This window comes from Hydra vulgaris, chromosome 14 (assembly GCF_038396675.1).
Source record: "Hydra vulgaris chromosome 14, alternate assembly HydraT2T_AEP".
Lineage (NCBI taxonomy): Eukaryota > Metazoa > Cnidaria > Hydrozoa > Anthoathecata > Hydridae > Hydra > Hydra vulgaris.
Window position 1 is genome coordinate 30,507,524 of NC_088933.1, and position 72,089 is coordinate 30,579,612.

Sequence of the window (72,089 nt, forward strand, 5' to 3'; positions counted from 1 at the left end):
TATATATATATATATATATATATATATATATACAGTGATCTTGAAAGATTAAGAAAGTTAGGACGAAGGTGGGGGAGGGAGGGGGGGAGAGGGAAGGAGTTGCTGAAACAGAATATAACGGGGGCCTAACGCAACTCCAATCTAAATAAAAAAAACTGAAATTTGAGTTAGTTTGACGGAAAGGACAATATATATATATATATATATATATATATATATATATATATATATATATATATATATATATATATATATATATATATATATATATATATATATATATATATATATATATATATATATATATATATATATATATATATACAGTGACCTAGAAAGGTTAAGAAAGTTACGCAGCTAAAATTTAAATAGAAAAAACTGAAACTTTAAGTTAGTTTTGAGGGAAAGGACAACGCTTCCTCCGCAACATGTCCCTATACCAGTGTTTACATGCATTAATATTTATCAAGTACTGACTTTGGTTCACTTCCGACATTCGGTTGTTTATTGTCTTTGGCTTTTCAGAAATGGAGGTTTACTATTTATATTCTTATACATAAAAACTTAGTAAAATATTTGGTTCCATTACATTTTATGTCAATTTATCACTAATTTTTAGACTATCTACAGCTCTAAAACTTTCAGCGCTTGTATAATCCTGGTGAGCTTCTATGTTTAAATTTATTCCCGGGGCAAAGACTCGGGAAAGGGTTGAATTTTACGTACCCGCTTTTTTGCTGCAAAATCTTGCAACTAAATTTTTACTGCTCTCCAAAATAGCCAGAGCTTTATAACTTTCAGCGGTTGTATAGTTCCAATAACGTTGGGATGTTGAAAATTGCGGGGGAGGGGAGGATCAAATTTAAAGCGTACGTACTTTATGGAGTAGTTATTTTTTAGGATTGACTACATGACCTATATCTTTTTTTGATTTCAACGACAACATTGTTTCTCAATCACGCAATTTTATTCGTATAAAACCGTTTCTTTTTTTCCATTAACTTACTGACTCAGGGGCTAATTAACTGCTCTCTCACAACTTCGGGTAAGTAATGAATATTAAGAAAGGAACAGGAGAAAAACTGCCTTTGAGTTAAGCTAACGACAAGTTTACATTAAAAATTAGTTCGATAACGACCCTTTTTTTTTAACCGATTTACTATTTGAGGCAAATCTACATGATCCCAAACAAATGACTTACATGCTCTAAATTTTCTTTTTTCACTCAAAATGGGAAAGTTTATGTTGTTCAAGTTATGTTCACTATTTAACTCTTGTTCATTGAAAGACATTTTTAGTATATCTTATGAAAGTCTAGGTTTATTTATAAAAGTTTACTAACTGAAACATATTAATAATTATTATAATAATTAGTATTTTAGTTACCTAGCTAATCATACGTATTTGATTCATAAAACGTATTTAAATATTTTTAATATTTAAAAATATTTAAATACGTTGTTGAAGTTGTTTCGCAAGTTTCAGTGCGAAAGAGTTTCGTTTCGAAAGAAATTTGGTTTTTTATCATTATTTCAAAAAATAAAACCTTAAAATGTTCGTATGTTGCAATACTGAAAGTAAAATTTTATTATAAACATTTTGGTATATAAAAAATTTAATTTTTACAATTATATCAGTTTGGCCAACAAAATTTTGTTATAGACTCCGAAACGTCGTTTAGCGAAATAGCTCATTTCGCAAGTGCGACTTCCGTAAGCCCTATTTTCGTATGTTGCAAAATAGTTTTGTTTCGTAATTCAACTTGCGGAAGACAACATTTCGTAAGAAGCATTTGCGAAATGAACATCGGCGGTTTTTTTTGTTTCGTAAAATTCGGTACGAAAAAAGAAAATTCCTTATTCTCAATATCCTTCCGAAAGAATTTTATTTTTCCGGAATTGTACGAAACATTCCGGTTAACAACTCAATATAGAGCAACTTCAATGATCAAATAATAATTAATGAATTTAAAAATTAAAATTGGAATATTTAAATTCGATAAATCTGATCTTTAAAACTTATAATAACCAAAAAACCGTTAAACCTTTAAAAAAAAAAATTGTGAAACTAACGACATTAGTATGGAACCTTTTATTAATTCTCTATTTTCTGCAAATCGGGAATAGGTTTTCTAAATTCAAAGTGCTTTCAAACCTCTACAAATATTTCAAAAACGCAATAATAAAACCTTTCCGTTCATTATTAAAATAATTAGAACTAAATCATCTTTAAATTCCTGGACACCAGGAAAAATACAATCGTCTAAAAAATAAAACGTGTACACCTAAAATTAAACAAACTGAGTTGATGATGTCAGGAATAATTTTTGTAACTAAATTTTTGTTCTATATATAAAAAAAGGCTTTTGCATATGTTTAATTTTTCGTTAAAAGAAGTAATCTTTCCTGAAAAAACTTATTTACGCAACTTAATTGCCCCCAGACGTCTTAAGGATGTCCTACAGACTTGTGATGTCCATAAGACGTCGTATAGACGTCCCTCGGACATCTGTGCCTGCTGGGAAAGAAAATACATTTTTTTAAATGTGAAGATGATACAAATATATAATATATAATTAATATTTTATATATTTAATTCATATATTAATATTTAGTTTATATTATTATCATTATTACTATAATTTGTATTAATTTTTTTTTAATTTTATATTATTATAATATATTACTATTATTACTATTATTATTGTTATTATTGTTATTATCAAAACTATTGTAAAAATGATTTACCGAAAATAGATAGCTTGTTGTTGGTGTTGTTGTTGTTGTTGTTGTTGTTGTATATATTAATTTAATTTATATATTAATATAATTAATATTTTACATTTATTAATTAACAATATGACAATTACTAATGGCGTTCCTCAACGGTCTATATTTGGGCAACTTTTGCTTTAACATACGTTAATGATTTAAGAAATACTTCTCGTATTCTAAATTTCCTTTTTTTTTTCTTTTTAATTATTTAGGTGCTCCAGGAAGTCATTACAGTCTTATCACAGAGCACCGCAGAGTAGCATTGAACAAAGTAGTTAACGCTTCTTTCCTTGATGATGCATATAAGTCAAGCCAGAATTTTAACTACTACACAACGACTGCGTTAAATTAGTGGTATAAACACGTTGTTTAAAACGGTCGAAATTGAACTTCTAAAACTAACTTAATGGTTAAACGTTATGATTAAACTGTCTATTAATTTAACTAAAACTAAATATGTTTTTTTCATTATCTTGAAAAAAAGGTAAAAAAAATCCTTCTAACAAATCCAACACTATTAGTACTCTTATACTACTACTTTTGTAATGAGTGGCGCTAAAAGCTCTTTTTAGTGCCACTTATTATTAAAAAAAAGCGACTTATTAGAAAATGTTCAGATTTTGGGGTTAAATAACAGTTTTAGTTTTGCTGCTAAGGTTTTTTTAAGAAAAAAATTATAAATACTTTATATTAATTTTAAAATGGTTTGTATTAATAAACAACACAAGAGGTAATATCAAGCGAAAAAGAATAATACTTGGAAACGAGTTAAAAAACAATTTTTGGACATTTTACTAAAAAAATTTAGATTTTATTAGTAGTTGGTTATTAGTAATGTGGCAGCTAAAAAGCTAGCGCTATATATTGACATATAAATTTTAACACCTCCCGTGTAATAAAGTTTCCTAACTACTTTATTAGACTGTTTTAGAAACTGTGACGCGGACGTATTATAGAACGCTGTTGTAAAACCACGGTCTCGTTGTCCGTTTTATCTTTTAATCTTTAAAGTTTACAAACCGGAACGTTTTGATTATTCAAAAAATAAAACTAATTTGGATGACGTTGAAAAAAATAAAAACGAACTTAAATTTTTCCAAGTTTTTGTTTTATTTTAAATAGTGTTAAATTTTGTTTTCAAAGTTGATTATATATATATATATATATATATATATATATATATATATATATATATATATATATATATATATATATATATATATATATATATATATATATATATATATATATATATATATATATATATATATATAAATATATATATATATATATATGTATATATATATATATATATATATATATATAATATATATATATATATATATATATATATATATATATATATATATATATATATATATATATATATATATATATATATATATATATATATATATATATATATATATATATATATACAGAATTTAAGATTAACTTTAAGATTAACAGTAAATAAAAAATTGCCGAAAAAATACGACGTTCTGATAAAATTTGATCATTAATAAGGGCGGTATTTTTTATTTGCACACATTAAGAAATGCTCACAAGCCGGTGTCATGAAAAAAGTGCGGCCGTGGTGCAGTGGTTAGAACGCTTGCTATAGAAGCAGAAGATTCAGATCCAGGATCCAATTTAACCCCCATAATAAATTAACTTGTTTCTCCGCGCAGCGGCCTTGTTTGTCAAGGTTCGTGTTTCAGAGTTATAGAGTTGAGAGAGGGTTATAACCACTATTAAGTAGCCTCCTTTTCTGTAGTGGCCTTCTTGCCCTTGAGGAGGTGAATAACAAAACAAAAAACAAAAAAAAAAAAAAAACTCCCGTTGCGTAAAAAATTACCCGGGGAGTTAATCTATTTCGAAATAGATTAACTCCCCTTGAAATAAATTAACCCCTGTCGGCGAAACAAATTAACTCCCCATAATTTATTAACTCTCTTGGAACAACTTATACGAATTACAAAAAAGTTTTAACTTGATGTTTTCCAAATGTGTTGTTTTTAAATCTGTTAATTAGTTATTGATATGGATATAAATTATATTTCTACTATTATAATATCATATATTAATAGTGGCAATATACAGTGGCGAGCAAAATAATAGGTGTGAATAATAAAATTCACTTAAATTAACATTTTACAGTATATTTTATAAAGTGACATCTAGGAACTGATTGCTACACAAACTATTTATTATATTATAATTATTTATTATAATATAATAAATAGTTTTTTCTCTGTTATAATAAAATAAGCTATTTATTATAATATAATAAATAGCTTATTTTATTATAACAGAGAGCAGTATATTTCCAATTTCTTACAAATTTATGAGGGGAATACCCTATTTATATATTTAACCTGAATTAGAATTAGATATAAAATGGGACGAGGAAAACATTGCACAGCAATAGAAAGAAAACTTATTAGAAATTTAAGAAAACAAGGAAAAACTTACAAGGAAATTTCAGTTACGATGGGATGTTCTTAAAATAAAGTTACAAATGCCTTAAAATCAGAAAAATCACGTGAGAATAGAGGAAGACCACGCAAAACGTGTCAGCGTACGGATGATCACATTACAATTATTTCAAAAAAGACCCATTCAAGCCAGCAACAAAAATTTTTAATGAAATTAATGAAAAGATTAGTGTTTAGACAGTTAGAAGAAGGCTTTTAGAAAGTAAATTGCCAGCTCGAACTCCGAGGAAAGTACCATTACTTGGTAGAAAGAACATTATGAAAAGAAAAATTTTTGCAAAAAATCATATTGCTTGGCGGGGACCAGATATGACCAAAAAATGGCGTAATATTTTGTGATGAAACTAAGATTAATTTATTTTATTCTGATGGAAAACAGTATGTAAGAAGACCATCAAAGCAAGAACTTTCACCTCGTTTCACTGCGAAAACAGTGAAACACGGCGGAGGAAACATAATGGTGTGGAGTTGCTTTTCCTGGTACGGTGTGGGGCCACTTTTTTGGATCAAAGATATTATGACCCAATATACATACGTAGACATACTAAATAATGTCATGTTGCCATTTGCCGAAGAAAATATGCCGATAATTTGGCATTTCCAACAGGACTGCGACCCAAAACATACATCCAAAGCTGCGAAAGAGTGGTTTACGACCAATAATGTAAAAGTTTTAGAATGGCCACCTCAGTCACCGGATCTAAATCCTATTGAAAACTTATGAAGGCAGTTAAAACTTAAAATTTCTGGACAAAATCCAAAAAATAGAAATGAACTGTGGATGATGCTCCAGGAAGCTTGGTACAGCATTCCTGTAGAAGTTTGCAGAAAACTAGTGGATTCAATGCCGTCAAGATGCACGGAAGTATTAAAAAATAAAGAGTATGCAACAAAATATTAATAATTTGCAATCTTATTGACTTCCATCTTCATTTTTTATTTTACACCTATTATTTTGCTCAGTGTGGAATTTATTTTTTTTAAATTAAAGTATATTATATATATTTAATAACTAAATTTTTATTAATTTCTGTTTATTTATGTAATAAAATAAAAGTTCTAATAAAAATTTAAATTTTTATTTTATTTGTTTCAAAGATATTCTCGTATTTGTTAATTTTTTGGTTCGCACCTATTATTTTGCTCGCCACTGTATATATATATATATATATATATATATATATATATATATATATATATATATATATATATATATATATATATATATATATATATATATATATATATATATATATATATATATATATATATATCAAATAATAGTTATAGTATTTGATCTCCTTTTTATATATAATATAAAGGCTTGTCAAAAATAAACAGTTATAAAGTAATTTTATTCAACGCTCACTTAATATTTATATATTATATATTTTAATATATATAATACTAAATATATTTTTAAAAAATTTTAAAATAGAATACTTACACAATTTTGTAGGTATAATTATAAGTTAAATTATTTAAAACGCGTATTATAGGCGGTTAATTTATTTCAGTGGGGGTTAGAAATACTTAAGGACGTATTAGATAATTGTGAACTCGCACTGCTCTATAAACTGTTCAAGGGATATATAATCTCACTGGGACTATAATAAGTTTAACTTTTCGTTGTTGGATGATGCAAAGTGTTAAACCGATCTACGTTTTTGTAAAATTGACAAACCACATTTGCTAAATATTTTCAGATTACCTGATGTAATAAAATGCTTTCAAGGAACGATCTGTAGAGGAATAGAAGCATTATGCTTAAAAGATTAGCATTTTCATGTCGCTATACTGATATGGCAAATACGTTTAAAAGGAACCCTACAAAAATTTGTCTGATATTTAACACAGTAATTGATCATGTTTACAATTTGCAGAGTCATAAACTATTATTTTGGGATCAACCAATGTTACAATCAAACAAACTTCGAGAGTTTGCTGATTATATCCATCGAAAAGGGGCACCTCTAGATAGCTGTTTTGGTTTTATCGATGAAACTGTTAGTAGAACTGCTTGGCCTAAAACAAATCAAAGAATTGTTTATAATGGTCATAAGAGAGTCCATACACTGAAATTGCAAAGTGTTATAGTTCGAAATGGCATGATAGCAAACTTAGCTGGTCCTTTTGAGGGTAAAAAACATGATAGCACTATGCTATACGAATCTAGTTTATTGCCACAGTTGCAGGAGTTTGCATAGCATGATGGGAGTCCTTTATGCTTATATGGCAATCCAGTCTATTCACTTCGAGTACACCTGCTAGCACCATACAGAAGTATAAATGTAACGCCAGACCAACTTGCACCTAACAAAGCAATGAGTGCACAGTGTTAGTGTTGAGTGGGTATTTGGTGTAATGACAAATTATTTTAAATTCATAGATTTTAAACAGTCTCAAAAACTTGGCTCAAGCCCCATTGGAAAGGTATATATAGTTTGTTCATTGTTACAAAATACACACGCTTGCCTCTATGGGAACATTGTTTTAGATTATTTTGGTTTGGAAGCTCCCTCCCTACAAGAGTATTTTCAATAATCTAATTTCAAATCATATTGATACTTCTTAACTTATTAATAGTATTGCCTGTTATAAATCTTACAGATAGTTATTGATAGGTTTGTTTAACTTTCATGATTCTTTAAAATATACAAACATAGTAACAAAAAAGATTATTTATTCCAAAAAAAAAATGCAAACACAATAGTTTTGTTTAACAAAAATATAGAGTTTATTTAAAATAAAAACTAATTTCTTTTTTCTAATAACATTTTTAATATTTCTGTTTGATATGATTAAACATATTTTGAATATTATTTCGTTGTTGCTGGGCAAGAACTCTTGCTTCAGCTCTTTTTTCTCGCTCAATGCGCCTATTTTCCTTATCTGCTTCCATTTTTTTACGCAAAAATATCAATGTATCACTTGATGAACTGCGAGGAGATTTTGGAGACTTGTCTCCATTATTAAGGGCTTTTCGTTTCCTTATTTCCCCAAAACGTTCCATAGCAGTATTTTTTATATCTAAAGCTTTCATACGATCTTCATCTACTGCATTTTTTCTTTCTTTAGATTTTTTATCTTTCTGAGCATCTGTGTCATCACTGATTTCAATTAATTCTTCAACCAAAATATCATATTCAGTTATTTCTTCTCCGCCTTCATCAGAAAGTTTTTTTTTCCTTGTTCGCCTGAACTTCGATGCTTTTTCATATTAATCGATAATCGATCTCGTACTCCTCTGCTTGTGACACAGAAACCATTTTTTTTAATGAATCAGAAACCAGCTGCCACAGCTGCCCACGCTCTTTACTTCCAGGCTTTTGTATTAAAACACCTAAAGCTGCCACTTCTCTTATCATCATTATATCTTTTTCAATATTCCACTGCATACATGTTCTAAATAAAAACAATTAGTTAATGTTTATACTAATTCGAGTCAAATCCTGATCATAAACTGATTGATAAATTTTGATAAACATTGATATTTACATACTGTATTTGTATCAAATGTAGTTTATAAAATTGATATATTTATAATTGATTTATAATTTATATATATATATATATATATATATATATATATATATATATATATATATATATATATATATATATATATATATATATATATACATATAACTTCTGAAATTATATATCAATTATAAATATATAATTTATATAAACTATATTTGGTACAAATACAATATGTAAATATCAAGTTGCTATTTGATATTTATTCAAATATAATTATATATTGCATGCAATATATAATTATATATATTATAAAACATCATCACAATTTTATTACATCAATGTAAAAATATATTACCAAGTAAGTTAGTAATATCTTTCAAAAGTTGCGACATGCTTAAATTTCATAACATTTCTAATAAATTTAAAGGTCGAAAAATCTTTATGTTATGCTTGAATTTCATAACATTTCTAATAAATTTAAAGGTTGAAAAATCTTACACAAAAACAATTTACCTTTTTTGGTTTGAACTTGATAAAGAACATGCAGAATCTGAATTTGAACTCGATAAAGAAGATATAATTTCATTTTTAATTTGCCGTTTTGTAGAAGACGCGGAAATGGTTCTTATGAGGTTGAGAACACGACTTCAAAAAATCAAAACGTGAAAAATTATTCCGCACCAGTCTTACTTTGGGATTTCCCTAGCACTTTTAACTTTCTCGTCTTGTTTTCTAAATCAGCCTATTAAAATGATGCAACTCTGAGCACCCATAACCCTTTTTGCAAACTCAGACATAAAGAACTTTCTTCAGTGAAATATTTATACCATAATTTAAATTTGAGAAGTAAATCTAATAACATAAATTATCAAACTATTGCATTTAAAAATTAAAATCTTTAAATGTACATAGAATAATAGTATTAAAATTTTAGGTACTAACTTAATACCCTAAAATTTTTAATTTTACTGAAACTATTGCATCTAAAAATCTCAAAATGCTTCAGATACGAGTTAAAACTTTATTTTATTATTAAAACTATTTTATTAGAAAAAAAAAATGTATGTATAAAAAGTAAAAGCTTGAAAAAACCGTAATAACATTAAATAAAAGTAAAATTTTACTTTTTTAAACGTTTTAGAAGTTTTTGAACAGCAAAAACTCGTAAAATGTACATCATTTAGTTTAGAGCTGAATAACCTGTAATTGAGTTACAGGAATTATCTGAACATAAAATCAATGCTTACATATTTTTATAATGTAATATATTAATTATAATTAAATGGAATCAAAAATACATTTTACATTATATATCATAAATTACATATGCATATCTTTTATAAACAATTTTAGAAAAGGCCATCTCGATGACTAGATACAGGATTCTTGTCAACAGATGTATTCAAAGAGTAATTGCGATACATTCCACACTGCCCAAGATGCTCAGTGAATTTCTGATTTTTAGAATGAAACGCATATGGCATTGTATGAACAGTTGGTGGATGACTTCTATAACATTAATAAATCAATTACAATTTTGTTTTTACAAAAAAATTAACAACTAAAAATAAATTCTAAAGAGAGTCCATTTAGTAAAAGAAAAAAAAATCAAAATGGTTATAAAATGAACATTTGCAGGTTAAACAAACTAACCACTTAACAAGTTAATTAGTGTAGTCGCCTATTTTTAATGATGATTACTAGTGATGTAAATTTTCCAGTAAAACTTGATTCAAAATTTACCGGGAAAATTTTCCATAGAAACAGAAACCAGAAATTTTTTTTGTTTATTACCAGAAGACTTTTCCTTATTCCAAAAATATAAAAAACAACTTTTTTCACCGGGGGCCTAGGGAGAAATCACGTATTTTAGGCGAGTGCCCAGTAATTTTGCTGTTCAAGATAGGTAACTAAGAGCTATGTGGCAAACTCAAATTTCTAGTATGTTAATACTGGTATCAAATAAGGATGACTTGCAAAAGGCTAAGGTAATTGGAGCTAACCTAACCCTGTCCCAACCCCTAATTGCCCCCTTCCTAGAACTACGTCTCCTAAGAGCATAAAAATTTTTTATAAGTTCTCTCATGAATTATGAGAATTCAAAATTTACCCACAGATTTCAAATTTCATTAAAAAATCTATTTTCGTTTAAGATTTATGACAATAAATCTTAAACGAAAGTTTAAAACTCCTCTCATTTACCCCCTCTACCCCCTGATATAACTTTAAATGGCTGTAACATTTACCCACTGAAATAACTTTGAATGGCTGTAAAAAAATTTTGATAAAATTTGACACCATCAAAAGAATCATAGATTTCTATACCTCGTAGAGAACTGCTCTATACCTTTGGCATAAGAAGCTTAATGATTTTCCAAAACAGCATGGACTATTTTTCAAAATCTTTAAGTACCTCAATGTATTTGGCAGCAAGATCTCTAAGACTGGACTCTTGAAAATAGCTAAAAGCTATGTCTATTAAAGCAACTTATTGCAAGAATTGCCTTCTAAACGATGCTAGCCTTGGTAGGATACTCTGCAGATGTTTATCATAGACAGATATTGGTTGACAAACTGTAACCCACACTTTTTGTTTTCAAACAAATTTTTTTCAATCTATTTTAAAATTTTGTCTAACAGAATATGTAGACAAGGAATATTTACAATCTCGATTATTTTTTTTATTTTTGTCCCCCGTTAATGATGGAGGTTGAAAAATATTTGTGTACATTTTTGCATTTTTAAATTTTGCACTATCAGATATCCATTGGTCATATAATCTATTTTTTTTTATTATTATTATTTTTTTTTTGTTATTCACCTCCTCAAGGCCGAGAAGGCCACTACAGATGAGGAGGCTACTTAATAGTAGTTATAACCCTCTCTCGACTCTATAACTCCGAAACATGAACCTTAATGAACAAGGCCGTTGCACGGAGAAACAAGTTGAACGCGGTACTGCCAGGAACGTGGTGATCTGTACAAAGATTTTAAAGAATAATAATCAGCTCTTTGAAGATGTTACGAGATGAGGTCATGCAAAACGGATAAAAATGCTTTAATGTTGCAGTTTGATTTCCAACCATTTGAAGCAAAGCTTTTAAACCTTCAGATACTGTGTAATCTAAGGGGAAAATCAGCAAATTTTTGTTCAATGAAGGCAAAATAGCCAGTATAATAGTTTAATCTTTGAAATCTTTGAACGCATATCCGCCACACTTTCTCAATTTATTTGGGATTTTATTATTTTATAACTCTAAGATTCTAGAGTATCTTTAACAAATTCCTGCCCTTCATCTACAACTAAATTGATATCAACATAATTTGTTTATTGATGTCTGTGATGAAGCACCATTGCTTCAAGCTCTTCAACATCATTTCAATATACCATTGGAGTTTCTTTTTCTACCAACTATACATGCATAAAAAATCAAAATGATACAGATTGCATTCTAGTTATCTAAAAAAATTGTAGGTAATGGATTACTTACCTCTTTGTTTTCATTTAATCCTAATAACAATGAGAATTCATCACCACCAAATAATTTTCCAATCAGCTTGTTGTTCTAAGTCAGTTTAAATGTTATTTAAAAAAATGGCTTTAAACTCATAAGTAAATTATTAAAAAAAAAATTAAGCATCAAATCCTCACTTGGTAATTTAATTTTAGTTGACGGGATGTTAATCTTACAATTGCCTTCAAATTCTTTTGTCTTTCTAACTTCGTACAGGGATGTGGAATTCCTTGTGACACTTGAACATTTAACACTTTTTGTAATCACCTAATAAATTATCAATCTGGATAAATCAGTCTTTTTTCAGGTTTATTTAAAATATCTTATTTTTTATGATCTTAAAAAATGCAGTTCTAGGAAGGGGATAATTAGGGATCAGAATGGGGTTAGGTTAGCTCCAATTACTTAAACCTTTTGTGACTTACTAATCCTCATTTGATACCAGTATCAACATACTAGAAATTTGATTATGCATGGCTCTTAGTTATCTATCTTAAACAACAAAATTACTGGGCACTCGCCTAAAATACATGATTTCTTCCCAGGATCATAAAACCTGTCAGACAAGACCTTTGCTGAAAAACAAGTTAAGTGTTTTAGAAACCTAATGACTAGTTTTATTTTAATAAAATTTTTGTTAGTTAATTTTAAGTTTTTATTATCTCAATTAAATTTTCATTAATATATACTAAATTCAGTGTACTATGGATACTACAGTGTATTAATTATGTCAACAGTTTTATAGTCATTAGTTCTTATTCCCCACTCACCCTTGTAAACTTCTGTTGAACTTTTTGTAATCACCTAATAAAGTTGTCAAAAATTTGTTTTCCCCTACCTCTACAGACTAACAAGATTTTATCAGGCGTTTATGCTAAAAATAGAATTTTAGAAAGTAGTAAGTCTACTGTCAAATAAACTTTAAAACATTTCTTAACTTGGTATTAGGCTTAATATATTAGACTTGAATGAATAAAGATGGTCGAAAGTTGTAACAACTTTAGACCATCTTTATTTTGGGGCTTCTGTTTTGTACTCGCTAGATTTTGCTGCACAAAAAGTATCAGCTTCTAAATCGATTTCATTTTGGCCTTGTTTATTAGTTTGTGTTTGATCTTTTGCAACTCTTTATTCCATTGTTACATTTGTAGCCAATTTAAACAAAATGCAAATCTTCAATTATACGCAGATTTGGAACGTAACAAAGAAAATTTACTTTATCACAATACCTCATAACTTTTTGCACTACTTCTTTACAATGTAGTACTTTTACTTTTGTTCTCTTTCAAACTTTTTTATTTTGCAACGAGTTACTTTCAGAGAAAAAAATCCTTGAGCTTTATTGGCTGGAATATGTACACAATATCATCAAACTGACACTGATACCGCTTGACGTTAGATTCCAGCTATGCATAAGGCGCAAGACTGCATATTGAACATGCAAGATATGCAACCTAAACAGGCAACACAATGAGCAAACTGTCTGTTTAAAAACTATTTAAAAACGTTTATGAAAAAACACAGTCAAGCTGTTTTTGTAGTTTCCTTGCACCAACCATAATGAGAAAATATTTTTTATCTTCGCTAAAATAACTTGGCTTTTTTTATAAATGTAATCCTCTTTTTACGCACACATAAACTTATATCATACAAAAAATCCACAAACATTAAAATTAACAACCGCTGAAACACATTTGTTACAATAAAACTATTTGCGTTGATGGATTATGTTAAGTTTTATTTCAAGATGATTTAAAAATTTAATTCTTGTATGCTAATGTTTGATGTATTCAATTTGAGACGAGTCAAAGCAATTTTTACTTTGTAACTAAAAAGTTCTTCCAACATGAGGAAGAGCGAGGTTGGCTATCATGCGGGTTGCTTGTCACAACACTTTTATTAAAAAGATTATAAAAGATGCGAAACTTTTGAATCACTTGTTTAATGAACATTGGCAAAATCTGTCTATTTGATTTCAAGTTGATCAGACCATTACAATTTCATTTTAAGCTTTGATAAGTAAAATTTTTTATATTTTGTGTTTTTTTTCTACCGAGTTTAGTAAATAATAGATGTTTTTAATAATAATAATTCTAGTTAGTTCACCAATTCATGAATTTAAATCAACTAAAGCATGTGCATCTAAGTAAAATCAAGCTCCAAATATTATTAGTCATGAAGGGGTTGCTTGTCACATTTTGTTTGGGGATGGTTATCAAACTGTGACAAGCAACCCCATGAACCCTTTTAATTGAAAATGAAACATTTTACATAATGAATATGTTTTTTTTTCTACAGAAATGCCATGACAATTTTGTAGATAATTAAACAAAGGTAACATTCCTAAAGATACTATGCTTCGAGCTATTGAAGATGTCAAAATAAATGCCAAATCTATCAGAGGGGTAGCAAAAGACTATGCCATAAATTATCGAACTCTAGCAAGATATTGCAAGAAACTAACCCTAAGAAGTCTCAAATTATTAGTGCTGGGTATATTAAAAATCAACAGACATTGCCAGACATTATTAAAAAGAACTGGTCACATATCTTTTGCAAGCTTCTGAAATGTATTTTGGGTTGTCTCCTAAAGAAGTAAAAAAAACTGGCTTTTCAACTGGCAGAAAAAAATTATATTTCTGTTCCTTAATCTTGGATGGAATTTAAAGAAGCAGGAAAAGATTGGTTTATTGCATTTATAGAACGCAATCCACAGATCTTTATCAGGCAGCCTGAAGAAACCAGTTTAAGTAGAGCTAATAATGTCAATAAAATATGAAACTATTCTTTGACTACTATCTACAACAATGCTGCGGACATTACTTATTTTCTCCTAATGACATATGTAATATGGACAAAACAGCAGTTACCACAGTACAGAAACCTAATAAAGTTATTGCAAGATGGGATAAAAAGCAGATCAGGGCCATTACTTCTGCAGAATAAGGGACACTACTTACACTTGCTTGCACAGTAAATGCTACTGGCAATAGTATTCCTCCATTTTCCATTTTTCCTCGGGTTCTTTTCAAAGATCATTTTATTAGAGATGCTCCACCAGGAAGTACAGGAGATTCAAATGCAAGTGGCTGGATGAACAAAGCTGACTTTATGAAATATCTAAAACATTTTGTAATGAATATAAGGTGTAGTAAAGAGAAGCCCTGTCTTCTACTGCTTGACAACTACAAGACACACTTAAGCATTGAAGGTTTAAACTTTGCCAAAGACAATGAAGTGGTGATGCTGATATTTCCACCACACTGCACACACAAACTATAACCATTGGACAAATCAGTATATGGCCCACTTAAAACACACATAACCACTGCAGTTGACTCTTGGTTATTTATGCATCCTGGAAAAATATCAACCATATATGACATTCCAACAATTGTGAAGGTTGCGCTTCCCATGGCTGCTACTCCACGAAATATTTTAAGTCATTTTGCTTTAACAGTGATACTTCCTTTAAATCTAGACATTTTATCTGATAATGAATTTGCTTTTAGTTGTGCAACTGATTGTATGAATGTTTTGGAAACATCCTCTCTCGTTGAGAACTCTGAAGCAACCTTTCAACCTGTAGATATGCCATTGTAGGTCCATCCACTAACTCTGATCCTCAACTAAGCTCATCTAAAGGGAAAGTTTAAGACTGTGGGTTCATCAAGTTGAGGAACTTGATGAACCCACAGTAGATATTTTAGAAAAGGCAAATGACAACCAGCCCTCATATCGGGGTGGTTTTTACACTCTGGTGACCTTTTTAAAATTAGTGTTTCTTATAGCGCTCTCATGTGCACTTTTGTGAAATAAAATAATGTAATAAATATGCAGAAATGGACAACACACCTTTGTGTAAAATTGCACTCCCTTCGGATAAAAATTGAAAAAATGGCATTCCAAAAAGTAAAAAGTGTGACAACAAATCCCGTTCTCCCCTACTGTACTTGTTTACATTTACTTGAGTATTTTGGTTTCGAGGTCAACCATAAATTACATCAAGCTTTAGGGGGGAAGGGGTTGGTGGTTTTGTGATGACTCATACAGAACTTGTTGCTAAAGAGTTATGATGTTGTGACAAGAGGGGGGAGGGGGTCTATATTTGTGGGCTCTTCACAGGCAAGCAAAAAAAACACTAGTCCTTGCATTGGTAATACAAAAAAAAAACAGCTAATTTCCTATTTTTGACATAAATTACTTAAAGCCAGTTTATCTTGAACTTTTTTCCTTCCCTGTGTAAACAATTCTCATAGATTGTCAAACCTTCCATTTTCCCTTTTTTAACATAATTAATGGATGCCTCTAAACATTAAAAAATGTGCTAGATTAGTGATTCATAATTGGTATGCTACTATTTGAAACTGTACACTTCTATTTGCTACTTAGCAGGGTTGATTGCTAACAAGCAGGTTTTTATAAACTTAATTCTTTCTAGATAAATTAATTTTATTTTATCTAGAAACAGAAAAACTATATTTTACAGATAAAAATTTAAAACATGGCCTATTTCTCCTAATAGTAATTTAAATAGATTTATGATACAAGAGTGTCCATTATTTAAACTAATGAACAAAAATGGAACTCTGATGCTATCTTAATGGGGAACAACAGCAATCATAACTTATAAAGTAATACACACACACATTTCAAAAAAATGGAAAAATATGCATCAAAGGACTAGACCAAGCTGTCAATTGAACTGTCAACTCAGACCAAGCTGTCAAGCCCAAGTGAAATAAGAAAAAAATTAGGAATAGAGGAAGGATAATAAAATTAAAAAAGATATATTGAACAGATGTTCAGAACAAAATAAAGACACTATAGTAAAACATATAATAAAAGTAACAATAGAATATAAGCACCATGCATGCAATAGAAACAATAAACTCAGACTCTTAAGGAAAAATCATGAATCATTTGTAACGTCTAAAGAAACTTTACAAAAAAATACTCTATGCTTATAGCGGGAGTTGAACCATGAACTGACATTTTATCAGGTTGACACAAAAATCTTGCAATAAAGACTGATAAGATGTAGGCTACAGAAGTTGATAAAGATAGGAAGAATGCATTCCTGATGAGCTAGCCATTTTTTATCAGACTTTCCAAAACATAATTGGTGAACATATTGTGGCCAAGTCTAAATATCTTTTTCTAAACTATTTTTATCAAGGCAAAACATAATAGAAATTTAAAATAAAAAGTATTAAAAGTTACTTTAATATTTATTCACACAATAGATTTTACTATTATGAGTAGATATTATTTGCAGCTACAAAATTTTATATTTTTAAATTTCCATGTACAAAAATTGTTGATATGATACTAATCAGAGTTAAACATATAACTATAAAATATAGTCTAAAAATTGTAAAATATTTTTGAAAAGTTTTTAAATATTAATTATTTACAATAAAAACCTAAAACTGATTTACCCATATTCATTTGCACTGGTTATATACATTGGATTAGATTGTTTCGAAACATAACCTTTAAACACATCTAATATATAAAAATGACACTATTTTAATACCTTTGAAACTATAACTTGATAATCTTGAAAATAAAATTTGATATAAATAATAACTATTGCAGAAAAATAACTTCAAATATCTGATAATAAGAAAACAAATTTAATACCTGGGTTATTAAATTTATTAGGGAGACTCTCTGTTTGATAATAATCAGATGTTTTTGCACTATGACCAGGCAGTGTTGCATCATAATCATTATTTGCCTTATAAAAAAAAAAGTTAAAAAAAATAAATAACAAAGAATTAAGAAAGAAATTGATCACTTTAAAACTTCTGCCATACTTACCAGTTCATTTACTTTTGCAGCCATGGTTATCTTTTTAAATTTAATTTCCAATATATTTATTAGTCACTTTATTATCTACATGTTATAACAAGATTGTTCATTATCCATTTATTTTAACAATATAATTCAAAATTGACAGTAATAGGCTAGATGTCACTCAAAACTATTTATTACCCAATCAATCATTTATTTTAATTTATAGTATATATTAAAAACAAAAAAACAGGCACAAACATTATTAAACTGACAAGAACATAAAAAAATACAATTAATCACAATAATTTTAATAAAATATATGAAATAAATATACTAATCTAAGACTTAATGATAATAACGAATAATGATAATAAAATCAATTATAGTAATAAATAGTTAGCAGTAATAATAAAAAAATATAATAACAGCAATAACTGTAATAACAACAATAATTAAGGTTATTTAATTAAGGAAAATAATAAAACTATTGTGTTTAACTTTATTTGCCTTATAAAAAAAAAAGTTAAAAAAAATAAATAACAAAGAATTAAGAAAGAAATTGATCACTTTAAAACTTCTGCCATACTTACCAGTTCATTTACTTTTGCAGCCATGGTTATCTTTTTAAATTTAATTTCCAATATATTTATTAGTCACTTTATTATCTACATGTTATAACAAGATTGTTCATTATCCATTTATTTTAACAATATAATTCAAAATTGACAGTAATAGGCTAGATGTCACTCAAAACTATTTATTACCCAATCAATCATTTATTTTAATTTATAGTATATATTAAAAACAAAAAAACAGGCACAAACATTATTAAACTGACAAGAACATAAAAAAATACAATTAATCACAATAATTTTAATAAAATATATGAAATAAATATACTAATCTAAGACTTAATGATAATAACGAATAATGATAATAAAATCAATTATAGTAATAAATAGTTAGCAGTAATAATAAAAAATATAATAACAGCAATAACTGTAATAACAACAATAATTAAGGTTATTTAATTAAGGAAAATAATAAAACTATTGTGTTTAACTTTAGAGAAATATAAAAGGAAAAAGAGCAGTGGACTAATAATAAGTATACATATTTTTCTAAACCAAGAAAAAAAATAGTAACAAATTAAAAACTATACATAAAATGAGAATAATAACACAACAGAAACACAGATAATTCTTGGAAACAGTGCCCTACTTAAATGGTTGTTTTAAAATTATCACAAAATTGCTGCTTGAAATAAACTTAAACTTGTATTTATTACTGAAGCTTATCAAACAGTACCAAATTAATTGATTGGGTAAAATTTAGACATATATATCAAGTCAAAACAAAACTTGATTTGATATAATATATATATATATATATATATATATATATATATATATATATATATATATATATATATTATATCAAAATATTATATCAACAGTAAACTTTTTGAGTGTGGTGTGTTTCTTAAATTAAATAAGGCATTTGATTCTGTTGATCACTCAATCCTTCTAAATTAACTAGAACACTATGGTGTTAAAAGTATTGCTCACCAATGGTTTTTATCATATTTTTTTAATAGGTCACAGTTTGTCGCCATCAATAACGCTAAATCTTTGCCAATATTTTTCTCCACAGGTGTACCACAAGGATCTGTATTAGGTCCGCTGCTTTTCCTTATTTTTATAAATGATCTAAATATGTCTTTAAAATTTTCAACCGCTTATCATTTTGCTGATGACACAAACTTACTCCTTACGAAAAAATCATTAAAAAAAATCAACAAACATATAAATCATGATTTATCCAATCTTCTTCAATGGCTGCAATCCAACAAATTAAGTCTTAATACTAGCAAAACTGAGCTTATCATTTTCAAATCAACTCAATCTAAAATCACTAAACACCTAAACTTCAGACTAAGTGGCAAAAAAATCTTTCCTGTAACTTCTTTAAAATATCTTGGAATCAAAATTGACTCGAATCTATTCTTTTCCTCTCACCTTAAAGACTTAGCACTGAAACTGTCTAGATCTAATGGGATGCTATCCAAAATTCGACATTATGTAAACCATGAAACTCTGCTCAACACATACCATGCTATTTTTGGATCACATTTACAATATGCTTGTCAGGTTTGGGGACAAAGCCAGACAAAAGCTTTTTTAAGAATATTTAATCTGCAAAACAAGGCATTAAAAATAATATACTTTCAACAATATCGCTCTAAATCTAATATCCTATACTTTCTATCCAAAATTCTGAAATTGTGTGATCTTGTTTATTTATTAAATTGTATATTTGTCTGGAATAGCAAGCAAGTAAACCTCCCTCCCTCATTTTGTAATTTCTTTACCACTATAAAATGTTCTCGCTACTATCTTCGATCTTGTAGTAACCTTAAATTATCTATCCAAAATCATTCTTCGGTTAAGTAGGGTCATAAATCAATCACAAACCAATGCGTAAAATCTTGGAATAAATTACCTCTTTACCTTAAATCCCTAAACTCTATTACAAAATTTAAAACCCGTCTTCGTGCTTTTTTTATAGAGAGATACTGTTTGTAAAATGTTGGAATTATTGTGGTTCATTATAGTTATTGCTTTTGTATTGTTATATGTGATATAAATATTATTATAACATTATTCTATATGTGTGTATGTATATGTGTATATGTGCGCGTGTATATGTGTGTGTACATATGTATGTAGGTATGTGTCTATTTGTATATATATATATATATATATATATATATAAGTGCGTGTGTATGTGTGTATATGTATGTATGTATATATGTGTGTATGTGTATGTATTTATGTATGTGTATATGGGTATGTATGTTGTATGTATATGTATATATGTACATGTGTATGTGTGTGTATATGTGTATGTGTGTGTGTATATGTATGTATGTATATGTGTATATATGTATATGTGTATATGTATGCATATGTATGTGTGTATGTGTATGTGTGTGTACGTATGTATATATAAGTATATATGTATATATATATATATATATATATATATATATATATATATATACACATGTATGTATGTATGTATATATACATATGTATGTATGTATACATATATATGTATATATACATACATACATATACACATATATATTTATATGTGTATATGTGTGTGTGTTTTTTTTGTGTGTATGTGTGTGTATGTATATATATATATATATACATATATATATATATATATATATATATATATATATATATATATATATATATATATATATATATGTATATGCATATGTGTGTATGCATGTATGTGTGTATGTATGTGTGTATATGTATATGTTTGTGTGTGTGCATGTATATATATGTATGTGTGCAAGTGTATATGAGTGTGTATGCATACATATATATATATATATATATATATATATATATATATATATATATATATATATATATATATATATATATGTATGTGTGTATGCATATATATATATGCATGTGTATATATATGTATGTGTGTGTGTATGTGTATATATATATGTATGTGTGTATGCATATATATATATATATTTATATATATATATATGTATATATGTATGTGTGTATATATGTATGTATGTGTACATATGTATGTGTGTGTATATATATGTATATATTTGTGTGTGTGTATGTGTATGTGTATGTATATATATATATATATACGTATATATATATATATATATATATATATATATATATATATATATATATAAATGTGTGAGTGTATGTGTGTATGTATTTATATATGTATGTATGTGTTCATGCGTGCGTATACATATAAATATATATTTATATATGTTATACATTTTTTGTAACAATAACTTTTATTATTATTATTACTATTATAATTGTTAAATTTTGATAAATACTAGTGTTGTTCCTTATTATTATTGTTTTATATCATTATATAAATTTATTCCTAATAATTACTACTGTCATTCATATTTTATTATTATTAATATCAATTTAATTTGTATTTACTTTATATTATTATATCTATTACTATTAATGTTATTTTTATATTATATATATATATATATATATATATATATATATATATATATATATATATATATATATATATATATAAATATATATAAATATATATATATATATATATATATATATATATATATATATATATATATATATATATATATATATATATATATTTTATTTCCTGATATAGTAATAAATAATATTATATAAGGAAATAATCCTGACATAATGATAAATAACATTATGTATTATATAAATAAAATAACAAAATAATCCTGATATAATAATAAATAATATTATTAGATATTAATGAATAACACTATTATTTATAAATATATCAGGAAATCAAATTTATTCGATATTACCGGTTGCTATAAAACTACGGTTGCTACACAACCTACAAAACGCGTTTTTTAGGCGGTTTTTACTTGTACGCGCATACGTATATATATATTTTTAATTTGTGCACTAAGTGCACAAATTAAATATATATATACGTATAATTTAAAAATATATATACGTACAATTTAAAAATGTAATACAGTAAGTCTTACTGTATTAAATTTTTAAATTGTGCAACGTTATTACTTCGTTATTAATTCGTCGTTAATAATTTTTTTAACTACTTCACCTTAAAATCCAGTATAATTTAGTTTAGTAATCTTTAAATATAAATTAGTTTATAAATCCTATTTAAAGGAAAATTTGAAATACTTTTCTTTTAATAGAAAAAAAACCTATCCAAACCTTTTCAAACCAAAATTATTATATATCTATTTAAGTTTTTTTATTTTAATTTTATTTTTAATAAATATCACAGAGCACCGCGGATGAACGTTTGAAAAGAAGTTTACGCCTCCTTCCTGACCGCTATAAAAATAGCTTATAAAACTGACTTTGAACGACGGAACTTGTAGTACTTAGAGCTCTGGCTTCAGAACTGGAGGTCCTTGATTTAAAGTCCTTGGTTCTTGGTTCACAACTCTCACAATATATGCATTAAGGCAAAAATGAAGGCGTGAAAAAAAAAGATTAATATAAGTTATTAGCTGGCCCGTTGGAATAAAAATTATATTGGGGAGGGGTAGTGCTGGGGACTTTTTTTTTTGTCTTTAGTCATTATAAAATAGCAGTAGGTGACAAGTTTTTTTCAAAGCAACTTACGCAGAAAATACGGATTTTTTCTTTTATATCTTCATTTGTAATCGTTTGCTTTTATCTAAAAACTAACTTCAAAATTTTTCGTTTGAAAAATTATTGAGTGAGGGAATGCCCCTGCTGACCCCCTGGTTGCTACGGGCCTGATTAGAGCATTTAGACAGATTCAGTAAAAGGATGAGATTTTGCTGAATGTCTAGTAAAGTGATAATAAGTTTTGGTTGATGGAACTTTTTTTTGAAGATAATAGCTTGTTTAAGCTGTGATTTATAGTAAAGATAAGAAGGCTGTTTGCCTTTGAGGATGACTTTGATAAAGCCGTTAGTTTGAAACGGTTTGATAATCTCAAAGAATTTTTCAGATACACCATATGAGGCAAGCGAATGAAGAGCAATAGCCCTAGCCTCGCCGTCTCCACCTAATGCACAATAAAAATTAGTTAGCAACCAAGCCATAGAGCAAAAAGATCGAAAGTTGTATTAATTTTCTGACAGTTATTTGAAAATGGGACATTAGAAACTTGTTGACTCAAAGATCTTGCTAATAACAGGGATAAAACTGATCGGATAAGTTGGAGGAGTCAGAATCTTCTCCAGAACTTTTAAGAATTGGAGCTACAGATACCATTTTCCAGCAGGCAAGAAAATGAAATTCAGTCAAGCACTTATTAAATAGTTTATAGAGAATCGAAGAGAGTTCTTGAGAACATTTTTGTAAGACTATGACAGGTATGTTGTCTGGGCCACAAGCTGTAGAAGAGTTTAATTGAGGAGTGATTTTAGCAACGGAAGCTGGAGTGATTTGAATGTCTAACATTTAGAGGCAAGATTCAACTGGTAAATATAACAGAGGTTCAACTGGTGGAAGATTAATTTGAAAACCAGAATACTTCGAAAAATATATAGAGACAGTTAGATGTTGGGAATGGTTTTTTATGTTTAATATTTTTGGTTACTTTAGGCATAATTTAAGTTTAAAGAGAACCTAACTCATTCATAGATAGAGCACAGCACCCAAAGCAACCAGCTACGCAGTTGTCTCAGTTCTGCTAAAAAACCCAAATTCGTAACTTGGGCTTCTTATGTATATCGCTAAAAGCATTTACAGGGACACCATCCAAGTGTAACAAAACTTTAATATTTTGCAGCTTTTGATGGAATCAGTCTTTCTAAGAGCTACCACAGATTTTGGAAAATCTTATTACCAGCCGGTCTTTGAATCATTAAACTGAGTTTTAGAGCTGTACTCTCATAAAAAGATAAAAGAAAAAGTTGTGTAGCACTATCAAGAAGGCGCATGCACAAATCTATGAGATTCAGCATTCCTCATTTTAGACAAGAAGCAATGTAACACTGTAACAAAATGTATGGTTTCATCTTCGCTAGCCTAATAGAGGAAGAAGAAGTTCATGTCTGGACAGCAAAATTATTCTGCTTACCCCAAAAATCTTTGCCTAGATGGGCCTATTACAGGGCAGTTGATGATTGCAGTTAACATCTGTCCAAGATGATAATCTCGATAAAAATAGAGTTTGTATTTCCTAGCTTTTGCTTAAAAAAAGCAAACCCTACATGGCAGCAGGGCATAGGGAAAGTTATATGATACCAGAAGCTGGGTGATCTTGATGATCCTGAACCTAACCTGACGTGCATTAGTTTGCATTTGTATATATACTTCGTTAATGAACAAATATTTTTACAATGTACTTGTAAAAAATAAAGTATATTCTTTAAATTCTGACAGTAGCAATCAGAACACATTACATCTTATCACTTTGCTCCTTAGGCAAATAGTTTACTTTATTTACACGTTTAAATTCATAAAATATATAAGTATAAAGTGAGTTTTTACATTTTTAAGAGTTAAACATACACGTACATATTAGTAAATACATTACAAAATGAATAAATACGTAGCGAAACGAGTTAAAAATACAAAAAAATGTTTTTATTGGTTAGCTTTAACAAATGTTGTTTCGGAGTTTTTTTAAATGCTTTAATTGTGGTTATAAATTTTATGTCATTATTCAAGATTAAGCTCCACAGACGTGGACTTCGGGGTCCAAGTATGTGCAGTTGAGTAGTCCTATATATGTAATTGTGTAGTTAAACACACGTTAAAGACAAGTTGTTGAGTAATCCGATTTTTTAAATGTTCCTGACGGAAATGTAAATTTGTTAGCGGAATGTCTTGTTAAGTATCTGTGATTAATTAGGGAGAAATGCGGCTGAAAGTATGATGGAAGCATTTTATTGTGAACTTTAGTACTAAACATAAGCTTATTAGTTAAACATGAAGTTTAATATTAAACATAACAATAAGTTTTGGTAATATTTAGTTCGTAAACATTTAAAGCATTAATTTTGTTTTAGCAAAGGCTCGGCATATGTATATCTATTTGCATTAAAAATTAATGCAAATAGATATGTAACGAGTGTCTTATTTTAAACATTATCCCTAAAATTAAAGAAATTTTATTTTCTATTAATATAACATGATTTTTCCAATTTAAATGTTCATCAAACAATGTTGCTTAAAATTTTCATTGAATGGAGTTTTTTCATTTTAATATTGTTTATAAATAAATCTGGAAGTTGAGATTTACAAGTTTAGTGTCAACAGTAGAAAATCGAACTTTAAATTGTTACCAGAAAGGTTTATTCTTTTTGCGGAGGATAGTATCTTCCGCAAATGAACAAAAATTAGGAACTTGGAGGATAAATGGATATCATTTATATATATGAGAAAGAGCGGAGGATCATTTCAATTTCTAAATATGTAATAGTTTACTCATACATCACACATTCACACTCTGTAAAAATTATATGAAACATGTCCAAAAGGTTTGTTGTTGCCCTTTTGAGGGGACAACATAAAAAGTTTAAATCTTCTACTGACGTCCAAGCCGGAAATTTCACTTTGAATTTGATGAATAAAATTACTGCTTTCTAAAATATCTTACGTATGTATATATGCCTCTTTCGAGCATTCCTATGAGCAATATTTCACTAAAACCTTGAAAAAAATATACGTTTCCTGAACATTTATTTTCTAAAAGTTTTTTAATAATTCCTACAAAATAAATTACAAAAGAAACACGAGGTACATAAAAAATTTCACTCGGAGACAAAATGATGTACAACATTTTCCAAAACTTTTCAACAAATTACTTCTTTCTTTCAAATATTCTTCTTTTGGTATTTTAATGACTTCTTGATGTCTTTGTGGTTATTGAGCAAGACTTGACTTTTTGTACTTCTTTACATGTGCTCGCAACTGTAGTCAAATACACACTTGAGCAAATTATGACCATAATCAGAGTAGCTTGGTTGTCTTTTGTATCTTTCCCAGTGCACTTTGAAATTAGCATGTAAAGTCTCTGTTGTCTGTTTACTGAAAACTTCAAGACTTTTTCCATGAATGCTGATGAAATGTGGCACATGGAAAAAGACTGTGCGCACTTAGGGAGTTACTGAAATTTGCAGTTTCATGAATGACTCTTTGAACTAATCAATTTTTTCTTTGTAGCTGGGATAAAGGAAGTTTCCAAGGCAAGTAGATCCTACCTCGTAAAATCTTCAAAATGTTTCTATGAAACTCAGAGCCTGGAATGCATAATGAGCTTCAGCAAGGCTCTGGAGTTTGTCTATGTTTATCAGCAACTTGTGGCAGTCATTTCCGGCAAAATGTGAAGAGAGGCCAGCTACTCACTTGCACCTGACTAAATTTGACAAAGGCTCTTGAATAAATGGTCCAAGAAGCTAGTGCAATTCCATTCGAGGAATTAGTTCCAAAATCAGTTGATCACCTTGCAAATCAAGAAGGGGGAAGGGGTGTACTGAGTTTTTGCAATTCTTTCCTGTCTTGTACTGTACTGTTGGTCAGATCAACTAATGCATGCTCAGTGCACTGATTTTTTCTAAATTCAAATTGTTTATGATATAAAATATTATTTTTTTCAAGCTTTATAAAAATGATAATAATATAAAAAATTGTATACTCTATTGTACACTACATGCTCAAGAAGTTTTGGAAAACAGGAAAGTATTGAGATAAGCCTGTAGTTAGTTTCTATTGAATCATCACTGTTTTTATAAATTGGAATTATTTTCGCAAATTTTAATTGATCAAGAAAAATTAAATATAATGAAAATTGGTGATTCTATCATGTCATAAACTACTTTCACAACAATTGCTCTTACATAATTAAGACCTGCGATTTTATTCGTTTACTGCGTGTTAAAAGCTAAACGAAACCCATCAATAGAAAGTTTTGAATATTCCTATTATAAAATACGAAGTAGTTAAAAAAAGAAGTCACTTCCTGAAAGCAGTACTTTAAAACACTAATGGTAATACTTTGAAAATGCGTTAGAAAAGACACTACATCTAATAGAATGATGGATATTAAGTTGAGCGTAGTTTTTATAGTTTTTGTCACTAGTTGGTTATTGAGCTCACATTGCAACAAAGATTTAAGCAGAGGACAAACACCGGTAACTAACGGGTGAGTGAACACCGCGCCAGAAGCTCAGACAGAACACAAACAAATATATAGTAACTTATGGATGAACCAACACAGTAATTAAGACACGTCCAACTATATAAAAGACAAAAAATATATGTATAAACATATATATTACTATAGGTATGACAGGTATAAAGTAGTATTGATGACAGAAAATAAACTTCACCTAGCCTTTGCTTAAAAAGTAAATCCTACAAGGCAGCAGGACATGAGGCAGAATGTATTGGATTACTTGTTACTAGATTTTGGGTGATCATAATAACCATACACCTAATATGAACTGACAAAAAGAATTTAATCATCTTTGAAATTTTAAGAATTAACATTTTTAAATTAAAAATTTAGCTGAATAAATAAAATTTAGACATTTTTCATTCATTCTTTTTTTGTTTAGTTTGAATTCATTTCTTTTTTTTTAGAAAAAATATTTTTTAATGTTGCTATATGTTGGGGCATTTGGGCAACAGATCCTGTAAGCCATAAATAAAGACAGCGCTGTGAAAATCATTTGCATGCATAAATTGGCAGACCTGAACTTTGCGTTAGTTTTAGATAGTTAAGGTTTTTTTTAAACAATTTGAATGTAGTTGTGAAAGTACGGCCAAAATATTAAAAAATATTTAAAAAACTTTGTTTGAAATCTTTCAGTTTTTGTGCTTTTAAATTTCAGTTTTCGTTTTTACGATCCTAAAAGGCCACAACCTTGAAGATAATTTTAGATTAATCACATTTGCTTTTTTTTTTTTTTTTTCTGAGCTGAAAATATTTAACAAATTATCTTAGTTATTGACGAATTGATGATAGATGATGATTGATGATAGATGACGATAGATGACGATAGATGACGATAGATGACGATAGATAAGGTTTATTTTTTTTCTGTCTTAATATATATAGTTCAGTATAAAATTTGTTTAATGGAAAAATCTTAATAATATATACATGATTGAACTGCAAATTATTTGGCCAATTTTTTATATTAATGATAAATTAGTAATAGATTAGTGATAGATTAGTAGATTTTATAAGCTAATAAAGATTATAGATCTATCATTATCATTCTGGATATCAAATATATTATTATTCTGGATAAATATAAACAAATATAATACAAGTTCAGTGTAGATACTAATATGATACAAGTTCAGTGTAGATACTAACAGTGGTGAGTAAAAAACTAATTGCAATAGGTTCAGAAATCATAACTTAAAGATTTAGATCTTCGAAAAAGCATTTGCAATTTTTTGTAAGAATATAGTATATGCAATATAGTGTAAAAAACTGCCTTATGCATTAATTTAAAAACCTTCCCTTAAACCCCCTCACCAATTTTGTTTAAATATTTTAGGTAAAAACATAAAAAGTTTTAGTAATGTATATAATTTATATATGGAAGTAATTAGGGTAAAGTTCGGAAAGCAATTCAGAAGGTAATTTTTAAAAATATTTTTTTAGCTAAATGATAGGTTTAATGGGAACTCAATGTAAAAAATCATACCAAATTATTAATATTCTATTGCTATTACTAAGTAAAATATAAAACTGTTTTGAAAAATCTATCTTATGAGAATCACAGCATAGTCAAGTTTCACCATCTGTTTTATAGTTCGTTACAACTGCGAAGTTTTGTTACAAAGTTGTGATATTTTGTAAAAGTATAAGTACTTTAATGTAAAAATTTTGATAGAAAAATTATAAATTTATTATTATTAATTGATTTTTTTATACGATATCATTTTTATTATCCAAAGCGCTTTTTGATATTTGTTTTGATTTTAACAAACGCGCGCATGCCTCTCTTTCAAAATCAACTAATTTAAAGTATCATAACTAATTAGCTAAATTTGATTCAAATTTTTTACCGGTAAATTTTTGTAATTTACCGGTAATTTAGGGTTTTTGATATGTAAAGATTGCTAAAACTCGATAGCTGACGTTTTTTCTAGTTGAAGAAAATTATTTTTTTAAATTTCGATTTAAAGATCTACGATACCTTTAAATGGATAAAAATTCAGCTTGGAATTAATATCATCGTACAGAAACGAGAGATTTGAATATTACTGTTCATGGAAATGACGAATGTATAAATATTTAATGTATAAATATTCGAACGTAAGACGTTATGACGAGTGATAAATATTATTGTATTATATTAAGTGAATTTATAAATATTTTTTTTAAGGAAATGACGGTAATCTTGAATTGAGTCGGATTTGTGAATCTGCACCTGCTGAGGTATGCGCAGAATTGAAAAGAAGTTAAAAGAGTTTAATGGAGCTTTGTCAAATATTGTGTGCAAAACTCCAGACGAAGCTGCCGTTAATAAAAGAACTTAATAAAAACTTACTTAATAAAAACCATCAGTTATATCGTACCAAAAACAAAAATAAGTTATATCGTACTTAATAAAAACCATCAGTATATCGTACATGGCTTACAATTGGCAACAATAAAAGTGCTTTATAATTAGTATAACAGATGTACAGGATGTAATGATAATTTAATACTTAATGTTGATTCTAATTCTGAATATTTGGAAATTGAACTTGAAAACTTTGAAGTAGATGAAGCAACCGAGACTACCCTACTACATCTTGTTTTACAAAACGCAGAAGTAAATTCTTCTGAAAACCTTAATAACAAGTTTGAAATAAATAGAAATGAAAACTATTATCTAACTTAGATTTATTTAACTTAGATCTATTATTTAACGTAGATCTATTATTTAACTTAGATCTAACTTAAAGTTTTGTGGCAGTATATATATGTTACTTACGTTTGCTCTTAGATTCTAAGAGCAAACGTAAGTAACATATATAAACTGCCACAAAACTTTAATAAATATTCTGAATACAGCATTGCATATTGAGGACTAAATGTTTGGAATATTTATCAAAAAGAATTCAAATGTATGGCAAAGTCATTAGGTTCATTTAAGTTTCTAATCAAACAAGAGATTTTTAAAATTTGAGATTCATTTGTGTTTTTGCAACTCTGAAGTTACTTGATTTAATTTTTTCAGTTTTTGTGTCTTTACCTGACTTACTGATCAGCGCAGCATTTTTATGCCCATGAGGATATTTAAATGAATATCTATATTCTATTGAAGATATATATTGGGGCTCTATGAAACTATTGCGATGACGTATTGTCATCTTTATCTTCTTTGAGCCCCTGTCTTTATAATTCTTTATTTTATAAAGATCATTGCGAAAAAAAAAAATTATAATTTATATACAAACTACTACTTACTGTTGTCTACGGATATATTTTTTTCTTTTTCGTATATATATATATATATATATATATATATATATATATATATATATATATATATATATATATATATATATATATATATTTTTTATTTATTTTTTTTTTTCCAGTTAAGCGTTGTACCTTCTACGTTTTTAGGGGTTTTGAAAGTAATCCTTATTAAAAGGCAATAGAACTATAATTTTAAAGCTTTTTTACGTCTTTTTTTAAATATAAATTTAATCACGTGTTGATAATCTTTAAACAGCACAAGGTAAATTATACAACCGTAGAATATACGGATTCGTGTTTAATGCAATCGGATTTAATAATGTAAGTGACAATATAAATTTATCTTATAATTTGCAAGTATGGTATTAGCAAAATAGTTCATAGTTTTCCTGATTAGAGCTCTAAAGTTTTCTACCCTAAATTAGTTTTAATATTTGCAAAATTTTTAAGAACGTTATCAGTAGTAGAAAGTAACTCGCTAACGGGATTTGTAGTAATAAGGCGAAATGCTATTACACCTAGTGATACCGCCGTAGCAGCAATATATCTTCTTTTGTATATTTTTAATTTTATTTTATTTGAACAAACATAACAGATTTTTTAGCTTCAGCACAATTTGCTAAAATAATTTTATTACATAATTAGTTATAAAATTTACAGCAGAAATATTATTACTGAATTCCGCTCCATCACTACCAAGCTGTGCCGGTGCCGTCGTTGTATGGAGAGGAAGTAAATAAACTACGAGGGATAGGTGAGAACAATGATGTTCATCATTGCCCTCACTTAACTCACATAAATTTTAAGTGGAATAGGTGAGGATGTGTCACCCTTTATTTTGTTGGTTAACCAAACACTCCCTTATAGTTAACTCGGAATTATGTCATAGTCATTATGAAATTCATATTCTGTACTCTTGTATTATGTGTAATGTATGTTATATGCACTACATAATAAAAAGTATTCATTTTTCTTTATATATGGGTATTATAGATATTTTATTATTTGCATTCTTGGATACTGGTAACTGTAACAAATGTTTTTTACGACGGTTTTTTAGCACAATAAGTCCGGGATAACTAAATGACACGTATGCGGGCTGATTACTAAGAAAAATTTCGAGCAGTTAAGAGGAAGTTTAGTTTTAGTTTTAGCTGTAATTATCCGTTATCTATAGTTTTCACATAAGAACATGATAAAAAAAGAAAAAAAAGACGAAGAGGGAGGTAAATGTTCATAAATAAAATATAAACTTAGAAAGTATCTTTTATAATATTTATTTTATAATATTTATAGTCTACTTTTTCAGCAAAAATTTATAATTTTTTAAAATTATATTATTAACATTATTGTTACAATTATATTATTAATGTTATTGTTAGCAAAAAAGTTGTATTACTAATACTATTATTAGCTGTTATGGTATTTAAAAATGTTAAACAATTTTTAAATTTCTTAATATATTGTTGCAGGTTTGTTAAATCCTTTTCAAAATTTGGATAAAAGTACAGTTCTTCAAGAGGTAAATAACAAAATAGACTTTACACACTTCATATTTTTTGTTATATTATAAACAAAAATAAGCCCAAATTTTGAATTGCATAAAGGTCATGCATTTATGTTCTTTGAAGGCACTTTTTTATATCTTCACCTCCCAATTTTTATTACTGATTATGATAGAGAATTTTATGCTGATCAAAATTCATACAATAAAATATAGACCTGAAAACAAAAGGAAATTTCTCTAGTTTGATGTTGATGTTTAAAAAAATACACTAAAAAATGCTAATATCGCCATTTTTTAAAAACGTTTTACACCAAAGTTTACATTTAGAAATGGATTGTTTAGAAAATCTTTGATTATGGAAACCATTTTTTATTTTCATCAAAATCAAATTTATGATTATATCTTAATTTTTTTTAAATTCTTTAAATATGTTGATTTTTAGATGTACATATATTAACTGACAAATAGGGATTGGCGCAATTAAATGTACATGAGTTGACTGACAAATAGGGATTGGCGCAATTAAATGCACATGCGTCGATGGATAAATAAGGATTAGGGTTAAGATTTGGATCAGAGTTCAATCAGAAATTGATGCGTTATACATTTTAAAACAGTTTTGCATCAAAGTGTTAATAGAAACCAGGCTTTTTAAAAATTATTTTTGAAAAGGAATTTTATCATAACCGAGTATGAAAAATATATGGCGTTTTTTAGTGTAACTTCAACAACGAATCAAAGCACTTTCTGTTGATTTTCAGACCTATGTTTTTATACAGCTCTTAATCAGCATAAAGTTCTCTATCGTAATCAGTAATAAAAATAGGGGGGTAGAGATTTTACACCCTAATTGGATGATATATAAAAAGCAACATATAACATTGATACCAATACCGGATTAACTCAGGCACATGGGCGCAGCTGTGCCTGGGTTTTTTTAAATTGGGTCCCAGTAGGGGCTCCCGATTTTATAAACATATATGCTGCAGTTGTGGATTTGTTAAGACACCAGTACCACTACTACAAGGGCAAATAAATGTATATAATGTCTAGCCTTTTTATACATAAAATAATAAGGCTGAGCAGAATTAGAAGGTTTGCATGTTAATCAAAGCAATTAAAAAATACAAATCATCAGTTGTTGTTTTTTTCCAAAGCAGTACAATCATTAAAATTCAAGAAATTTTTTTTTAGTATGAGTTGGTAAGAATAGAGATAGTGAAGTGGTTTTAAATAGCAGTGACAAACTCAAAATTAAACATTTAACTTTTTTATCATCATAGACAATGTTGAAAATGTGCTTGAAAAAAATATAACCATACAAAGCTTATAAAAATTGACCAGTTGTATACATTATAAATAAATATGAAGGTGACAGAATATAGATGTGCTCTGGCTTGAATACTGTTGGTTTTTTAAAATAATACAATATTTATAAAATATCAGTTATGGAATAACATTTTATCAAGAATAAAGAAATGTGTTAAGAAACTGATAATGCAAAAAGTACTCACGTGTTTGTTGATTTTGTTGCACAAACATCTTTGATTGGTCAATTGATTGGATATCTTTTGATTGTCACTTTTTTTTTCTATAAAAAATAACTTTAAATCCAGGAAATTAAAATTGAAATTAAATAAATATAAATGTGCTTTATAATCCTATTGAATAGCAAGAAGGACACATCTTTTAGTAATTAAACTATGGACAAAATTTAAAGTGCTTAAAATATGTTAAGGCATACACACTTAACTGCATAGGAATGTATTTATTCTTATATATTTTGATGTTTAAATTTCTTTGTTGCTACAAATAAGTGTTACAATTTTTCTATCTACAGAATTAAATAATGTATCAAATGTATCACTGTATCAAATTATTTGTTTATGTATTAGTCTCGAGTTTTTAATGAAACACCGATCAACACACGAAAATGCATTCATATTTTATGCAAAGTTATCTATTTAATAAATCAGGTATTGATTTTAATTTTATTGTTTTTAACTATGCAGTTTTTCTATTATTGTTTTGTTTTTTTTCTTTTTATCTTTATATTTTTTTTAAATTTATTTTTCACTATTTGTTTTGTTTGTAAGTTTGATTTAACAGGCTTGGACAGGAATGGCGTGCATTTAAACGCTATTGCTGACCACGCAAATGTTTTTTTTCTTTTTTTGACAACTTGACCACAAGTGTTAAGGTGTTTTGATGATTTAAATATTTCAGAAATGCGCTAAAAAAACCCGCTAAGCTAAACTTAGACTTGGAAAAATTAAAAAAAAAAAATTAAAAACACTACAGAATAAAAAGCATTTCCTTACATAAAAAAAAAATTTATAAGCTTTAAAACAAAACTTTAAAAACTCATACTCGAAGCGAAAATTACTTTTCATTACGTTTTTAATTGATAATAAATTTATCTTTTAAAATGTAAATGTTTTAAAAAAGAAATTTCTTTATAGTTTATTTTTTTAAACATTTTATTAAAGTTATGCAAAACATTTTAATAAATTACTTCTAATGATTGTTTAATAACTGAATAAATTTTTTTTTAATTATTGTAAAGTGAAATTAAATTATTGAAAAGTATGTTTTTAAACTGTTTAAACATTTTTTCGAAAAATTGCAAAAAAAATTTTTATTCAAGTTTAAAAAAAAAGGCTTTTAAACAATTCTTTGTAAAAGCAGAAACAAAAAAAATAACCAATTAAATCATTATTAAATTTGCATTGCAAAATTTGATTGCAAATTAAATTGCATTGTAACAGAAGATTTTAATTTAACTTATACATAATTTAAAGTTACTTAAAAAAATGATTTTTTAAAAGATTTTTAGTAAGACCTTGATAAATAATTTCAAATGTTTAAATTTATTATAAAAATGCATGCCTATTTAAAAAAATTTAAATATAACTTTAGTTTAAACAAAATGGATTTATTTTAAACCATTATGATTTATTATATCTAATTTTTTTTTTTTTTTTAATTTTTTATTTTATTTCTCCATTAAAAAAAGAATACAATGCCGTTTTATATAAATAAAATTTACATGACTGGGGCTAAAAGAAGACAATATTTGCCTTATCACTACTAATTATGATCATTATAATTAATTTTTAATTTATTTAAAGCCCTCGCAAAAAATAAAAACTTATAATTAAAAGTTATTCATAACATAAAGATTTTTTTTATTGCCTTTAAATTGTTAAAACATTAAAATGGCCATGGTCAAATTGTAAAGAAAAAAAAATTATAACTGTGTGATTGCCCGCCATTTCTGTCCTGGCCTGATTTAAGTTGCAGCGGTGGCGCAGTGGTAGTGCTCTTGCCTCAAAAATATAAGATCCGTCGTTCAAACCCCACCTCTGGGCAAGTTTTGCAACATCGGTTGGGAAGTAGGTGTGAACTTCCTATTAAATGCTCTTCTGCTGTGTTTCGTGATAAGTCAGTAAGGACTTCTTGGGGCACCTAAAAAAAAAAAAAAAATTAAGTTTAACTGGTATGAAAGTTCTATGATGTTTAAGTTTAAACTTCAGAAAAAAAACTACAGAGTATAATATCATTTTATGAATTATTTTTTAACTCAAGACAACTAATATTATATAGAAAAGTTTTTTTTACAGTGCGACATTTTTTTGTTTTTTTTAAGTAAGTTATAGTTATATTTTATATGTATTATAGTTTTTTTTTTTTTTATATATATTATATTTTTATTTTATATTAAATATTATTTTTTATATTAATATTGTAGTTATTATTTTTTATCTTAATATTATATATATTATTTTTTTAGTTATTTTCAGAATATTGAAAGAATATGAAAATTTTCATCTTTATTCTCCATCTTTATTCTTCACCTTTATTCTTTATTTTTATTCTTTATCTTTATTCTTCATCTTTATTCTTTATCTTTTTCTTTATCTTTATTTCTTATTAGTTCTTTATCTTTATTTCTTATTAGTTCTTTATCTTTGTTTTTTGTCTTAGTTCTCTATCTTTTTATCTTTATCTTTATTCTTTATCTTTAAGATATTATAAAAAATTAATAGTTTCTTTCAAAATTCTTCAAAAAATTTTATTATTATAGTTGTAAACAATTTAAAAAAAATAACTGTTTTATTAAAACTATTTTGAATCATTTTTTAATTTATATGTTGCAAGTAATTTATTTATAAGTTAGTCTACATGTTTTTCAAGTTTTTTAATTTATTATTAATAATTGAATTATTATATATTTTTTCTGATTCTGCTTTATTACTTTAGGGAGTGCAATTTGGAACAACGGAAGCAACTGAAACATTTTTTGCAATGACAAAGTTGTTTCAATCCAAAGATGTGAGTTTTAATTGCCATTTAAATTTATATTAATTTAGTTGCAACATAATTCAAAGTATTATACAAATATTTTAATAAATAAATGTTCTAATCAATAACTTACACTTACTTATTTGAGAAGGCATAATGATGATTGATTTTCTAAATTATGTAATTTTCTATAATGTGTGATGCTTTATAACAAAAAAAAAAAATGCTCAAAAAAAAAATTCAAGTTATATTTCAAACAAGTTGTAAGATTTCTCATACGTTTCTTATATAAAACCATGACTCGAATTAACACAAAAAAAAATCCCCTAAATCTGGCACTGCATTTGGTAAAAGGGGTTGCATTAGTACCAAATTTGTATCGTTTGTAAATTAATCGTAATTGCAATTTTTTAAACATAATATCTCTCATATTTAAATGATAACTTAAAATATTCTTGTTTAGCAAGGTTTAAAATAGCCTAAGTTACTGTTATAACAGTATACATAACAGTAGTACAGCTCAAGTTATAATTTAAAGCTTGTGCAAATAACTAGTAAGTAAATTGCAGTTATAATGAGCAAGTAACTATTTAATACTATTAAAATATTACTTTTTTAGTTGCCTTTACTTAACATGATGCTTAAAAAAATTAAAGTAAAAAAGCAAATATTTTAATATTTAAACCACTTTAAACAGTTATAGAAAACTATTTAATACCCTGTTTCGCTGATGATAAAACAGCTTTTATTTTTAAAGTGCATTAAATTGTTATTGTATAAAGTTGTACAACAACAATACATACTAGAAAACTGCAATACTATAAAAAGCAATACTGCAATGTTGTTTTGTCAATATAAAGACCTATATTTGGTCTTGTTGTTATACTGCTGTTTTATGCGGTTTATAACATTAATAACATAAATCTTGTTTAAAATAAAATGAAGTAAAAGAGTTGTTCTAATAAATAAAAATAATCATAAAACTTTAAAAAAATTAATAAATAAATATCATCATAAAACTTTAAATAAAAATAATATCATCATAAAACTTTAAACTTCATATTTGTACAAAAGCATATCTATAGACCAAATGAGTAAGATTAAATAAAAAAACAACAATGAGTAAACTTAAAAAAATTTTTAACTTATTAGATACCATATTTTTTCTAATTTTTTGCTTCTTGATCTAGCATTTTATTAAATATTTAAGTATATTTAATTTTTTTTTATTCAAAGGGTTTTTAAGTTAATGTTTTCATTCAATTATCTCATTCAAAATATTTTTCAATAAAATAAAGTGAGAGAAAAAAATATGGTTTAAAAATTTAAATTATATTTCCATAAGTTTAAGTATATGCTTACATTTTTTTATACTTAACTATTCAAGATGTTTACAATTTGAATAAAACCTTCTTCCTTGTATGCGCTATTTTCTAAATCTGATATTGTTACTGTAGCTAGATCTATGTTTGACTTTCAGGAATGATCCTTGCTATGCCACTAGGTATTACAGATGTCGCTGCTGTTGCCAATCAATTAAATTTATATTTATTGCTGGCAAGCATTAAAATTCTTTTTAATATTTCAAATAATTTTTTTAATTCGAGATTATTTAAATAAGAATTTTAGTTTTCTAAAAGTCTCTTGTTTAAATAGATTTCTTTCTAAATTAAATTCTAAAAAACAACTTAATTTGAGCCTTGAAAACATTCGCTTAATTTCCAACTTTTTCACTTTTTTAACCATGTTATTTTTTTTTATTTTTTGCAAGTAACTATTTAATACTATTTTTAAAGTGCATTAAATTGTTATTGTATAAAGTTGTACAACAACAATACATACTAGAAAACTGCAATACTATAAAAAGCAATACTTTTTATAGTATTGCAGTTTTCTATGTTTTATTGCATGTTTTATTTTATGGAAAAAAAAGCACAGATAAGTTATAGTGACCACTACGAATTTTAAAAGGTAAATAAATTAATAATAATTTTTTAATGTTTTTAAAATAGATTACATTGCGACGAATGTGCTACCTGGCTATAAAAGAATTAGCTAATATTGCTGAAGATGTTATTATAGTTACTAGCAGCTTAACTAAAGATATGACTGGTAAAGAAGACATGTTTAGAGCAAGTGCTATTAGAGCACTTTGCAAAATAACAGATTCTCAAATGTTAACTGGTATTGAAAGATATATGAAACAAGCAATCGTTGATAGAAATGCATCAGTATCAAGTGCTTCACTTGTATCATCTTTAGTAAGATAGTTTTTAAAATTTATCAAATTAAAATAAAGAAAATGCTCTAGACATTTTTATTTTTAATAATAAAGTTTAACAGGATAATGATTTAAAAAGTTACTTTAATTTTAATTTCTAATTAAGTTTTTTTTTCACTATTTAAAGCATCTTCTAAAACCAAACTTTGATGTTGTGAAGCGTTGGGTCAATGAGGCACAAGAAGCAGTCAGTAATGATAATGTTATGGTTCAAGTAAGCGAAAATATTAAAAGAGAAATCTTTCATTTTTCTTGTTATTATTATAACATCAATTTGAAAGTAAATACATATAGATTAACTAGATTTAAATAATTATAACTAACTTTAGTATCATGGTCTTGGATTATTGTACCATGTGAAGCAGAATGATAAACTTGCTGTGTCTAAATTGATTACTAAGTTATCACGACAAACTTTAAAGTCTCCTTATGCTTATTGCTTGTTGGTGAGAATAGCTGCAAAGTATATTGATGAAGATCCAGAAAGGTTTTTTTTTTATATAAACATTATTATATAAGAAAGCTAATAATATGAATAAAAAATGAAGTATAATTTTCTAAATTTTTTTATAATTTTTTTACTTTAATATAATATTTAAAAAAAGTTTTGCAACAAATTGAAATGCAATATTATAAAAATATGTTGAGAAAAAATATTCAAAGAAAAAAAATTTTTTTTAGCACAGAAAATGCTGCCTTATATGATTTCTTAGAGAGTTGTTTGCGCCAAAAGAGCGAGTTGGTGATTTATGAAGCAGCTAGGGCTCTTGTTAATTTAAAAAATATAAAAACTAAAGATTTGCAACCTGCCGTATCAGGTAAGAACATTTATATTGACACTGCATTGCAACTTTCTTTGTAATTTTCATTGTAAGTTTCTTTAATTATATTTCAAATGCATTAGGCTTTAGTATATCATAAAAAACTGTGCATGGTTAGTGATTGTTTATAAAACTGTTTTGTATTTATTTTGGATATATGTTGTATAAACTTCATCTCCATCAAACCTTGTTTTATAATATTAATTAGTTTCACAATATTATTTAGTTTCATAATTTTATAATAGTTGTAATGATAATAGTAATGTTTTAGTTTTGCAGCTGTTTTTAAGTTCACCAAGGCCAACATTGCGTTTTGCTGCTGTTCGTACATTAAATAAAGTGGCTATTTTGCAACCACAGTCTGTTATGACATGTAATTTGGATCTGGAAAATTTAATAACAGATGTAAATCGAAGTATTGCAACACTGGCTATAACTACATTGCTTAAGGTAAAGAAGTTTTTTATTTGTGAATTTATGAAAGATATACAATTTTGTATCAGCTTTTGTAAAGTATTATTTGTAGTAATTTTTATGTTTAAATAAAAATGATTTTAAATACTCTTTTATGTTTCGTTAATGTCAAAAAATAATTAAAAAAATCAAGAATGATTTTGATGTTATAGTTTTTTTAGAAGACATTGAAATAGAAGTTTAGTTGAACCTATTTTTTTATGATTAAATTAACAAAATAGTTTAAATGTGTTTTTAAAAATACAAAATCTTGCTATTTAGACTGGAAGTGAAAACAGTGTAGATAGACTGATGAAACAAATTTCATCTTTTATGTCTGAGATTTCTGATGAATTTAAAATTGTTGTTGTAGATGCTATAAGGTATTTTCAAGATTTTTTTTTTGAAATCAGTTAATGTTTTAGCAGTGTAAGTTATTTGAAATTTTAAATGTTCTCTAACATTGTTGTTTTAGAGCATTATGTTTGAAGTTCCCTAGAAAACATTTGGTTATGATGACTTTTCTTTCTACTATGCTAAGAGAGGATGTAAGTTTGTTTTATTTATTTGTCATAGTTTGTATACTTTTATAACACATTGTAAAACAATATTTTTTTAGGGAGGTTTTGACTATAAAAAAACTATTTTTGATGCAATTTTATTTTAGGGAGGTTTTGACTATAAGAGAGCTATTGTAGATGCAATTGTGGCTATCATAGAAGAAAATAGTGATGCCAAAGAGTCTGGATTAGGTCATCTCTGCGAGTTTATAGAAGATTGTGAACACACATCTTTATCTACTAAAATTCTCTATTTGTTAGGTCAAGAAGGACCAAGAACACCATCACCATCTAAATATATTAGATTTATTTATAACCGTGTGATATTGGAAAATGCAGAAGTTCGTGCTGGTAAGTTGCAAATCTTTAATATTAGGGCGGTAATTAAGACAACATTTAAAAAAATTACTTATCACATCCTCTACAGTGTATTTTATATTTAAAAAGTCAAATTAAAGAAATAATCTTTTAGAAATTATTTTTAGTAATGTGACAGCCCTGAAAGATTCTCAATTAAAGAGAAGCAAAAAATTTCAAAAAAGTTTAAAATTTTAAAAATTGTAATTATTTTTTATAAAAATAATTATTTTAGAATTTATTGCATAAAACTATGGTTTTTTAAAATGAAATAAGAAAATTAATTGTTTTCACCCTTTCTTATTTTTCTTAGATGTTTTTATAAAATTTGATTATTATTTTGGAAATTTTTATATAATTTTGCTTCTTTTTAGACTGGCACCTTTAAGTATTTTAAATTATTTTTGTTATGTTGTTGAAAAATGTTGTTTTTAGTACATCCTAGTAGTGATCTCGTTAAAAGTTTATGCCATTTATATATCAGTTGTATGGCATTGGTATATCGGCTGTATAGTGTTGGTGTATTGGCTGTATGGTGTTGGTATATCGGTTTATGGTATTGGTATATTGGTTGTATGGCGTTAGTATATCTGTTGTATGACGTTAGTATTTATGTTGTATGGCGTTGATCAGTTGAATTTAAACTTTAATAGAGGTCAGTAAAAAAGTTTTTGATAAAGTTTTTCTGGTGTTAGTGATAGTTGTATGTAGAATGTACAATAGGTTGGTAACAATGGTCACAGTGCATACATTCATAATAAAGTACAGCATAAAATAATGTTTTTAAAAAAATTGTTAAATGCAAAGTTTGCAAATAAAATAGCTCATAACCTGCAGTGAAGTCTGCCATTGCTGTATTAAAACCAATCAGGCTATAACAGAATTAATTCTTATGTGCTGGGAAAGAATTATACTTTTGTTAAATGACATATCTTTGCAAGTGCATCAAGGCCTAATGCTCAGTCCTCTGTCATTCGTTATTTTTAAAGGTTTAAATAGCTTATTGTTAGTTTACCAAGAAAACTGTTCTTTGTTTCTTTTTAATTTCACAGACAAAAATAATTAGAAGTAATAAGAAGAAGAATTAAAAATAGTTGTTAATAATACTAAACATGAATTGCACATTCTGAAAATTAAAATTTAGACATTTTCTGCATAGATTTGAAAGAACTATATCACTAGCTTGTAACAATTAGCTAGCGATGCAATGGTTTGTGATTTAAGTTACTAAGTGAACAGAGAGAATAAATGAAAAAAGAGAATTTTAAATTTTGTTAGGTTAAATTTTGTGATTTAAGAGATATGATTAAATTAGGTGAAGTTAAAGTAGAAAAATAAGATATGTATTGTTATCTCCACTTGATCTCAAGTAAATAAAACCTTAAAAGTTAAGAGAATTATTCACACCTTTAACAGTAGGAGGAGTATCTTAAAAGATGTATGACTATGAAATATGTTCAATAGAGTGGACTAGGAATTAAGATTTTTGTGGAATCCTAATATATAAAAAAAAAAATTTTTTTTTAAACTCAAAAGACTCAGAAGACTCAAACTACTTAAAAGACGCAGAACAAAATTCTAGTTTTGAATATATTAATTTTATTTAATGAAAATTTTTTGTTAAAAAATTGCAAAAATGTACCTAGAATTGTTGCTTTTTTAAAACAAGGCATTTTTGCGGGGGAAAAAAATTCTTTGTAGTTTTGATTTTGGATGAAAATAGATAATATTTTCAAAATCAGCATAAAGTTCTGCATTTTATGAGTACCTGCTTGACAGTTCTGAAAAAGTTTTCACTAGTATTAGGACCCATCAAAATTTTTGTGTCTGAGAAGGAAACTCAAGAACTCATCTAAACCCAAAAATACTTTTTTACTTTCCTGTACTTGTATGTTGTATGTTTCCTGTTATTGTATGTTGTATGTTTCCTTATGTTATTGTATGTTTTATGTTTCCTTATGTTACTGTATGTTGTATGTTTCCTGTTATAACTAAATAACTAATAGTCTTCACGTCTTCATTTATTTTGTTTATTTTGAAACTCACTAAAAATTTTATGTGTAGAACGTGACATGAACGGAAGTTTTCTTTGCTTTACTTTGTCACGTTGTTACCAAATCATCACATTGTACAACATAAGGTTCTGTTAATTAAGTAATATAAAATTTATAGCAGTCATGATGTAGTGGTTAGAGCTCTGACTTCAGAACTGGAGGTTCATGGTTAGAAGCCAGCTCTGGCCATATATGCAAAATTAGTAAGGAAGGAGGCGCGAATTTCCTGGTTAAATGCTTTTCTGTCGTGCTCTGTGATAAGACTTGGAGCACCTAAATAAGTAAAAAAAATTAATATAACTAAAAGATAACTATATAAAAACAGAAAAAAATAATTATATAAAAAGTAATTTGTGATTTAGTATTAATTATTCCTTTAAATGTTTTAGAAAAATTAAATTTCAGAAGTATTTGCAAATTAAGATTTTTTCTTTTAATTAAAATTAAATTTCTTTAGCTGCTGTGACGTCATTGGCAAAATTTGGTGCACATTGTGATAGCTTACTGCCAAGTATTTTAGTGCTACTTTCAAGGTTTTTAAGTTTTACTTTTTTTTTAATTTGTTATACAAATTGTTTTTTTAAAATTTTAAAATATAATTTGTATTCATCATCAAAAACAAAATTTTAGATGCATGATGGATACAGATGATGAAGTACGAGACCGTGCTGCATTTTATTATCATATCCTTAACAAACAAGATAAGCAGTTAACATCTGGTTACATATTAAATTGTATGTTTTTATTTAAGCATTTTTACCTCCTTATACAGTATTGTCCTTTTTGAATACATGAAATATTTATTAACTGCTTTGAATACACGCGCACGCACACACATACACTTTATATTTATTCCTAATTTTTTTCTTTTTTGTATAAATAAGCTGTATACTGTGTATATATATATATATATATATATATATATATATATATATATATATATATATATATATATATATATATATATATATACTATATATATATATTATATATACTATATATATATATACTATATATACTATATATACTATATATACTACATATATTATATATACTATATATACTACATATATTATATATACTATATATATATATAGAGAGAGAGAGATAAGCAAAACTAGTAAGCATTTGATCTATATACGCTGTGTTTATGTGCAAAAATGTAAACACCACCGCTAAAATAAAATGATCAAAACAAGCGATTTAAAAAAAAATTTTAAATCGCTGGTTTTGATCATTTTTTTACCAAATTTGTACATTTGCAGACTTTTTTGCTGAATCCATATAGTTTTTTTCGGGGGGAAAAATAAATAAACAAAGAATAATGGAAAAAATAATTGCTGCCCCATCCCAAACACTAGGTTAATTTAGCAACACTCCCTTGCATGTACTACCTAGATTTTCAGCTGATGTATATACTGAATCCCTCACAACTACCTATGATGTCATATTGCTTAGCTAAATATGCAATTTTATATATATCCTATAGTGTATACTTTTTTGCTGACCTAATTCTGACTAAATTAAACTGACCTAAATAGTATTATATATAAATATAGAATTTAAAATCTTGTGTTTTTTATTATTATATATAAATATAGAATTTAAAATCTTGTGTTTTTTGCATAACTTTACAAGAAATTATGCAAGTTTGTGAACTCAATTTGCTGATTGCTTAGTGGCTTTGTTTATACTCTGCAAGAATATTAAATAGTTAATAATTCAACTGATCAATTAAACAATTTCTTTAAACAGCGTTAAATGTATCAGTTGTCGGTTTGGAACGAGCTTTAGCAGCATACCTTAAGGAGCCAACAAGCACACCATTTGATATGAAAATTGTTCCATTGACAACTGTACCTCTACATGAGCAAAAGAGCATTAAAACAAGTAATAATTTTGATTGAACTAATATTACTAAATTTTTTAAAGATGTTGAAATTTATTATAAATTTTTGCATAATTTAATTTTTTTTCCAAAGCTGGTGAACCAACAGTTAATACAGTTATGCAAAGAGCTTCTGTTCAAACTGCTACACGACAAGATGTTTATGCAGGTAGTAGTTGTGCAGTATATAATTTTGGTTATAATGGAAACTATTTTTTTAATGTTTTATATTAGTTCTAAATTATTTTTATACTATTATTTATCATTTTAAGAGCAACTCTCAGCTATTCCTGAACTTGCTGTTTATGGTCCATTGTTTAAATCTTCCCAGAAAGCACTGCAGTTGACTGAAAGTGAAACTGAATATGTTGTCAGTTGTATTAAGCATACATTTGCTAACCATATTGTTTTTCAAGTAATTTTTTTTTTTTATTCATTCTACTTTTTATACTGCTTTTTGTATTTAAGTTTCAATTTTAATATTTTAGATTTTTTTTTTGTTGTTGTTATTTGCATAAAAGTTATATTGTGTATTTAGTTTAATTGTACAAATACATTAAATGATCAAATCCTTGAGAATATTACAGTGAATATGGAGACAAGTGATGATGTTTCTGTTGTTGCTATGATACCATGTAAAAAACTTGTTTATGGAACTCCAGGAACTACTTATACTTGTGTGCAGTATTCAGAAGATCTTTCATCAGGTTAAAAATATATATATATATTTCATATATAGGATTAATTTTCATATGTTTTTTAGCTGTCTTTGTGACAGCATCATTATCTTTTTTTTTTTTTAGTGACAACATCATTATCTTGTACTTTTTAGTGACAGTATCATTATCTTTCACTTTTTAGTGACAGCATCATTATCATGTACTTTTTAGTGATAGCATCATTATTTTCTACTTTTTAGTGACATCGTTATTACCTGTACTTTTCAATGGCAGCATCATTATCATGTACTTTTTAGTGACAGCATCATTATCTTGTTTTTTTTAGTGACAGTGTCATTATCTTGTACTTTTTAGTGGCAGCATCATTATCTTGAGCCTTTTAGTGTCATATTTTTTTACTTAACAGTTATCTTATATTTTTTAGTGTCAGGCATTACTGTCTTGAACTTTATAGTGACTGCATCTTTTATATTTATTTATTTTATAGTAACAGCATCATTTACTTGTACTTTAAAGTTCAATGTTAAAGATTGTGACCCAAACACTGGAGAACCAGATGATGACGAAGGTTATGATGATGAATATGTGGTAAGTTTTGTCATCCTCCCTACCTCATCATAAGTTTGTTATAAGTCAGTTGCATCGCAAGCCAAGTCACATAAGTTAAAAAATTTAAGGACAAAGTTCTAATTTGTCATTTAATTGTCATTTGTTATTTCAGTTCTGTTTTTAAAGAATTTTCCATAAGGATAACATAGGAAACTTTTGGAAAGCTCTGATTGATACACTAGGGTGGTTCATGCAAGTTTTGAACCTTATCTAAAAGACAGGACCTCATCAGTTTAAAGTTTAAAATTTTGGCTCCCTTATAGAATTAGCTCCTCTAAACTCACTGATCCCCTCAATAGGCTTTAGGAAAAGGTCTAGTGAAATCAAAGACTTTAACTATGAGGTTCTATCATCCATCATGTTACTCTTTAGTGGATGTTCTTAAATAACAACATAAATAACAGGAAAATTTTTCTTTACATCTGTTATCTTATTTCCTTCTTTATACTATATTTGCCCAAAATCTCTATTACAGGCCATTGGGCTATGGCCCGGGATATGAATTTTTCTGATAGACGCATGCGTGCATTTAGCACTTTACAAGTACAGTTTACAACTTTCTTAATTTAAGCATAAAATTTTTCACGGGTATTACTAATGTAACTTTTATTAAATTTATAGTTTTCAAGGTATAAAATGTATTTGCAAAATTTTATTAAGTTAGGATTTTTGTGTATAAATAGTTTATACATTGCCATAAGTAAAAGATATAGAAAAATTTAGAACCCTTTTTTTTGGTCTTGAAACTTTAGTTCCATGCAGTGCAACAAATGGTGCCTTACTTAAAGCATAGAATAATGATTTTTTTATCTATCTGACTTAGGGTAATATCTCTGATTTAGGTTAAAAAGTGAGATTTTATGTTTTAACTTAAATTTTTTGTTCGATGCTTTAATTGATCTCAATTAAATTATTTAATTGATGAAAAACAAATTTAGCTAGAAGACGTAGAGCTTGTTGTAGCTGACCATGTTCAAGGGGTTGTAAGAACAAACTTTTCAGCATCATGGGATGAGATTGGAGAAGATAATCAAAAAGAGGAAACATTTGCTCTTAGCGAAATGACCAGTTTAGAAGGTGAGAATATTTTTAAATAAAATTTTACCCATCCCAAAATAATTATTTTTTTTATCTCTTGTTAATAAAACTCATTTTATTATTCTTAATTTTTAAGAATTCATAAACTTATAAATATTATCATAAAATTTATTTAAATATTACAATTGCTTTTATATTTTTAATTTGTAGAAGCCGTCACAAAAATTAATCAGTTTATTGGTCTTCAACCGTGTGAACGTTCAGATCGGATATCGACTGATAAGAATTCTCATACGTTACTTCTAGCTGGGGTATACCGAAATGGTGTTAATGTATTGGTTCGTGCAAAATTGATTCTTCGAGATGGAGTTCAGATGCATTTAAGTGTAAGAAGTACAGATCCGATCGTTTGCGATGTAATAATTTCTGCTATTGGCTAATAAATACAAAAAATTTGTTTTTTGACAACGATTTTTTATTCTATTTTTATTTCATGTTTATTTTTTTTTATCTTTAATGGTTATTTTTTAATTGGTTTGTTAAATGTTATATGATTTACAATAAATGCAAATTTTAAATTAAGGTGAAATTTACTTTTAAATAAAGGCGATTTTTGCTTTACAAAGGCTATAACAGTCATGTTAACTAAGGTTTAGAAATAATAAATTATTTTTATGAATCTGCTTAGCCATTTTTTAGTTATTGTTTATAAATCAGTCTTCTCTTTTTTTTGTTCTTTATTCCCTTTTCCATGTTTTACAAAAATCCTTTAAAATTCCGAATAAGCGTTAATTCATTTTTGTGTAACACTTTTTTTATATTACTATAAAGCTCAAAGGGGTTAATCGAGTTTATAGTATAAACTTGATTAAAGATGTAAAAATCCCTGACTTCTATTCGGAAAAAAATGCTTAATACAATGTTTTTGTAGTGCGATAAACATGTCGATCCCTGCTAGACAAAAGGTGAGCCCCTGCCCAAAAATATATTTTTTTAAAAAACGTTAAGAGTTTTTTTATTTTTTTTTTTAAAAAAGAAAATTTTTTATTGACTTCCTTTTAGTTCCTCTATAAATCAAACCACGCGTCAAAAAAACTTTTTTTTACTAACAGATCCAAAACAACCACATTTTAATTAACAAGAAAAGCAAAAAAATTAACAATTTTGATAAACAGGAGTTTTGTTTTTCATATCATTTCAGACCTATATTTCTATTAGACTGTGCTGGGTAGCCAGTAATTTTTTTAGATGTGTTGGTTTAGCTTGCAATTTTTGGAAGTGCCCGGTAATTTCAGAGGTGCTTAGTAGTTTTTTAATGTGCCTGGCAATCTAGAAACCAAAAAAAAGAGATGAACCTGGAAACCTCGCGGTGAACTAATTTCCCAATAATTTGAAAATACCGGGTATCCGGCAAACATACAGAAATTGCAGTGTATCCATCATGTCCTAGGATTGTGAAGCATTTCCAAAATTTACCCAGCTTTTTCAGGGATAATTGGGCCCCTCTAAAAATTACCAGGCACCTAGCACTCCAAAAAAATTGGGTACCCGGCGCATCTCTAATTTCTATACGATTCTTAATCAGCATGCATTTTATAATAACCAAACGAATTTTTAACTTTACCTAATAAAATAATCGATTTTTAGTATTGGGACCTAATATATTTATGATTAAATTGAACTTATAACATTTCAATTTTATTACGACATAATGGGTGATGCGGAAGTTATCGGACAAAATAAAAACGTCAATAACTTATTTATAAATAAAAAAACAAACTACTATTATATTTTTTTTAAATAAAGCATTTATCTTTTAATAAAAATATATTATTTTTTATATGAAAAAACACCACCATTTGCAATTGATCTCAATTTTGCTCTGACGCCTTTCATATGCAACTGTAAAAAGTTTAAATCAATTTCTTGTAGTTTTAGTTTAATGCGATCAATCAAAACTTGCTCTGTTGAAGCTTGCCAATCTCCCTCGTAAACCTTCTGTGCCAAATGTCCCCAAAAATTTTCAATTGGTCGTGCTTGAGGCACATTTGGGGGATTGGATTCTTTGTCAACGTAATAGACATATTGGTCCATCCAATTTAGAGAATCTTTAGAATAATGAGAACTTGCTAAATCTGGCCAAAATAAATAGTTAAAGTCTCCATGATACTTGTGAATAAATGGAAGAAGTCGTTTTTCTAAACATTCATTAATATAGATTGATGAATCGATCGTTACAGCCTTGGAAGTGCGAAACAATGGCTCGGACATACCACGGTCAAATATGGCTATCCACATTAATAATTTTTTTGGAAATTTCTCTTTTCCTATAAAACGAACACTTTCTAGGCATGTCTTTTTGTTGTTTGTGTAGTATCCAGAATTTCCAGGCATGTTGTCCCCTGCAAAACAAAAGTATTTTTCGTCATCGATGACTAGAAGCGATTTTGTGTTATAGAGTTGGTTAACTAGTTTCCTGCTTCTTTTCTTTGCCTTTATTTTTTTTTTCTATAGTATATTTTGAAGTCTTTTCACGTTTTCTATATTTAATATTCATTTTTTTAACTGACGACCAATTGTCGATTGATTTACACCGAATTTAATACCTATTTTTCTCTGACTGACCCCTTTTCGATTGTTGACAAGTCTCGTTAATTCGGCTTTCTTTTCTCTAGTCCAGGATGTCGGACGACCAGGGTGCTTTCTATCAGAAAACGATTGAACAGTTTCAAGTCTTTTTAGGTTATCATATTATACTTCGAGCAAATCCTTCCTTGAATGATTCCAAAATGATTTACGATTTTTTGTTTTTTTTTATATTAGGTTTATTTACAAAAAACATTTTTAGGCGCTTTCGAAAAGATTCTCGTTCAGCTGCATTTTACCTCATTTTAAATAATTGTGTTTCAAATAATAAAGTTTATATTTTATAGAACGTTTATGCCTACGCATAAAACCACAAAAACTAATTATTATGCTCAAATAATGCAATTAGGATTTGTCCGATAACTTCCGCATCACCCGTTACCTCGGTATCGCAACTTAGTAGCTATTAATATTACTACGATATTAACGCTTATACATATCGAAACGTTGTAGTAAGCTACAACACAACAACAAATCTGTACAACACAACAACAAATCGATGGCTACATATTGTAGCTTTTTAGCTTGTCGTTACGTATCATTGCAGATAGTTTATCGATGTATAACTTATGAAACGAAAATGAATAAATAAAGTTTATTTAATGGATAAATTAATGTTGTTACCTGCATTACTAGATCAAATGCTAAAAATTGATTTTCATTATTTACGTTATACATTAGGGTGCATAAAAAAACAGAAATTTTTCAAAACTGTCTTGTAATAGCTCTAAATATGCGATATAATAAATTTTCATTAGATTTAAAAAATTTTTGGAATAAAATATACTTTTAGAGGTGTCTCAAATCAATTGAATATTTACAGGGTCCCTAATATTTTCGGAAAAAAGTTATACAAAAGTAGGTCAACCTGATACTAGAAAGAAACGAAATTTTATAAATTTAATTATAAATAATATTTGCTTCATGTAAAAATTACTATTTTAAATTTTATTGCATAATAACAATGGTTTTTTAATAAAAATAAAAAAAGTGAAATTTTACAAGTTTTTCAATGATATTTTTTTTTCGATATGTTTTTCATAAAACAATTTTTATAAGACTTCACTTCTTTTGAGTACCAGGTTGACCTACTTTTGAAGAATTTTTTTTCCCATAATATTAGGGGCCCTATAAATGTTCAAGGGACTTTTTTGTTAATCTAGTGATATTTTATTATATCGCATATATTTAGAACTATTACAAGACAATTTTTTAAAAATTCTGTTTTTGAATGCACCTATTATACATATTATACAAAAGTATACGTATATGGTCTTTTTTTTACAAAATTCGAGCATTTTTGCAAAATAAGCTCTATCATTTTTGAATTACCTGTTTATCTAAATCTAGTTATATTATCTATTGCGAAATAAAATATTTCATTAATCCTTTGTCACAACACAAATAAAAACTCTCCTCTCCCACAACACAAATAAAAATTAAGAATTATATAGCGAAGGTGCAGCAAGTTACTCAATTTTAAAAGTTGAGTAACTTTGCCGCACCTTTATTAAAGCAAGCGTTTTTGAAGCTTGCTTTAAAATTGAGCAACATAGGTCCAGGGGCGAATCCAGAACATCTAATAATGAGGAGATGGGGTGCGATTTTGAAATATTTTTGATTCTATGCATCCGGACCATATAGGAAAGAATGAGAGGGGGGAGGGTTGATTTGGTTGATCTAAACTATCAAGTAAGGTAGGAGGAGGGGGGGGGGGGAAACGGTATCTAATTTTTTTAATTTTATTTATATATTTGTATTTCACTGCCTTAATCTATGTAAATATAAAATTACGTTATACCGATATCTCATTAGTTTGATTTAAAAAACCTATCAAAATTTTTTATCACAGTCTCCCTAATTTACTTCCATTTTCAAACAGTTGCTCAGTTAAATGCATAAAATGGAATTTTTTTTTTTTTAATATTTACAAGGAAGGAGGGGGGGGGGAGACTTTTGCCCCCATTGCCCTTTGAACTTCCCCCCCCCCCTCCTCCATCCTTCCTTCTCCCTACGGATCCGCCCTTTCATAGGTCTCCCAACCATATTTGTTTATTTAATTTAGTCTTTGTATCAGAATTTATCATTTTAATTTTTAATTGTTTATTATATATTTATACAGAATTTATGATATTATTTATTAGAATATATTACTTTTATATTATTATTATATTATACTATTTTATATTATTATATTATTATACGACTTAATGAACTTAAAGAGAACGAATCGGAAAGCTAGGAGGAAACCGAATTAAAAGTCATTAAAGTATTTGAAAAGTAATTAGAAATGACATCAAAATGCTTGCAAACATAAATATTTTTAAATCAAAACTAAAAGAAATAGTTTTAATTAATCAAAACATAAAGGACTATTTATAGAGCTATATTTATTTGTTGGCCTTTAAAATATTGTATATTATATTTTCATTTTATTTGCAAAGGTTTAAAAATTTACTTCTTTGAAAACTTATTTTTTATTTTTCTTATTATTAAAAATTAAAAATTTTTCCTTAAAATTTTAAATTCTCTTCATTATATTTCCTAATTAGGAATTCTTAATCTCAACAATTAAAAACTTTTATATATAGTTTAAAAATTTTTTTTGTTTGTTTATTTTTTATTTTTGCTTTGTGTTTAATTATATTTGAAAATAAATTTTAGAATTTATTATTTTATAAATTTTAGAATTTATTATTTTATCTTTATATACGGATTATTAGGAGCTTGGCGATAGGGCTATTTTGTCTTCTTCTTACCCCCGCTATGTGTATATTTTACCAATACGAGAGTTGTAATTATTTTAAACGGCAAACTTAATAATAAAAAAAGAAAAATATATTATAGTAATAAGCACTAAGGCTTCATGACAAGTTACACATGATCTTCTAGAAGTCCTGTTTTTACTAATGTAAAAATTGTAAAATATAATTGGTTATTGTAAAATCTTTTAAACGGCAAAATATTAAAGAAAAAAAAAGAAGAGTTTTATTATATAATATTATAATAAAATAATCCCTATATGCACAAATATAATAATTATTTTGTTATATAACAATTTATTTTGCTTGAATACTCCTTAATTTTAATGGAGTGTTTTTCTAACTTATTATCAACTCATTTTTGAACGGAATCGCAACATCTAATTACCAGCGTTTTAATTAGGGTTGTTCGCCGTTAACAAATACTTTAGAAACTTCGCATTTTTATCTTCCGTATTTAAAATTGCTATTGCGGAAGTTGTACATGCGCAAATTCACCTTCCGTAATAATTGTACGAAAAAAATAAATAATAATAACTCTTTACGAAAAGAAACTTGCCAAACAAATCATTTCGAAAGAATACTTGCAAAACAGTTCCTTACGGAAGGAGCGTTTCGGAATATGCGCTTACGGAAAAGACTCGAAAGCATTTATTAAACTGTTATGCAAAAAAATGTTATTATTTAATATTTAAATAAAAAAATTTTGTTAAATGATTTTTCAATAATTTATACATACATATATATATACATATATACAACTCGACAAAATGTTGACCAAGCTGTGTTTCGCTATCAATATTTTGTGGCGAATCCTTTGTTGCCGATCACAGTCTTGGATCTTCGAGGAATAGATTCGATCAGGTGATCAATAAAACTTTGTGGAATCGCTGCCCAGGCCTTTTGGATTTGTTCAAACAGTTTATCCTTATTACGAACACCTTCACGAATAATTCTGCGGTTGACGATCTCCCACAGGTTCTCGATAGAGTTGAGATCCGGAGATTTAGGCGGCCAATCCATCACCGATAATTGGTTGTCTTGAAACCACTGCTTGACTACTTTTGCAGTGTGTTTCGGATTGTTGTCTTGCTGAAAAATTTATTTTATTGGCATATTCCATTCAGCATGAGGTAACATAACATCTTTCAGGATATTTTTATACATGAAACGGTCCATTATTCCATCGTTTCGATGTATTGGACCTAGACCGTTTGCAGAAAAACACCCCCAGACCATTACATTGCCTCCACCATGTTTCACGGTTATGGCAGTTACGTAAATCGAGGCGTTTTCCGGCCGGTCGACGTACACGGCAAATGCCATCGCTCCCAATGATGTTGAACTTCGATTCATCATCGAACAGGACAGTTCGCCATTTCTGCACATTCCAGTCAATATAAGATGTAGCAAACAGGAGTCTTTTCTTCTGGTTTTTTAGTGAAATCAGCGGTTTCTTTGCAGGGCGTTGAGAAAACAATCCGGCTTCAACAGCACGTCGTCTGATTGTTCGGTCAGATACAGGCAGCTCTAACTGCTTTTGTATATCGACTGATGATATCCAAGGATCCTTCTTGACGGATCTGACGATCATAGAATCCTCTCTAGAAGTGGTGGAATGCGGTCTTCCACCTTTGTTATCTGCTGCCAACTTCCCCGTAGAACAATATTTGGAACATAGTCTTGATACGGTCCATTTTTTCACGTGATATTTATCACAAATACTTTTTTGTGACATTCCACTTACGTAATCGACAATAATTTTCTTTCTTAGTTTCAATCCAAGACTGTCGGGAGCCATTTTTGCACTTGAAGTCATAAAAATAATAAAAATAAATAATCACGCTTCTTAAGGCTTACCGTGTTACATTTACCTTCTGATGATACATCAATGCTCTGTGGAGCACAGCGGCTTAGTTGGATGTGGAATGTATTGATGTAATGAAACACTTGTTGCATTTCACTTCTTGTATTGATGTTCTTCGATAAAACACTTTGATAAAATTCACTTCGATAAACTGCTTTGATAATACTGACTGGTTGACTTCCATATACTGACTGAATTACATGTCGATTTACATGTCTCTTATATAGTAAAATGAACCTCTGTGTGAACCTGTTCTGGAAGATTCTAGATGCTTCTTTTCGATGCTTCTGGAAGCTTCTGGATGCATCTGGATGTTTCTGAATGATTCTGGATACTTCTGGATGCTACTGGATGCTTCCAGATGCTTCTTCTGGAAACTTCTGGAAGCTTCTGCATGCTTCTGGAAACATCTGGATACTTCCTTTAATTATTAAAAAACTTCCGTGACGTTGACACGGACCAGACTTAAGAAAATGAAACAAACCAAAAAAGTTGCACTTGTTTTGTCCGTTGCAAAATGGCACTTGTCAACGAAATTCTGCCTGTGTGCTGTCACCTGTCAGCTGACTGCTCATTTCATGGCATGCTATGACTCCAGACTCCTGAACTGTTTGCTGTGGTAGTATAGTTCGTTTCGTTTTTAAGACATGTAAAATTAGGAACACTTTTTAGCATTGTTCGATGTTGGTTGCAAATGTTTTGTCCAATATTGTATATACGATTATATATATATATATATATATATATATATATATATATATATATATATATATATATATATATATATATATATATATATATATATAAATATATATATATATATATTGTATATATATATGTATATATATATGTATATATATATATGTATATATATATATGTATATATATATATATATATATATATATATATATATATATATATATATATATATATATATATATATATATATATATATATATATATGGATATATATATATATACATATACATACATATATATATATATATATATATATATATATATATATATATATATATATATATATATATATATATATATATATATGTATATATATATATATATATATATATATATATATATATATATATATATATATATATATATATATATATATTCACATTTAAATTTTGCACTCTTTGCCCCCAGTTGCTACGCCAGTGTTTATATATATTTATAAATTTCAAGTACCGACTTTTGATTGCTTGTTGCCTTGGCTTTGCAAAAATGGAGATTTACTATTTATACTCTCATATATAAAAATCTAGTAAAATATTTGGTTCCGTTACAAAATTTAATTTAATTCACGTGTTGTTTGGCCGTTGCTAGTTCTTTCCAAATCTTGCAATTAATTTATCACTACCATTTAGATTAGCTACAGCTCTGAAATTTTTAGCAATTGTATAGTCCTTGTGAGCTTTTATGTTAAAATTGTTTCCAGAGATAAAGAACCGGGAAAGGGACGCATTGTACGTGCCCACTTTTTTGCTACAAAATCTTGCAAGTAATATTTCACTACCCTCCAAAATTGCTAGAGCTATAAAACTTTCAGCAGTTTTATAGCCCCAAAAACATTAGGATGTTGCATGTTATAACATTTTCAAGGGCCAACTATGCAAGGGGGAGCAAGTGTCCTTACCCCTTCCCACCATAACTTTTATTTTATAAAAGAAAATTTAAGAAAAAAATCTTTGAAAAATTTGTTTTGAATTTGTTTTGAATTTACTTGTTGTTATTAAGGTAAAAAAAGCGAAAGCTCTTATAACAGCGCACCTCAAAAATAAAAAAAAGTGAAACTGACTAAATATAGTATCATTCTATTTGAAAACAAGTGAAAGCTATTTTTAGGCATTTTAATATATTATTAAGTTTTAGCATTCATTACTCCATTATAATGACTCAGTTGCCATGTATGAACAATCAAAGTTTATTTGTAGATGAGATATTGCTAATATGCAAGCAATTTGGTATAAATATGCTGCAATGTTTGATCGAGGGCAATAAAAAAAAAAAAACTGAACACCCTTAGGAAGTGTTGGATGCCAATATTGCCGCAATTTTAAAACAATCTTTCCAATTATGGAATTTAAAGAAACAAAGACTTATATTTAGAACTTTGATGGAAGAGAACATTCTAGGAACAATACAAGAACACACAAATAACAACAAGTAAATTCAAAACAAATTTAAAACAAATTTTTCAAAGATTTTTTAGTTTAAGTTTAAAGACTTTTTTTTAAAAAGGCAGCAAGTATTTGTGTTTTTTTGGTTTATGTGTTAGCTGAAAAAATGTTCCACCGAGTTCCAAAAATATATATATATTTTCTAGTTAATTAATATTGCTACTTCTAAATTATAAAGGGATCACTGCGGCCTCCTGCGGTATTGGAAGTTATTAAAGAAATACAAATGTTGTTAAACACTTGAAAACCTTGTTTGCCGCCATTTTTGAAAGTATTTTGTTATAATCAAAACAAATGAAAATGGCGGGAAACTTAAATTTTAATTTTTTGTTTGTATTACTTGTTCTAATATAGTTTTTAAATCATAAATATTAAATAAAGTTTTAAAAAACGTGCTTCTGCCATTATATACTATTTAAAAGTTTGTTAAAATATTTATTGACAATTTTAAAGAACGATTTATTATTCGAAAAGTACAACATGTTTGAAAAAGCTTAACTGAACAACTTTATTATTTCCTGTAATATAAAGTTAACTTAGTAATACAGTATTTTTAAAGGATGTAACAATGTGACAATTGTTAAAGCCATAACAAAATAAAATTTTAAACAGTGTAAAGTAGTGATCGACCGAAACCGAAATTTGAGCCGAAACCGAAAGTACCGAAATTTCGGTTCAGTGAAGCCGTAGCCGAAACCGAAACCGAAATTTCGGCCGAAACCGATACCGAAATTTCGGCCGAAATTTGAAAATGAATGTTTAAAATCCCTGAACCTTTTAAGATCACCGAATTAAAGCAAAAAAAAACTATTTTACATATATCTAGCCAATCACCATGTAACATAGTTTGATAAAAACTTTAATATGTCAAGACATTTCAATAATTAAAGGTAATAATTGAAGTATTTTCTCTGCAAAATACATATTTTTTCATGTTTTTTGGCAAAAGTCTGTTTCTTTCATTTGAAAGAATTTTTCCAGCAGTTAAAAACAACCTTGTAACTTCGGCAGATGTTGGTGGAGGTCTAAAGAATCTTTTTGCTACTTTTGCCAAACCAAGCTTTGCTTTTAATGTTGTTTTCTAATATAAATCTATGAAATTTTTTTTTTTTTTTGTTATTTAGGTGCCCCAAGAAGACCTATAGGTCTTGTCACAGAGCACCGCGGAAGTGCATTTAACCAGGAAGTTCACGCCTTCTTCATTACCGTGACGCAAAAATATATCCGAAGCTCGTTTTGAGCCTGGATCTCCTGCTTAAAAGGCAAGCGCTCTAACCACTGCGCCACGGTCGCACAAGAAACTTCAGACCTTCTTTAAAGTTTGAATCAATTTTTGAGATTAATAGGACTGCCGGTAGTTGTATTGCTTTTTCAGTTAAGAGATTTTTCAGAGTAAACCACTTCTTAAATGTGATGAAAGTCCGCTAAGTGATTGAAGTTTTGGGTTGTGCGATCCACGAGATATTTTCAAATTGCAAGTTCCGTATTTGAAATCACTTACTGTCACGGTAAAATGATTCCATAAACCAGTTTTTTATCGATTATTTTCCATTGTAAAATTTAGCACTGAGAAACTTTTGATGAAACTATTGGTTTGGGTTGCTTAACTTAAATGTTAATTTATTTTAAGAATGATTTGAGAATAGTAACTTAAAACTATTATGTAACGTGATTTCAATTAAAATTTTTACAATTGTTATAATTAAAAATTGATTTACTAACAAACGATTACAATTAGGAAATCGTCATGATCCCACTCTATATTAAAAATTAAAAAAAATCTTTTAAAAGTTTCGGTTCATTTCGGTTGCGGTTTGAACCGAAATTTCGGCCGAAACAGGAAAAGTAAAAAAATTGTTGAAGCAGAAATTTCGGTTTCGGTTACGGCCGAAACTTCGGCCAAAATTTCGACCGAAGCCGAAAGTTTCCGTTCACTAGTGTAAAGTAAAAAAAATATATAATGTAATTTAAAATGTTTCTGATATAGTTTTATTATATTGATGGTTCTTAAAAATAATAACAATGAAAAGATTAGATCTTATCCCAAATATACGTGAATTAGGAGTGGATAAATTAAAGATATGGAAGGATTTACTTAATGAAATAAAAAATACTTAAGAAATTCGCAAAGAAAACTTAAATAAAGTAAAGGCTGCTTTAGTTATATTTATTTCAAAGGTGAAGAAAAAACTAAAATAATGTGGACAAAATTATGATATATTTATACAAAAAGAAAATCGTTGGCTTCAAAGAAATCTTATGAACAATAAAAATAGCCATTTTGGTTCTGGAAGACCCCATAAACAATGGAGTGTTCTTGAAGAGCAAGAACAAGCCACTGAACATCATGAAGTTCTATTTTTAGCTTCTGCAATAAATGCAAATGCTGCTGGAGAAGAAAAAAAAAGCTTCTATTTTAAAAAACAATATTTCTAATGTTTCAGAGAGTTTAAAAAAAGTTTATGAAACTTTGGATTAAACATTTCCCATTAACATGAGTTTAGAGGAAGCTCTTGCGTTAAAAATGAACACTGATCTCAGCGATAAACTGTATCAACGATACAAATGATCAAAAACTCAGCTCTTATACACAATGTACATAATTATCCTACCTTGCACAATATTTTCGAGGAAAAATTGAAATGCTATCCTGAGAATATACACTTTTCTGAAATTTCTGCAAAGTGTACATTTCAAAGCATGTTTGATCACACTGTGAGTAGAATAACTGAAATGATTGATATGCCTAATTATGGTCAAGGTAAAAAAATATTTGGAGTTCTATATGGAAAGATTGGTTTTGATGGAGCATCAAGCCAAAGTATTTATAAACAGAAATACGAGACAAGCAACACAAGTATAGATCTTAAAAAAAATAGAAAACAATTTGTTTTCTATGGAGATTATTTTCAAAATGAAAAATTAATTGACATAAAATGTGGTGTTCCACAGGGTTCTATTCTAGGTCCACTTTTGTTTTTAGTCTATATAAATGATTTAAATAAAGCTTCTAACCTTATGAGTATCATTTTTGCGGACGATACTAATTTATTTCTGTCAAACAGTGACATTTATGAGCTTTTTTCAAATATGAATAAAGAACTCAATCACATCTCCAACTGGTTTAAGTGCAACAAGTTAACTTTAAACATTGACAAAACAAAATGGATCCTTTTCTACTCCCTTGCAAAAAAGCGTTTTTACCAAATAATTTACCTAAACTTTTCATTGATAAAATTGAAATAAAAAAGGAGTTGGTCACAAGATTTTTAGGCATTTACATTGATGAAAATATTACATGGAAGTATCATATCGACTTTATTTCTACTAAATTGGCCAAAAGTATTGGAATTCTCTATAAGGTCAGATACTATCTAAATAAACAAAATTTAATTCAACTCTACTACTCATTTATACATAGCTATATAAATTATGCCAATATTGTTTGGGGAAGTACCTCTAAAAGTAAGTTACGAAATCTCTACCATCGTCAGAAACACGCAATGCGTTTAATATGTTTTGAAAATCGTTTTTCTCATTCTAATATTTTGTTTAAAAACGTTAAAGCACTTAACGTTTACGAACTCAATGTCTATAATATTTTATGTTTTATGTTTCGTTGTAAAAGTGAACAACCATTGTTCATTTTTAAAGATCTTTTTACCCATAAAGCTATAAACAAATATACTTTACGAAATAATAATTTAATAATTGAACCCTTTTGTCAAACAAAGTTTAATCAATTTTGCATAAACTATCGAGCACCGTATTTATGAAACAAAATTGTTGTTCCAAATTTTGATTTGTCAATTTCGTTTTCTGTTTTTAAAACTAAATTAAAAAACTTTTTCTGTCTACTGACAATAAATATAAACATTTTTAAAATGTAAAATTATTTTCTGTTTTTGTTTATTCTACATTGTTAATAATTATTAATCAATTATATTTTTATTATTATATATATTATTATTATATTAATCAATTATATTTTTATTATATTATATATACACGTTTGATATATTTTATATGGTTCTGACGACAAGATCTTTTGGATCTTCTTTCAGATACCAAGTTTATGTATTGTTATATTGTTATATTACGATTAATAATTGTAAACTAAAAAAAAAATAAAAATAAAAATAAAAAGTGAAGAAAATCTTTTTAGCTTTTGTTCTATTGCTCAAAGCTATTGCTCAAAGTAGAAGATGGCGAAATTTGGGAAAAAGGAATTCCTTTAAGTTGTCACTTTTGTAGACCTCTTCATCTACAATATAAAAAAAAAGAGAGTCCAATTTTATACAGAGAAGAAGAATCAGATCTAAAAAATCAAATAAATACCTTAAAGACGTTTTGCAAAGTTTTTGATATTGCAGGAAGAAAGGTGACCTTTAATATCAGCTATAAAGTTGATCTTACAATGTTTGATAATAAAGTAGTTAACGCATGTACAGAGATAAAATCCACTCAATCCTGCAATGTGCGCAATGCTAAACCCAACGAAATGAACAATATTGATTTATTAAAAGCAAAAACTGAGAATGGGTCAGCCTTGGGGCTCGGAATTTCAGCTTTGCATTGCTGGATAAAATTCTTGGAATTTTTTTTTCATTTGAGTTATAAAATTGAAATTAAAAAGTATAAGCCAAAAAAAATTGAGGAAAACTATCTGTAGACTTAAAAAAAAAGAAATTCAGGTACTCTTCAGAGAACGGTTAAGCCTATATGTTGACATGCCTAAAACTGGGTCTAGAAATACTGACGGCAATACTGCCAGAAGAGCATTTAAAAATAGTGAAGTTTTTTCTGAAGTTACTAAAGTTGATTGTGATATAATTGAAAGATTGCATAATATTCTCATAACCATATCTTGTGGATATCCTATTAATATCAATGAATTAGATTTATAGTGCACTGAAACAGCTAAACGTGTAGCGAGTTTATACGACTAGTATGTTATGCCTCCTACTGTACATAAACTGCTACTGCATAGTTCTTCTATATCACATAAATTACCTTCGCCAATCGGGGTATATTCGGAAGATGCATCGGAGAGTATAAATAAACAGATCATTCTAGACTTAAGCACACGGCAAAAATATCAAGGTTAAACACAATGATGAATCAGACGCACTACCTTCTAGTAAGATCAGATCCAAAAGTATCAAGCATATCTTTTAGAAAACATAAGAGCTATTGAGGAAAACCGTTACCAGACAAAGTTATTAAATTAATTGTAATGTAAATAATAAAATAAATGTAACTAAATATAGTTTTTTTCTCTATGTATCAACATCCTTTAAAAACCTTTTTTTTTTTTAATATCAAGTAGCGCAATATATCAAGAAAATGTGTTTGTCTTGAAGATTCTAAAACTTAAAGAAAAATGTTTTTGTACGCGTATAGTCACCTTTAACGCGCGCATTCGCGCACTTTTTTTACGCGTCGAAGCTAAAAAAAAAAAAATTATCAACAAATTTGAAATCTTTGACCCAAAAAATATTATTTTGATATATAACAATTTTTATTTACAATTTATGTCAAACTTTATCTAATTTTTGCCGTTTTTTGATCGTCCTGAGTCACTGTGCGTCGCTTAGCAAAAGAGCTCGTTTCGCAAGTGGGACTTCCGTAAGCACTACTTTCGTATATAGCAAAATAGTTTTATTTCGTAATTCCACTTGCGAAAGACTGCATTTCGTAAGTAGCATTTGCGAAATGAACAACTACGGGTTTATTTGTTTCGTAAAATTCGGTACAAAAAAAAAATTCCTGATTCTCAATCTTCTTCCGAAAGAAATCTTTCGGTTAACAACTCTAGTTTTAACTACATTATTTTAACGGATTGTCCTGCAGCCGTTTTTCAAAACGCATTGAGGTAAAAAAAAAAAAATCAAATTCGTTGTTTTTACAAAATAAGCTAATTTAGATGCCTACAAACGTTTTTTTTTTTAAATTTGTAATTTTTTTCATTTTTAATGTAGGTATATTATTTTCCATTTATGCTAATAAAAAAATATTTAAATATTGTGTTACTTATGTAAAAACATATTCATAATTATTTTAATATAATTTAAAGACAAAAATTTGAAAATATATAAATATATATATATATATATATATATATATATATATATATATATATATATATATATATATATATATATATATATATATATATATAATATACAGTCTTGGCCATAAGTTTGGAACCGATTAGGTTTTTTGATATAATTACACTTTTTATACCCAAAATATCAACAAAAACTTTTGAAATCATTTTTATTTTAAATATTATATACAAGTAAATATTCTGTCATGTAAAAAATGGTATCAGTATTTTGAATAATGTCCTTTGGCACCCAGTACTGCTGCTATTCTCGCTGGCATTGAATCGGACAATTTCGCGCAGTATTCTGGGGTTATGGCAGTTGTCCATACACGCTTGATGGCATCAATCAGAGACTTCTCTGACGTTGGATTTGTGGCAGCAACCTTCTGCTTAATCATTGTCCACATGTTTTCTATTGGGTTTAGGTCAGGACTTGAGCCAGGCCATGGACCCAAGACTTCGATATGTTTCTGTCTTAGCCAGTTGGTTACAACTGCTGCTCTGTGGCAGGGTGCACCATCATGCTGAAATACCTTACATTTCAGAATGTTCATGTGAGTGTTCAACTTTTCCTTTAATATCCCAAGGTAAACTTGAGCATTGATGGTTGTATTCTTTGGCATGAACCATATGCCACCTCGACCTGATGCCGAGAAACTTGCCCACACCATAACGGTAGGCGCCTGCTTCACAGTGGGAACAACATACCTGATGTTGTATCTTTGTTTTGCAGGTCTCCTGACATGTCTGATATATGAGGCAAACTGAGAAAAAGTTGACTCATCTGAAAACATAGTTTTTTTCCAGTCTTGTGCAGTCCAGTCTTTGTACTTGCGACAGAATGTCAAGCGGTCACGGATATTCTTTTTACTTAACATGGCTTTCTTTGCTGGACGACATGATGGCAGCTTGAATTCCTTCAAAAGGCGTCTTCTGATTGTTCTTGTACTGGCAAGAAGTGATGAATTTACTGCTATCTGGAGAGATGACCATGTTGGATTTGCAGCAGCAAGCCGATGTATCACCCGATCCGTTGTGGCAGAAGTTATGCGAGGTCGTCCAGACCTCTTTCTGGATTCCAGAGTGCCCAACTGCTTTGCTCTTGCAATGCCTTTGGTGACAGCAGACTTAGATATGTGCAGTATACCAGCTATTTTACTGTGAGAATAATTCTGCTGGTGTAGGATCATCATCTGTGCCCTTTTCTCCTTCGACAATTCAATACTTCTAGTCATTTTACGCACTGTACATGTTAATGTAGAATACTTACTGCTAATAATATAAATAATTATAAATTAATAGATCTATTTTTATGAATAGTATATATTATTGAATGATAATTTGCAAACATTTATACAAATAAAGCGATTTATTTGCATATTTTTACTTCTTATATAACAATAAAAGGATAAATTAATTAATTTTATACTTATAAGAAGTTAAGCCTTACCTTTCGCACTGATATGCAGTTAATATATATGTAAATCTGCTAATTAATTGATTAAAATATAATGTATAGTTTGTTAATATAAGTAAGTATATTTTAACATTAGTTCAACCGAATATTAGTTCAGGTAAACATTAGTTCAAGGGAACGATAGTTTAGGCATTGAACAGTGTATAATGCAGCTTAATGAGGGTCATATTGTTCACGATGCTCTGCTGCGGTGTAAAGTTACACGATTCACGTTTTGCAACGATTAAGAAGTCGCGAAGGCATTTAACTATGCAACTGATGCTGCATAAACACGATGCTGCAGCAGTTAAATGCCGTACGCGTCATAGAAACGTTCCTATGAGAAAAAAGTTCATCGGTTCCACACTTATGGCCAAGACTGTATATATGTATATATATATGTATAGTAGAAAATAAAACTACGTGATTTTCACAACTTTAAGCTTCATGCTGTTGCAATAATCAGGTGAAATACATGTATATGTATATATATATATATATATATATATATATATATATATATATATATATATATATATATATATATATATATATATATATTATAATTCAATAAATACCCTTTCGTCATGCCACACACGATATCAAGTGATATTAACAAAAAAAAAAAATTAGTAAATGATTTTTGTTAAAGAACAGACATTGCTTTTACAACCCCCGGTCTAAAAGATGAAAAAACAGTATGGAAAAATAGAAAAAAAAGAAGCTGAGAAAATATTTTTTGACAGTGTTTTGGAGAGAGACTCTGTTTTTCAATCAACCTATAGAGAGGGAATGTCTTTTTCTACATTTGGTAAGCTAAGGTCTAAAAATATACTTCTTTAAGAAGAAACATCAGCCGACCAGTGTAAGTACAAACTGCATAAGAACTTTTGCTTAATACATAAAGCATCAGTTATAATAGTTCATAGTGATTAGATAACCTCTGATTGATAATCTAATAGTAATATTCTAAGATTATATAATAAAAATTATGTAATAGTCTAAGATAAAATAATAATAATCTAAGAGTATCACTTAAAGGCACCATCTGCTATAATAGTTCATGGTAGTTAAATAACCTCTGTTGGTCACAGTAACTTGAATCACCTTGCTAGCTTGGAAACTGTCTGCAATGCCAAAAAAGAAAAAGTAAAACATTCCTCAAAAATGTAAACCAACAGAGCTGGCCTTGTGATAGCAGTGACCAAAGATGACTCTGGGCATCTTCAATTAAAATCAAAAAATGGGTGCAAAGTAGAAGTAATAAAGGAATTACTACTTATTAATTACTATCCAGCAAACACTGCACGTACAAAAGTTTAAGTTCTGAACGTCCTAGACCTTTTTGGAACCAACTTGTTGTTTTTTTTCAGCGTGGAACGTTCAAAAGACGTCTTTATATTCGGAAGTGTGCATTTTCATAATGAAACACCGATCAAACGAACACGTAAATTAAAATTAAAATCTTGTTTTATTAGTATCGGTCAAAAATATTTAGTTTATTGGTTAAATTTTGGTAGATTTTTTTTTGTAGTTGTTAAATACGTGCGCCATTTTTTATTTTATCTCGAAATAACATTGAAATCTAAATAATTAACGGTTTCATAAAGAGTTGTTAGATTGTAAGTTATTAATTTAATTATTACTATATTAATAGATTATTTCTTATGTTTTTTTTTAACAATTTGATTTATACTTGGTTTTAGTATATATGAAATAATAAATTTAAAAAAAACTTAAACTGTATTTATTTTTTGTATAGATAATTATATCAAAAACTGTATTTATAGTTTTTGATAAAATATAAATACAGTTTAAATGAACTAAAAATTTCTGCCCAAAAAAATTGTAAAAATAAACAATATTACAAAGTAATAATTACTTTTTATCTAAAATATTGTAAAACCAAAAACACTTTAAGTAATCAATATTTTTTACAAACTTTATTGTTATTGCCACATTTGTTACGAAATTAATTTTTTTTTTTACATTTAATTTCATTCAAAAGGATTTTTCATAGTAGAATACACATTATGTATACAATCCAGAGACGTGGTGGCACCTGAAAAGCAGGTACAAATTTCCACAAGAGGGGCCCGGTAAAGTACTTTTAACGAGAGACAAATAAGCGATCAAGGAAAATTATACTTATACTAAAAAAAGTTTTTTATGGATACAAAATATTACGTCACTCATTCGTATCAGCATAGTTTTTTATTATGTCTGAATGCGTCAAATTCCACATTTTCTCATGTTCCACTGACAAGAGAAAACGATCCTCACACTCTACTGAATTTGTCGGAATTGTATTAAATATCTTGTATAGAACTGCAACAGAGGGAAATACAGCATCTAACATAGTCCTCACTATAAAATTGTAAATGGTGAGAAAAGAAGGCAAAGTTTTGTTATCTTTCTCAGCAGCCTTTCTGTAGATCTTCACAAAATCAATGATTTCAGTTGTGAATTCATTTAAACTGATACAAATTTTAAATTTCTCAAGCACTGATTGAATTTTTTCTTGTGAATTAGAGTTATGAAAATTATGACTAATATCTTCACTCATATTCTTCAATAAAAAAATGTCTATGCTTTCTAAAAATTTCCGCTGTGAAAATTTGTCATCAAGAACTGCAGTTGCTGAATCAACTACAGTATAAAACACTTCTGCTAGCCACTGATCTTCAGCCTGAGTAAGCCACTCATCTTCTGTTTCATCAAAGCCTAGTTGTTTTTTTCTGCGAGTCCTTTTCTCAACAAATGTTTGCTGTTCAAGCTGAGCTTCAGTTGCAATTTTAACAGCAGATAAAATAACATTTTTGCCAGAACTGTCCCTTAGGACTTGAAGATTTTCCAGTGATACATCGACAGACATTATAACAACGGAAAAATCAAGTGTTTCTCCTTGAAGAATTTTATTTAGGGAACCCAAGATAGTAAAAATTTCTTTGAAGAGACATAAAGTCACAATTGTTTCATATGACTGAAATCGGGATAAAAGACCTTGCGCTTCACTTCGAACATTCATTTTAAATTCCATGTCATTTGAAATTTGTTCAAGGCAATCGATTACTGCAGGGTATAGTGTCAGCAGTCGGTCTGTAGCATTTTGTAAGGCACTGAAGCGAACACTGTGAGTAGCAGCCAGTTCAAGAGACTGATTCACATCCTCAAGAAGAGATTTGCACTTCTCAAATATATTATTTCATTTCCTTGAATTTCCGTATAGAAAAGTCTTTAATTTTTGCACATCACCACGCTTGTTTTCTGTTCCAAAAAGGTTAACAGAAACAACAGAAGATTTTGCATAAGTTTTCATTACCAGATTTGTTCCATGAGATCCACAATAAATATTTATTGCCATGGGAGAACAATGCTTCAAATGTGTTACAACTCCTTTGTTTATTCCTTGCATATTGCTCGCACCATCAAAAGACATACCCACACACTTTTGAATATCTACGTTATTTGATTTGAGTTTATCTTTGATTTTTTCATTTATTCCTTCACCAGTAGTTGTTTCAGTTTCAACCATTGAAATCAGATGTTCCTTTACAGCGGCCTTTTCTGCAGCAAGCGTAACATAACGTAATACAAAAGAAGTTTGCTCACAGAGTGTAATATCAGTGGTGCCATCAGCTGATAGTGAAAAGAATACTGAGTTACTTACTTCTTCTGAAATATCCTTCTTGACCATCTGTGTCATAGTATGAATCGGCTTGTTTTGTGTGTAGTTAGAAAGAAACATAATTCTAGCACCCCTTCCAGCAGATTGTTTTTTAGTACTGCGAATATTTGAAAGTTTTTCATTCAGCACCTCATCATACTGACTGAGTAAATTTAACAAATTTAGAAATAAACCCGCACCATATTGAAAGACTTCATTTTTTTCAGAGTTGTTGTAAAAGTTAGCTTTCTCATTTCCACGTAAAGAAATACTGTCTGCAATCAAATACCGAATAGCATCAATAACTCGTATTAGGTATTGATGTAGTTTCTCCGCTTCTTTACGTTTTTTGCTCAGATGTCTTATGGTTTTAATACTTAATATTTTATCAATTGTGGAGTCTGATAATGCATGAGCCATAGCTTCAGCAGCATTTTGATGGATTTTCTGGGTGCAATGCTTTGTTATGATGTGACTTAAGTTTAACCAGTTATCAAACCCATCACGTAAAGAATTTATGTCCTCTCTTGGTCCAAAGCATAAACAAACAGTGCAAAAAATTTTGTCTAGTGATAGAGAATAGGTTAGCCATGACCTTTTCTGCGCAACTTCAATGTCATTAACTTTAACTGATTCAGTGTAATACTTAGATAACTTTGAATGTTTTGTTGGCCCTAATACAATAAATTGCTTTTTATCAATCATCTTTGCATTTTTCAGTTCTAGGAATTTAGCTGGATCATTTTCATTGACATTTACAACGTTGTCTGGTTGCTTCTGAATAATTTTTTCTGCTAGAGTTAGGTCCGACGCTGCAGTTACAGGCACTTCATAATTACCCATTTCTACAGTCACTCTCTCGGTATTCCTTTCGTTTAGCAATACGTCTGCCTCTACCTTCATCTGTTTCAGCCGCCCTTGCTTTAACATATCGTTCTCTTCGTTTTTTTAGCCGAGATGCTCGTTGTTCAGCTGATTCATTTGATCAAGATCGAAATTTCCGTTCTCTTTCTCGAGCAAGATAAGCAAATCGATCAACTTCAGTTTCCAGTTTTCTTTTTTATATTTAGCTTTCTTTTTTATATTTCTACGTTGATAAGAATTTTTTTTTTTACTTATTTACTTTAAAAACTTTAATTATCATTTTTAATTACTATTTATAAGTAAAGTATTAAACCATTACTCACTTTTTTACAGTATAAAATCTATTAATTTCAGGTCAACAACGTTTTTTGTTACTATTATTCAACAGCGATTTTATTTATTTACGCTAAACAAAGTTTGTCGTCTTTTGTTTGTTTTAATTACTTTTCTTAACGATTTCTTTTATTTAGGTTAAACTAAAGTTTAGCTTATTTTTTTTATTATTACCGTTGACCTAGTGTTTATTTCGCGCGGACACCAAACAAAAAAACGAACGTGAAAGCAAGCTAAATAAAATGTTGTAAAAAAAGACCCTGATAGAAACTTATAGAACTAAAATAAATTTTTTCTCTTTAAGGATTGGGGGCCCAGTTTCCTGAGCCAGAATTAGGGCCCAGTACAAGTCCTCGTACCCTCGTACTGGGCTACCACGTCCCTGATACAATCTAAATTGTCATTGTATATATAATGACATTATACATTGTATACACGAAGACAAAAAGTTTTGCTTACTAAAAACTCGTTTATTTATTTTAAAATAGCATGTGAAGAAACTAAATTATGGAAAAAATATTAAACAATATTTGTATTTTTAAATCACAAATACTTATGGCTAAAATATGACTATAAAGGTAATTGATGTAAAAAATTAATTGATAAAAATGTGGGAAAAACTCAAAATTTTGCAGGTTCTTAATTATGATCTTTAAATGATAAGGTTGGTTATGATCTTTAGATGATAAGGTTAGATTCTTTTAATTTATAAAAATCTGACTGTGAAATTAATTAATTTATTTGTTTCACGGTTAAGATCAAACTATTATATTATGCATAATAATAATTTTTCTTTTTTTTTTCGATAAAGTATAATTACTTATTAAATAATAATAATAGTATTACTTATTACATGATAATAACTCTATGAATCTTATTTAAATTTATTTTTTGTATTTTGCAGAGACTATGTCTAAGTATGCTGAGAACTAGAAAATTGCGTTGGAGATGTCCTGAAAAGATCGCCGAATAGAAAAGGCGTCAATGACCGTGAAAAACTAAACCACGACAAAAGTTTTTATGATATTTTTTAGATCTGTAATTTGAAATATATTTTAATCTTGTGTATACTCTTAATTTTGTGTTTTATTTTTTTAAATTAATATTGCACACTGGTTGCCCTTTCTGTTATATTTTCTGAATGTTTAATTTTTTCAAAAGACGTTCAGAACGTCGTTTTAGCGTTTAAAAGACGTCTTTTCTAGACCAATTTTGTATAACTGCACTTAAACGGAAAGTCGTATTTAAGTCTTTATACGACGTCTTTAGAACGTCCTGAAAGGACGTCTTTGAGCGTCTAATCTAGAATCAGTTTAGAACAAGTCCGAGACGTTCCGTCTGAACGTTCATTGTACGTTTTTTGTACGTCCTCGTGTTTGCTGGGTATCTTTCTTATCTAAATTTCAAGAACATGTTCGTATAAAAAGAGTTCAAGCAGGTGAATTTAAGAAAGACAAGGAGATTTCAGGAGAAAGAGTTCGTCAAGTGGATTTTGCAACAGCATATGTTTGGGAATATTAAAATGAAGTACAAGCTGCACAGTGGAGTAGGAACCTTGTTCAAATGTTTACTGGTGCTCTTTTCAACAACAATAATTGCAAAACATATATTCTTTTTTCAGACACTAGAGACAAGGGCAAAGATTGTGTTTACTGCTTAATTGGAAAATTATATTAGATACTCATATCTGAAAACTGGAATAATGATACTGAAACTCTTTTCATTGATGGCCCATCATCAGAATTTAAAAAAATAAATTTATGATGAAATTACTTAATCAATTATATTTGCAATATAATAAAACCTTTGAGTGGAAATATTTTACAACTTCCCACGTTGTAGGAAGCGCCAAGTTTCTTATTCGAATGAAATGTATGAGCAAAAATAAGAAATTTTTCATAAGAAGTGACTCAGAGTCATCAGCCGCTGTATTCACTTCTCTTTTTTTTTTTATTATTGAATGTCCGTTAAGAAAAAACTCTCAACGGCCGGTTTTAAAACGGAGGGTAACAAATGGTGTTATAATCCTACCGTTTAGGCTCCGTATATTAACAGCTCCGATCCAAATTTTCCTATGTTATCAAAAACAATTCCAGATGTATTAATTTTGATTTTAAAACTTCAAAGGAGCGTCATTAGTGCTTCATTTAAAATGTCTGCAACTAACTCGATGTACTATTTATATCATACATACTTACGCGTTAACCTAGACTTTTCTACCATCTCATTCAAGTAATCTTTATCTAAAGTTGAACAAAAACTTTTAAAAATACAATTGCACCACAACCACTATTTTCTCAATATAGTAGTTTAAATAGTTTTTATTCTCAAAAACAATTTCAAGGAGTCAAGTCTCAAGATTTTAAAAGTAGCCCAATCTGGGAAACTTTTCGCAAATGTCATGCAATTTATTTTAAAAAATGTCAACAGATAACTGATAACTGTTTTTGTTCCAGAAATTTTTTTGCAGCTAAAAGTGTTATTGTCAATTTAATATTTTTACTACGTTTTTTTAATCCTAAGTTTGATGCAACAGTAACAGACAATGGTTCAAACTATGTAAGTGCC

General features: G+C 28.0%; 4 protein-coding genes and 1 long non-coding RNA gene across 5 annotated transcripts; 1 reads left to right on the forward strand and 4 right to left on the reverse strand.

The window, feature by feature from the left end:
• Positions 1-7,938: 7,938 nt before the first annotated feature.
• LOC136090475 (uncharacterized) lies at positions 7,939-9,743 on the reverse strand. The gene is made up of 2 exons (XR_010643443.1): positions 9,269-9,743; positions 7,939-8,677 (listed from the first exon to the last, which is right to left on the reverse strand). It is a non-coding gene; the product is annotated as an uncharacterized LOC136090475 (long non-coding RNA).
• A 260-nt stretch (positions 9,744-10,003) lies between these two features.
• Positions 10,004-18,221, reverse strand: LOC105845937 (piercer of microtubule wall 1 protein). Its single transcript, XM_065817170.1, has 4 exons — positions 18,097-18,221; positions 17,917-18,013; positions 17,712-17,778; positions 10,004-10,264 (listed from the first exon to the last, which is right to left on the reverse strand). Exons 1-4 carry the CDS (start codon positions 18,118-18,120, stop codon positions 10,105-10,107), a joined length of 348 nt encoding a protein of 115 aa, XP_065673242.1. The 5' UTR covers positions 18,121-18,221; the 3' UTR covers positions 10,004-10,104.
• A 13,891-nt stretch (positions 18,222-32,112) lies between these two features.
• Positions 32,113-48,193, forward strand: LOC100197456 (coatomer subunit gamma-2). The gene is made up of 21 exons (XM_065817108.1): positions 32,113-32,288; positions 32,535-32,584; positions 34,465-34,545; positions 36,833-36,904; positions 38,887-39,135; positions 39,283-39,369; positions 39,485-39,642; positions 39,837-39,973; positions 40,248-40,426; positions 40,712-40,812; positions 40,905-40,977; positions 41,097-41,340; positions 43,858-43,933; positions 44,031-44,134; positions 45,156-45,290; positions 45,383-45,457; positions 45,561-45,703; positions 45,827-45,995; positions 46,456-46,556; positions 47,516-47,654; positions 47,826-48,193. The coding sequence occupies exons 1-21, from the start codon at positions 32,255-32,257 to the stop codon at positions 48,053-48,055; spliced, it is 2,637 nt and encodes an 878-aa protein (XP_065673180.1). The 5' UTR covers positions 32,113-32,254; the 3' UTR covers positions 48,056-48,193.
• Positions 48,194-66,845: 18,652 nt separating this feature from the next.
• Positions 66,846-67,685, reverse strand: LOC136091042 (uncharacterized). The gene has a single exon (XM_065818026.1). It carries the CDS (start codon positions 67,683-67,685, stop codon positions 66,846-66,848), a length of 840 nt encoding a protein of 279 aa, XP_065674098.1.
• A 177-nt stretch (positions 67,686-67,862) lies between these two features.
• Positions 67,863-69,254, reverse strand: LOC136091043 (uncharacterized). The gene has a single exon (XM_065818027.1). It carries the CDS (start codon positions 69,252-69,254, stop codon positions 67,863-67,865), a length of 1,392 nt encoding a protein of 463 aa, XP_065674099.1.
• Between the last annotated feature and the right edge of the window lie 2,835 nt (positions 69,255-72,089).

What these genes read in the sequence shown, in the direction of transcription:
- LOC105845937 (XM_065817170.1), bottom strand. Translation starts at nt 18,120, where the DNA reads ATGGCTGCAAAAGTAAATGAACTG. An exon ending in CTGCAAAAGTAAATGAACTG is followed by an intron (nt 18,014 to 18,096) that starts GTAAGTATGGCA and finishes TTTTTTTATAAG; the next exon opens with GCAAATAATGATTATGATGC. An exon ending in TAATAAATTTAATAACCCAG is followed by an intron (nt 17,779 to 17,916) that starts GTATTAAATTTG and finishes TTTATATATTAG; the next exon opens with ATGTGTTTAAAGGTTATGTT.
- LOC100197456 (XM_065817108.1), top strand. Translation starts at nt 32,255, where the DNA reads ATGATAAAAAAAGAAAAAAAAGACGAAGAGGGAG. An exon ending in AGTTGTTTCAATCCAAAGAT is followed by an intron (nt 36,905 to 38,886) that starts GTGAGTTTTAAT and finishes TTTTTAAAATAG; the next exon opens with ATTACATTGCGACGAATGTG. An exon ending in GTTATGATGATGAATATGTG is followed by an intron (nt 46,557 to 47,515) that starts GTAAGTTTTGTC and finishes AAACAAATTTAG; the next exon opens with CTAGAAGACGTAGAGCTTGT.
- LOC136091042 (XM_065818026.1), bottom strand. Translation starts at nt 67,685, where the DNA reads ATGAATGTTCGAAGTGAAGCGCAAGGTCTTTTATCCCGATTTCAGTCA.
- LOC136091043 (XM_065818027.1), bottom strand. Translation starts at nt 69,254, where the DNA reads ATGTTAAAGCAAGGGCGGCTGAAACAGATGAAGGTAGAGGCAGACGTA.